The sequence below is a fragment of the Poecilia mexicana genome, unplaced genomic scaffold, assembly GCF_051168715.1.
Source record: "Poecilia mexicana isolate PSO_F unplaced genomic scaffold, ASM5116871v1 scaffold_3, whole genome shotgun sequence".
Classification (NCBI taxonomy): Eukaryota; Metazoa; Chordata; class Actinopteri; order Cyprinodontiformes; family Poeciliidae; genus Poecilia; species Poecilia mexicana.
Window position 1 is genome coordinate 15,143,879 of NW_028263372.1, and position 72,089 is coordinate 15,215,967.

General features: G+C 36.5%; 2 long non-coding RNA genes across 2 annotated transcripts; one reads left to right on the plus strand and one right to left on the minus strand.

Annotated features, from left to right (window-relative positions):
* The first annotated feature begins 13,088 nt into the window (after positions 1-13,088).
* On the plus strand, positions 13,089-39,003 carry LOC148160191 (uncharacterized). The gene is made up of 3 exons (XR_015762495.1): positions 13,089-14,797; positions 14,957-15,033; positions 37,353-39,003. It is a non-coding gene; the product is annotated as an uncharacterized LOC148160191 (long non-coding RNA).
* Positions 20,735-22,981, minus strand: LOC148160192 (uncharacterized). The gene is made up of 2 exons (XR_015762494.1): positions 22,940-22,981; positions 20,735-21,573 (listed from the first exon to the last, which is right to left on the minus strand). It is a non-coding gene; the product is annotated as an uncharacterized LOC148160192 (long non-coding RNA).
* Positions 39,004-72,089: the final 33,086 nt, after the last annotated feature.

Sequence of the window (72,089 nt, forward strand, 5' to 3'; positions counted from 1 at the left end):
TGAAAACTGTGTGCATTACAAAGTTCGTCCCGGAGATCTGTATGTACACCAACTATAATTGATGGTGTTTGAAAAATTGATCTGATAGAAAGGGCCAGCCCAGGAATAATTCATAACTTATTCCTCTCTGGGAAAAGGCCAATTGTGCACCATCGCAGACAAGAACATTTGCAAATCAGTAGTCTATGAATACAGAAGACATTCAATAGATGTTTGAAAAAAAAAATGAATCAGAAACTTTTTAAGAAAACTGGAATAAGCAACTTTTTTGTGAAAATACTGCAATGCTTGATTGACCAAGCATTGCAGTATATTGTGGAGAAGTTTATGTTGAAAGGTCTTATTTAGACCACTGCAGGGTGCTTCTGTATGCTGGTCAGATGGCATTTTGGTCACTATGTTGCAGCAAGCACAACACTGCTGGGTTCTGAAGCATAAACCTTTTGAGCAAAACAGCAAACTCAACTTTTTGGTCGGGAGTCTCTTGTGAAAATGTTTTAGTCAAAAGGCTGCAAATGTTCAAACTTTCGACTCATCTTATGAGGCTCGTACTTCTTCATATGGCTGCATTTCTATTCTAAGGTTTCCATGGATGTTGAGGCAAAAACAAAACAGAGCAACACAGAACAACAAAAAATAGCTTATGATCAAGGATCAAGAGGTATAATCTGGAAGAGAGGTGTTGTCCTTATCCATTAGGAAGGCTAGCAGTGAGTGGCCTGTAAACTTCTTATCAAAGGTTTGCATATACTCATCATCATGCATGGACATTCTTTTAATGTAGGTGTTTTATTGACTCCAACTTTTGAGAGCACATCTTTAATTTGTCTCAGAAATAATAATTTGGTGCACAGGATTTTTTTTTTATCCATACATGATAGAAATAAAACTACTTTGCTTCCTGAAAATGTTCCTGCATTTGAAATGTACCATATCAGAGACAAGTCAGGACTCTGTCTGGGCTACTAAAGAATGATAATATTCCTTTCAGTCAGCTCTTCTTCCAGTGTCAGCTTTGCTTACAAAATATCAAACACTAAAACAACGTGTAACAAACAGGCTGAAGTCCCCAAACAGTTCTTGTTTAATTCTTTTTTTTAAGCTAACTTAAGTCTAGGCAAACCTAAGCATTGAGTTTTATGTGCTGCTCTGCAGGATATTTTTCTTTCTATTCATACTTTGCACACCCTGAATGTATTCCTTTATTTTGCTACTTACTTTTATTACAAGCACATGAGTGCATGCCTAAGGTTGCCTATTAAATAGTTGCTGACATATAGATGCAGTTAACGTTCCTCTTTTTCTGTTTGTAAAAGACAACAGCTGAGACTCAGAAAATTAAGGGTCCCTACTCTATAAAATGAGGTGAATCATTTTGGTTCATTTGCTTGCTGCTCTACATGAAGTCGGGAATGTAGCGTTTCCAAATTGGCAGGACACTGTGCATGAAATTTAGATTTGGCTTTGTTATCATAATAGACACATGAAAAAAGGATAACTAGAGCGTGAAAAAAAAAACAACAAAAAAAAAGACCTCAGTGATCAAAAACATGCTGCTCAAGATACGAGATATTATTTCCTTCAATGCCTATGCACGGTTTCCAAATTACAGTATATCACAAAAAGGTTTAATGTAAGATGCAGAGTTATCTTTGAAATGTTGTTCACCTTATGTTTTTGACCAGCTGCAACAATGCGGCTTTGTCTGGGCTTGTCTGTTAAGCCCTTTAAAACGTAATGCTTGTTTGCCAGGAATATATTCATATTACAGTCAGTCCAAATGAATCGACTTCAGAGAATCCCTCCGCAATTACACTTAATTTATAATTAATGCAGAGCAGACTGGGGACCTAATTTACACTTGCACATTGTCAGTTTCCTTGCATGTGCTTGTCATTCTGCATGAGAGTAAACAAGGCTTGCTTTGGAAAGAGGGTGGCATCTCCCTACTATTACTTAGACTCTGGGGAGTTCTGCAGAGTGGCACACAATCCTGCTGTAAGATGATGAAAATAAAGGGTATGCTATAACTACCCCGTTGCTCCAAACAAAGACAGTTGCGTACAGCCTCGTTAATACCAGACAATATGCTCCTCTTGTATTCCTTGCACCACTGATGATTTCTGAGTACCCTCGTCAAAATATCTGACACCTTTACTTTAAGTGGATGGAGGAAAATTCCTTGTTTGTCTGCGACTTAAGAGTTGCGAACAAAGCCTCGGTACAGCCACGTATGTGTATATGTATGCGAGTGGGTGTTTACGCATCTGTTCATGTGTTAGTTGGACGCATTCTTGTATAGTCTGTGCTTGAGAGAGGGAATGTGAGTTCCAACAGTCCTTAGGAGTGTCACTCTGAGATAGTGCGGCTCTTGATCTTTGTTGTTTGTGCTGCGGTGCTGTTGTTGTGCTGAGCTGTGCCACACTGTATAGAGTGGTGTTTCTGATAAGGTTTGACGTTTTGCAGGCGATGAGCACAGACAGAGGCCGCTGTGGTGAACCACTGAGTATTAGTCCAATCACAGCACTGACACTCAGGCTGACATTCGGAATTTGTTATTTTCCGGTTTTTTTGGGGGGCAGGAGGAGGATTTTCCCCAAGCTGGGAAATTCGCTCATAACCTGTCCATGAGCCTCCTCTGCTGGATTAGACTGATGGGTTTGAATGCTGTCGCAAGCGTCAAGTGTATGCACATAACAGCGTCTGTGTCTCCAATGTCTAGTTTTGTCTAAAAGAAAAGAAAAAAAAAGAGTTAGGAATGAAGAGTCAAACGGTATGGTTTTATTTGCTGATTTCTCAGGGCAAAGTTTTGACACACTCTCTTCGTTATGCTCGTGGTTACAGTACTCTGGCTCACAAAAGGATAATTAAGATTTCTACAAAAACACAAGCTCTTTTCATTTGTGTACAGCACAGTTAAAATATAATGGAAGTTATGCTCAAGAGTCATTCGTTGAGACCTAAATGTGCCTCAGTGTTTAAATACAATTGCTAAATATGAAAATGATCCTCAGTTTATTTAGGAATGGAGAGTAAAAGGATCAGAAAAGGATTGTAAAACACATGTAACCATCAACATTTAGGCAATAGATTAACAGTAGAGCAGCAGTATGGAGTTATACATTGAATAGATATTTTAACGTCTAATATGAAGTATTTTATTTTATTTTATTTTATTACTGTTTAGCCTGGTTTTAGCTTGGTTTTTAGGGCAGACTGGGTCACCAGGGAGGGTTTGACATATCTCTATGGGGAGAGAAGCAGACCTTGACACATCACCATCTGTAGGCCAAGTGGTTGGGGACTGTTTACGAAGTGCAAGGCTCAGCTATAAATAATTAATATCTTCATTAATACAAACTAAATTGTCACCATGAACACCTCTGGCATATGGTATCCTGCTTACAAATTAAAAAAAAAATAGTATGTTTTTCTGATTATTAGTAGAGACACACACACACAAAAAAAAAATAATACAATGTGGTATGAAGGCAACCCTTTTGGATATGAAATTTAATTCGCCTTAAATTGTTTTACGACTATATTAATTATTGAATGAATGATATAAAAAATAAAATGGAAATGAAAAAAGAAAAGTTCTGCATGGGAAATTTTCTGAAAAGTACAATGCTGAAAAAAAAAAAAAAATTCTCCCTTTGGATGTTTTACCCTGATCTGACAAATCAGTTGTGATCAACAAACATTTGCTTTTGTTTTAGTATAAAATAACGCAAAGAATCCCCTTTATTGTCAAAGTGAAAATTGATTTCTGCAAAATGATGACAAATCAAAAATATGTAACATAAAATTAGTGATTAATTCACCCCCCCTCAAGTCAGTATTTACTAGATGCGCCATCATAAAAGCATAATGCGCCATGCTTCACAGTGGGGACGGTGTGTTTGTTGTAATGTGCAGCGTTTGATGTCTGCCAAACATAACATCTTGTCTGATGGTCAAAAAGCTCAGAACAAGGAACTTTCTTCCACTTGACCGTAGAGTCTGCCATATGCATTTTAACTTATTGAGAACCAGACTTGATATGATTTTTTTTTTTCAACAATGACTTTCTTATTTCCACTTACCCAAAAAGCTTTCACTGATCAGTCATTGTTGTATGCAGAGTCTGTCCCATGCAACTGCTGAAGCTAATCACTCCTTTCAGTGTAGTCGCAGGTACAGTAACTCATTTTGTGAGAATGGCCCAATCTATGCAGATTTACACATGTGCCATATTACTTCCATTACATGCTGATGGATATTTAGTACCCTCAGGATTTTTTTTGTATCCATCCCCTGACTTATCCGTCACAATAACCTTTTCTCTCTGGATTGGACTTTTGTCTTCATGCTGAATGGTAACCAGAAAACACCAGTGAAAGGACCTTCCAGACACAGGTGTGTTTATGAAAAGTCTTGACAGTCACTGCACGCAGCTGATCTCCATAAAAGTCTACTAACACCAGTTGACCGGACATCTGATGAATTAGGTCAATCACTTTAATGGGGGTGAATATTTATTTTACTTTAAATATTTTAAGATATGTAAGTAATTTATATTTTAAGTGCTGTTATGTTGTAAATCAGATTTCGATGATATATGGAGGGAATTCTTTTTCTTTGTCAGAAAAGTGAAACTGCATTGTAAACACAGTAAAAAGTGTTGCAGTGTGGGCTGTTTAGTTGGAAAAATATTTAATAACATGACTTTTTAGCAGATCTTTGCTACATATCTAATTAATTATTCCCTTTTTCCTGAAATATTAACTCCTCAGATATCCATATGAAGACCAAACTGATTTAATCACATATGGTACCGTAGAAATGAATGAATCAATCTTCATGTGCTGCTGCTGCATTTAACCGAATTACTTCTGTTGCTTTATGTAAATCTATCTGCTCTTAGGATTCAGAATTCAGGCAACAGTTCCTTTTGATATTGTCAGCTCCAAATACGCATACACAAACAGCCACAATTATACCTACAGCAGACGCCACTTGAACTTAAATGGTCTCCCACATGGGAAGTTTTAAATGCAAATTTAAATGCTATTTGTAACAGTCTATTCGGTTTTAATGAAAGAGTAGAGGCAGAGGCCTTTTTAATTTTATTACTTCTGGTTCTTATTTTAGCTCATGGTGCCTGTGATCCTTCTGGTGCATTGTAAGAGTTTGACAAGTCCTATTATTCAAACAGCCGCTCATATTCTGAGCCTGTACTTTTCAAAGCAACCTTTCTTGCAACTCATCACTCCCTATTTATTACCAGCATATTGAGATAGGTGGTTGTTGGGATTTTTACAAACAAGCAGGCTGCTGCGTATTTGAAGGATGATCTCATGCAAATGAAAAATGAAAGATGTATCACCCTTCTCTTATATATATATATATATATATATATATATATATATATATATATATATATATATATATATATATATATATATATATATATATATATTGTAATACACATTACTCTGACTTTATTATTTCTTCTGCTTTTCTTCAAGATGATTCTTTTGTCCACTCAGGACATCTGTTTTTTTGTCTGGAAGTTAGATGATTTTGATGTTAGCTGAGCGTTTTTGGAGAAAGTTAAAACACAACGGATTGTATTCTCCCTTCTTTCTTCCACCTAAGCATGCCCTCGAGCAGTTTGTCTAGTTAATTGCAAAAAATGATAAAAGAAAAATAAAACAAATCATTATTATTCCTCTGAATGTTTGCAACTGGACATCATCATAGCTGCATAGCAAATAGCTAATTTGTTTGAGTAAGTACTTCCTGTATTTAACATTTTCATAATGTTAACATATTGCAATGTCAATTACTGCAATTATATAATGTAATTAATGCCAACCAATATGTCCTTTACTTCCTTACTAAAACAGCTCAATTATGTTGTTTTTTTTTTTGTTTGTTTTTTTGGGGGGGGTTTAAAGACGTGGCACCATTACAATTGCAGACATAAAAACCTATTGGGTTATAAAATGAAAAAAAAATTAACTGACATTCACAAGTAACCTTTGTTTTTGGGTTGTCTGTGTGTGCAAGTTTGTGTCTGCCTATCTCTGTGACTCCGTGTTTGCACTTTTGTTCATTCGTTGTGTCTAACGGCCAAGTTCAGACACGAGTGAGTCACGAGTTGGAACACTCATACCAAGGGTTGGAGGAGCAGATCTGCAAGAAGGAGGAAGAGCCGGGACAAGAGGTGACCAGGGTGCCATCGATTGCTGCAGGGATGGAGAGATGTGTCCCTTGCCGCGATGCAAGTCAAGATGAGGCAAAGCGGCAAGCCGCAGGCCATTTTTGTGCCTGATTACTTGCAGCTGATGTTTTATCTTGGCTACTCAGCATAGAGAATTGAGTGTGTGCACAAAGAAAAAGAGAGGAAAGGGGGGTGGGAGGTAGTTAGGGGGTAAAAACAACCACATCTATCTATCCACCTACCTATGTATTTTCCTATCACACTAAAGTCTTCAAGGTTACACTTTCAAAGCTAACTCTCACTCCACCAGTGTCTAGAGATGCTGCGAGTATCGGGTCACTCCCCTTCCCATACATCACAGTGCACTGCCTGTCAGCTGGCTGGAAGTTGCTTACTTTTACCCAAGAAGGTATTTAATTATTTAGCCTAATTTATTAGGTATTTTAGTATTTTAAATATCAGCAATTATGTTCTGCATTACTGTTTTGATACCATGAAAGTTGTATTGAAGGTCATTATTTCCCCATACTTACAGGCTTCCTTTCACATTAAGAAACAATTTGATGAAGAGATGAGCTTCTGATATCAAATAGTGCTGCAGCTAATGAGTAAGCACTTAACTATTCAAGTTGCTTTTACAAAACAACATTTGATATTTTGTTTATGAGAGTGGTAAACCAAGGTTCGCCTTAAGTTAAGATGAGCAGATGCTCACTTTCAGTTCTTGTGCTTGTGGTGTCATTTACAGTCATATTTAATAAATAAGAATATGCGATCCAATGAGGCTCATTTGTCAGATTAAAAGTAACGTTTGAAAATTGGTCACCTTTACACAGGTATTAATCATACTTTCCGATAAAGCTCTATTTATGCATTAAAAATCTTTCTTTTATTGTTCTGAAGGAATGATGATGTTTAAATGTCATCTTTTTTTACTTAAATTTAAAACAGAAAAATCATCAAATTTAACATAAACTAAGGCTTGAGATCATTCCTCTGTGTGTAGCTAATATACACACAGATGTAGATCAACGACACACTTTCACTTAGTGATAAGGTTCCTGAAATAAAGTGATTTTTCAGTAATATTCTTATTTATTGAACGGGACTGTATATTTCTGTTGGTAATGGCGGAAAGGTACATTTTTTTGCAGTCACATCTGCAGAAAAAAAAGGAAACAGAATTTCTGACTTAATCTCTAAATATGATACAGTGCACAGTGAATAGGTTTTAAGAGCTCAAACTAAAGTGGAAATACTTGTACTATATACTTGTGCCAAGACATGTCACAAGTGTAGAGAGCCAGCATCTATCAAACCAGTATTTACCGTTACCACCCAGTGCCTTTTAAGCACCATAATTAGACTTACTGCATAGTGATGAGGAAGGAGTCGGGTATGCCGTCTGTTGCTGAGCTCCTTGTTGTGTTTGTCCTTAGCTTTTTATGACTGGTTGCAATGCCTCGGGTTGTTGTCATGCTACTGAAGGAATTAGGAACCAATCAACCCCCCCCCACCCTCCGATTTTATTGCATTCTAAATACAAATCTTAACCACCCACAGTGGCTCAAAGACAGCTGCATAGTTGAGTGTAAGTTTTCGGGATACACACTGATGAGGATTTCCACCTCACTTAAGAAACTGTATAAGGTACTAAACTCCCACGCCAGTTAAAAGTAGCAATCACTGGAAGTAACTGGCTTGACAATCATTACGAAGTGACAGTAAAAAATTGCCTCAGGAGCCCTATAATGAGTGAACAGTCTTTCCCATTCTGACCTTTTCCTGCTAAACTGTCATGGTGGTTATTTTCTCGCACACTGTCAGAGTAACACTCTGGCATTATCTTTAATGTCATTGGTTTAATGTCAAACCCATGTTCTGAGAAAGCACTGACGAATGTGCCAAAGATGCGATTTGTGTCATCTGACTTAATATGCCAATTACTTTTTGGAATGCTTTTATAATTTATCTCCAACATGAAGCACAACATATGTGTTTTTCTTTTCTTTTTTTTTTCTTTTTTTTTTCGCTAGAGAAAGTCTATCAGGGGAAAAGGGAGTTTTAACTGTGTGTGTTTTCACAGAGAAAAATCTTTGACTCTTGTAAATGTAGCACATTAAGATGTTAGGCAGTAAGATTTAATGAGCACCTTTTATTTCACTTAATTGTTAGCACTTAAGATTGATATGAGCTAGTCAGTAGAGCCACTTACTGTACTTTGTAGTGGAGAGACATGACCATCATGCAGTGACACTATCCTAATTTAGCTAAAGTTTTGATATGCTGTTTTCCTGTGTTCTTAGCCAAAATCATGGCATATTTAGGTATGCCATGCATTCATTGCTCTTTACAAGGGTCCAGGCATACTTAGCTATGTTCAGAAAATCCAATCGTCCAGGGATTTGCATGTGATGCTGCATATGTTTGAATGGCACCATGGTGTTGGATGTGCAAGCACACATTTTAAACACTCAGTAATTTCATCTTATATATTTTTTTACACAATCAACAAACTGTTGTTTCAATGTTAATGTTCATCATGACTCCAAGCCTCTCCGGGCCATTGAAGCAACATGTGTAATAGCATGCTCCAAAGATTTTTCTTTGACATATTTTTTTCTCAAATTGTGTATATTAAGAAGCACAGTCATACTGAGAATCCAAATGTGCGTGTGTTTGTGGGGTGTGGGGGTATATGTAAAAAAAATATTCATCCTTTTTGTTTCTGTACACATACCAACAGTGACATGAAAAAAATAGTTGGGGTGGGGGACACATTTGCAAAAACGACATTTTCTTTTCTTTGAAGCATCTTTTACTTGAACCATTATGGCTTCATTGTGTCACAAGGTTCATTGGCTTTACAGAATTTCCTTTGTTATCGCTACTACTAAAGATGGTGGCTTGAATTTGACACTTTGTCTCAGCTTCGTGCTTAAGTTGCAAAAATAAAAACTCAGCTTAGACTTGAGGCTCCACTTGGACTCCTGCTTTGAAAACTGAGTCTTAGTTTCAGTTTTTTATCTCACGTAATGAGGAGTGAAAGGAAGCCGGAATGTGAGCCAGAAGCTGCAGTTGCTGCGCATAGTTTACTATAAAAGCACTAAATTTTCATCCAGTGATGTTCATGGATTATGGGTTTCATTTGCTCATAACAATCTGTTAGTGTTAGGGGCAGCTCCACCACAATGGCCATGTGAATGTCTCTCCAAGTGAACATTGTATTAAATTACTGTTTTTATTATTTAGAAATCCAAATAATACACCTTACCGCCAACATCACTGCTAAGCTAGCAGCAACATTACAGCAAGAACACTTGCTGCCGAAAGTTTAAAAATAAAAACGTTCCCTGCTCTGTTCATTAGTGCTCATTCATTAATTTACTACAATTTGCTCACAATTTCTGACTTAAATCCTGCAACTTTGAACTATTCAGAATGGAGGCCATAAATGTGGATTTAGACAGCAAATTGCCAATGATTAGTTAATTCAGAAATTCAACATTACAAGGTTTAATTTTCTTTCTATATTTTGATGAATTTTGAAGATAACATAATTAGATAGTTAGTCACATAATTTAGCCCTGAGGACAAACAGACCGGGTTTGAAATCCTAACCAACAATTTAGGGATGGAGGTGCACTTGATGTTGCAAATTTGATGAGACAATGTTAGACATGATACTCGACTCTGAAGTCGACTCTGGGGCGAAATACTTGACTTGGAGACGGAAAAATGACTTGTGAACATCTCTGATTGCTAAACAAGTTGCTTGTCTGGGGACTTTCTGCATGGAGTTAGCATGTTCCTCCAGTGCATGTGTGGATTCTCTCTGTTTCCTAAGACAGTTATATTAATTGCTTACTCTAAATTGTCTTTAGGTTATGTGCATGTACATGATTATTTGTCCTGTACTCCACTTCTCACCAGATATCAGCAGTAGCCCAGCCACCTCCACCCAAAACCCCAATACAAAACACCACTATGACTTTTTACCACATTTTCCTTTGTTTGGAGTCTCAACTGACAACTTCTGCAGGAAAAACAAAAATAAATCCTCTTTGCAGCATTCATAACCCTTTTGACTCTACCCCTGCCTATGTGTATATATAGAGAGTGACAATATACAAACTTGGCACTGTTTCACCTCTCCTTCACTGTGCTTATTTTGCAAAGCGCTGATAGAAAAACACAAGTGCCAATTACTAAGCCAGCAGATGTGAGCATCAAGTGTTACGTATAAATGCAAGGACACAATCAATTTGTTCTTTGTCTGTATAGCATTACAAGATGTGCATTACACTTTTATAGTAGGTTTAAGTAGTCACAGTCCATTCAGGCTCTCTGTCAGCTATGCACTCACTCAGTGCCATTGTTGGCTGGGTGAAGCATTAGCACCGGAGTAAACAGTCTGTGAAGGACACATGGACAATTTTTGTTTTGTCATCATGTAACGGTAGCTTGACCAACAAGCTAATCTCTTCAAACGTCAGTGTAGTCCATTTAATAAAACCTTTCATCCTTGACTAGAAGGCTTAATAGGTTTAAAAAGAAAACAATAGCAAACATCCACACAAACACAGACAGGTTCAGCAGCTTTTGTGCTTGGATGGAGTAAAAAAAAAGTAGCGCATAAATAAAAAAATAATTACAGGAGTAAATGAGCTTGGGATGGGAGAAAATAAATTAATGTACAATCATGTTAAAAGGTGATTGAAAATGTTTCTGTTTTCATTTATTTATTTATTTATTTTTTGTCACGCTTAATTGTTTTACATGCTTGTTTAATTTCAGACAATGATAGCCTAAGTAAAAACAGGGGAAAAAAAAAATTGTTTTTCAAATGAGGATTTTATTTTTTAGCATTAAACATGATCCAAACCAGCCCAATGAAAAATAATAATTATAATAGCTGTCCTCTAAATATGTTTAAAAAAAAAAAAACAAGACAAATGTAAAATTATACTATCGCTTTCTTAGTAAGTAAAAAAAAAAAAAAAAAAAAAAGAAAACAGTATATTTATTACACAAGGGAAAGTGCTACCAAGTAGTATCAGAAATTTAAGACTTAGGCTATAATGGCTACAAAGAAAACACATTCATGGATCTTTTTGGCAAGTGGCCCACACCCAAAAGCTTTCTGGCTTGCATACTGGAGTATTTCCATTTGATTGACAGGTGTGTCATAGCCAGAGACGCAATGGGCAGACCCCCAAATGCCTTTGCCTTTCCTGTCAATATGGTTGGTTTGAGGCTGTCTACATGGATTGTCTGGCCAACATGGAGAACATGGTGAATTAGAGAAGTAGACATGGTAAATCAGTGGAGTTGGCTCTGCACTGCACTCCTGTGAGCCATGCTTTTTGTCACTGCAGAGACTGGGCTTCAGGCAATGAGTTTTTATCAACTAGCAGATGCCAGTGAAGGTATTTGCGCTTTATGTATGCATTTTTGTGCTTTTAGAATATTAAGTGTTTTTTCTTTACTGCCTTCAAAGACTAGATGCAAGCAAATGGTAAAATACTATGACTCAAGCTTTCAGTAATTATACTGAATTTTGTGGATTTTTTTAAAATATGCCTACTGAATTATGACTCAGTTATGACTTTTCCTGGGTTAGTCAGTATTTTAAATCTTAAGTTGTTCTAAAACTGCTATTTTTGTAGTATAAATCATTATGAGTATAACCATTAGAGATGGATTTTTTTTATTTTTATGTTTTTACTTTCATCTGTTTTAAAACGTACCAAATGAAAATACATTTTTTTAATAAAGATCCTTTAGCTGATTTGTACCTTACTACTGGGTAATCTGTATAGTTGTGCATTTATATTGGAAGCAATTAGCTGGCAATAAATTTAATTTTGTAAACAGCAACTAAAGGTCAGCCTTCCATCTTCTTTTCCCCCCAAACCCACATTCTTCTGAGTTTTTAAATTTTTCTTTCAGCCTACGGCCACAGCTCCGTTCTGTGTTACTGCCAGCGCCAGGCACCTGTGTAAGGCTACAAACAGAAGAAAATCATTCTTACCGTGCAGTGCATGGTTTGAGCCACCATTAGCATTTGATTTTTCCCTGTCTCTTCAGCCTGCTCTTTTTGTTACTTTATGTGATGCGGTTTTGCTGGTCCGGTCTAAGCCAAAAGCAAATAAAAACGGTCCCAGGAAAACCGTTTAATTACGTTTCAGATGCCGCCCGTTGCCGTCCAAGTCACAGAGATTCCTATTCACATTGGATAAGTATTGTCACAGGACCGCGGAGTTCAGGAAAATATCGTAGGTAATTTGTGGGTGAAGTTTGACTTTACAAATTACTGACTTGGCCGATTTGCACGGGATTAACAACACAGACAATCTCTGCAATTATTACAAATAGAATGTGGCCCTAGGAAAAACTAATCCCGAGCGAATAGGGCTTTAGAGAGGAGGAAGCCAGAAGTAAGTTAACAAGCAGAATGCAAATGCACTCTGGGACAACAACCTTTATTTTTAGATCTAGTCCTGTAGTCTGAGGAAAGAAAACCCCAAAGTGTTTGGCCATAATGACCAGTAATTCTTAAGCCTTTTTCCCCAACTGTGAAGTACAGAGTAGTGGAGTTGCTTTGTATGTTGCATTGCAAGAGGATCTGGTGCATTCCACAAAATAAATGGTACAATGAGGAGAGAACATCATAAGGAATTATTACAACAACGTCTCAAGACAGTAGTCAAGAAGTTAAATCTTGGACACAAATGGATATTCCCAGTGGGTAATAACCCTAATTATACTTCCAAACTAGTGACTCGAGGACAACAGAGGCAATATTTTCAAGTGGCCATCACAAACCTTAATGTCATTCCCATGGAAAATGTGTGGGCAGATCTGAATATGTGTGCAAACAGGCTTAAAAGCATGTTTACATCTGTTCTGTGAGGTTTAATGAGACAAAATTCCAGCAAACTATTATGAGAAGCTTCTAGAAATGCATCCAAAACAAAGTGGTGACTCTACGAAATATAAGGAAATGTATTTAAAACTTAGACATTTTTAGTAAGGATTTAAATTCATCTGAATTAATGTCAATCATTGGGAAAACAGTTCTATCTTTTATACTCTGGATGTGAACATCTGGTTTCAACTGCATGTTTTTTAGACAGCATTTACCGAGCTCCATTTCGTAAACGGGTATAGATTCGGATATACGGATATACTATTGAACCCTTTTAATAATTTTAAATTAAAAGGCCCCAGAGCAAACTTAAAGACAGCCCACTAAACGGGCAGGAATAACTTAAATCCTGTTTATTTCTATGCATTTCTACCTTCCTGGAACATATTTCCATGGATACTGGCTTGAGATTGTAAGCATTATTATAGAAAAGTGGAAACTTGAATTAACTGCAGAAAAACATGAAAAACAGGGTCATAAATCAGAGAGAGGGGGTTCAGAGACACATGAAGACAGTAATGTCTGTTATTAGAAAGACACAGCGAGTTGCAGGGACAGAGCAAAGACAGTGCTATATTGTTAGAAAAAAAAAAAAAAAGCATTTTCATTTAGCTTGTCACACTGGGCTCATACCACATGGGATACAGACATCCATGCTTGGCTGTGTCTCAGTGGTCGGAGTCATTCCCTCCTTTTTTGACCTCCCCATAGCCAGGAGCTCTAATCACTGTAAAAGTGATTCATTAAAATCTGCTGTTAGTGAGGGGACACACACGCGGGTGAGCAAATGGACCACAGGCAATTACGTGATTCCATGCCAGTTAGAAAGAGATTTAGGCATTAAGTATCTCTGAGGAGGAAGACAGTGATCACTGCAGCACATCTGCAATTATTCCAGAGTTTAGAGAAGCATCAATGAGGACTGCACATGCAGCATACAGAAAATGTCTGTGGTTGACACTGTTTGGCCCTAAAGGACATAGAGAGTCTGCATAAGTGGTGAGAATTCATTGTGTTTGATTTTATAAAAAGCAAAGAAAAATTAGCAGTAGAACTCTGAAGTCTTACACCAATTAAGAAAAGATAAAAAGCAAAGTTGAGGCAGAAGTGACACATAAGTGGAAGGATAATAAATGACTTATCAGAGGGAGCCGTGAGATACCTATTAATTACAGCTGGCAAATAAAATTTCCAAATAATATCCCACTGTTGTAATAACAGCAGTTTCTAGATAGATTCACCTGTGAATCACCCCCCTCCTCCCCACACACACATACACACACACAAACAAAAAAATAAAAATGAATAAATAAATAAAATACAAAACGAAAAACATACCTATTTTTTTCAACCATGTCAATAATTTAATTAAAAATATATTTGTTTTTAGTTGTTTTCGTAGTAAAAAAAAAAAAGTCATCTCACCCAAACCAAAGCCCCACATTTGCAGAACACCCCCCTGTATCTGCATACAATGGATTGTTCCTGCTTTAGAACGATGGACGGTGTTATCTAGTAGAAGATGACAGTGACAGGAACCAGGGTGTCTAGTAAAATACTAATATCAGGTTTTTTAAAAAAAAAAGAAAAGAAAAAGAAAAAGGAGGAACACAAACGACAGAATGTCAGCTTCTTACGCATGTTTTTCTCCGAAAGAGGTTGGTAGATTGTAGCGTAGGATTTCAACCTGTTAGCTTAGTTAGCTTAGCTACAGAGCATCGTTAGCCTTCATTTCACCTGCATTTAATCAGTGAGGGGAACTGGTTAGCAAGACACTCGTGTACTTAACTTGTCCCTGTACCTTTTACCGCACTTAGCAACATGTGAGTCAGAGTCAGCAGCAGCCCTCACCCCCATACCAGCGTAACTCATCCTCCCCGCCCCAGTGAAAGAGGTGAGCAACACTGTTCAGTGACATGCCTGTTAGCATCGGTGCAGGGATTCTTTAACGATTTCTCTGTCTCTTGCTTCTTACTTTTGCACAACAAAAATAAAACATGTTTAAGTGAAAGAAATTCAAATAATCATTATAAAATAATTGGCTGGCCAAGTTTAATGAGTAGGAGGCCTGTTTATTAAACTTGACTAATAAATAGAACAATATTTATTAAACCCTATTAATAATAAATAGGAGTGATTCTTGAGAATAGGGACAAAATGGGTTTTAATTTTCCCATATTTTTTTTTAAATTATTTCTCAACCTTATGTATGCAAATATGACAAATAATGTTTAGAAAATATGAAGATGCTAAGGTACAGGCTCCCAGTTGCGAATTTTTTTTTAAAAAATTACATTTTTAATCGACCTGACCCAAAACTTTGTCATCACCATCTGACAAAAATAAATCTAAAATGATTTTTAAAATACCCCATTAGTGATATTTTTACTCAATTTACAGACAAATGCTTCTCAAGAAATAAAATAAATATTTAAAACAAAAAACAAGAAAAAGTCCATCTGATGGAGTTGACAGTGCATGACGGAGTTGACAGAACTGAAGGTGGTGACAAACTAGTGAGTAAAATGAAAAACTTGGTACATGTGAAGTAATGCAATTCATGTAAAATACATTAAAATGAATTAGTTGCACAATTAAGTGAGATTTGACAACAATTTCACTGAAAGAGTCAGAAAAACTCTGACGGAGTTGACATCTGACGGAGTTGACGAAATGCCAAACTACCTCAATTTATATGATGTTATTCTGAAGGAGGCCATATTGTAGCTCGTCAGGTCCATGAAATCTTTACATTATACCAAAATTAATCTTTTATTTCGCAAAATTTCATCAAAGTTTTGTAAATTGTCAGTTATGGAGTTGACACATCATGGTTGTGACAAACAACTTAGGAATAAAACAGAAGAAAAAACTAAAGAATAACTTAAGCTAACCGGAGCTAACTAGCCCTCCTAGCAAAGGAAGAGGAAGACAACGTCATGGGGTCCTCAGAAGTTCTGGTGCCCCCCAATAATGCCTGATTTTTTTTACATTTTCATTTCTGACGGTGTTGACAAAAACTAAGGACAAATTTCAACGGAGTTGGAAAATATCTAAAAATTATTTTTAATTCAATTTATCGATACTTTTATAATTATTTATATGACTACTTATACTTAATTGTCATAATATATAATTTTAGTATTTCTTTAATTGTTTTAAACTATAAGAATGTATTGAGTTCTGCTCCTGGACAAGGGCTTTTACAGGCATCATCCACCGACTACAATGTTTAAAATAAAAAAATATTCAGCAAAAAAAAGAAAAATATACATTGTTGTGCTCACATGACCCAGGTTAGTTTAGTTAGATATTTGAAAAAAATATATTTTGTGTATATTTTATTCAAATTTCATGCTTTATCCATAGGACCTGTTTTGTCCCTATTCTCAAGAATCACTGATTTATTAAACCTAGCTATTTATAAGTATGAGTCCTACTAATTAAACTTGACTGTTAGTAAATAGAAATCCTATTTATCAAGCTTTACTAATAATAAATAGGAATCCTATTTATTACTTTTGACAAATAGATGTTTTAATTTTGGCCAGTGTGACTGTTAATAGGAGTCCTATTTATTAAACCTGACCATTAATAAATAGGAGTTCTATTTATTGAACTTTGCTAATTAAAGTTAGTTTTCAAGAACAAGTGACACACATTTTTTAATGTTATTTAGAATAGATTGCATTTTTTTCTACTCCAAGAAAAGTCAACTTAAAATTTAGGATGTTTGTCTGTCTTGAAATGATTATTTTTGTCCATTTGTCAAAATAGCGTGTGTTTAAGTTTATTTTTAAGCATAAAAACATTGTTTTGCATTTTTAATAAACAAAAATAAAGTTTTTCCTAGCCTATATGTATGTAAGATGTTTTAATTTTGGCCAGTGTGGCAAACATGTTTGGCCATTGCTAGTTAGCAAGACACATGTTCTTTATAGCTGAGGCAAATTTTAAGCCAAACTTTGGTTAATAGTACGTTTTTCATCCATCATAATTGTGTGTGTGTGTAAATATATGTATGTATGTGTGTATATATATATATATATATATATATATATATATATATATATATATATATATAATGGTATATATAGTAGAGGTGTGCCCATCGATCGGCCACCGATCATAATCGTCCGATTTCCGTGAAAAAGTGTATGATCGGTGGTCGCCGATCACGGTCTCCTGTTGCCGATCACGCAAACCGATCACCTGCATCTCACTTCGCAGCCTGCCTGTGCAGCTGGTCTCCTCTTTCCTTCACACTCCGCAAACGCACAGCAACAAATCCTAAGCGATGTGGAACTATAACGCACTGAGTGAATGGGGTATGGAAGTAAATATGTGCCATCAGAATTTGAATAAAAAATGCATCTGAATTCAATTTTTTTTAAAATTCAGTGTCATTATTTGTACATGTTTGCAATTTTCATATGTTAAAAAAATTCACATTCCTATTTCAAAGATAAAATTTTCAATATATATTTTTTCAGTGTTAAAACAAATTCAGCATATAAAAAAATTCAACTTTTAAAAATTCAAATGCAATATTTTCAGTGTCCTAAAAATTCAACTTGCTCAAATTCGCCGTCTCAAATTCAGCGTCTAAAAATTCGCTGTACAAAAATGGCAAGGTTACTTCAGGTCACAGACATTAGCAATCGTTGTCAGATTTCAACACCCAGCCAATCACATGACGCAGGTGTCATAGTGAAGAAATACCAGCATCACCGAGGCTAGCGACCATGGAGGCGAATGCAAACCCAACCCCAACGGTGAGTCTATGCTTTCATATTTCTGTGGTATATTTTATTTTGCGCATGAGGTTTGATACATTATCTTAAAACTTGATTTAAAACACGGGTTTGGGCCGTTGTTAATCTTACACCATGTAATGCTAGCATATTAGTTCTCGCTACCTCCTAGAGACCCCAGTCCCTCCCCCCTTCTCCTTCTCTTGGATGTCCCACACCCAATGTTCCCGTGTTTTATTTGAAAAAGAAATACCACTTGCGCCAAGTCTAGAATCTTTTAAGATAACTGATGGATGGCGACTTTCCGGGTTTTGTTTGTATGCTGTCTTAGGTGAGACCGAGACAGGCAGTCTTAGTAAAGTCGTAATTTTCCGGGAGATGCTACCGCTAATGACCGCAGTGAAGTTAGTTTCAAGTTGGATATTCGATATTCGAGCTCCGGGGAGTAAGCGGCGTTTAGCTCAAGGTTGATCCGATTTATGAACGCTACTGTCGGCCAGCGGTTCTCCACCGCTCCCGGCCGCAGCGCCCGAAGGTTGACTTAGGGACTGTCAACAAATTACCGAACCAAACATTCCTGTCAAAGAAACGTTAATAAATGCCTTGAATTGTAACCAACGAACTAATTGTCAGTGCTAATTCAGGCTTTTACATGAGCCAAAATAGCATCTATAAAATTTTAAATTCAATATTTTCAATAATTTTAATATTAAATAATATGTTTTCTTCAATAGCTTCCAGGTCATGTCACCTAATGACTCAAAATCACTTTGAAATAATTCTACCAGTCTGTATAGATGAGGCACAGTCATTTATATTCGATTTGAGTCCTTTTTATAATTTGTAGGTATTTTTATATTGGCTTCTAGGTCATCAATCAATCAATCAATCAAATTTGATTTGAACAGCACATTTCAGCACCAAGGCATTTCAAAGTGCTTTACATAATAAAAATATGAAAACACAGAGTCATGCAACAATCAAAGAAATTAAGTTAAGAACTGTCATTAAATTCGTAATTGATTACGTTTCAAATACAGCTCTAAACAGGTGGGTTTTTAGTCGAGATTTAAAGGCACTCAGTGTTTCAGCTGTTTTACAGTTTTCTGTACGTTTGTTCCAAATTTGTGGTGCATGGAAGCTGAATGCTGCTTCTCCTTGTTTGGTTCTGGTTCTGGATGCAGAGCAGACCAGAACCAGAACCAGAAGACCTGAGGGGTCTGGAAGGTTGATGCAACAGCAGATCTGTAATGTATTGAGGTACTAAACCGTTCAGTGATTTATAAACTAACAACAGTATTTTTCTATTCTAGTCTATGAGCTACAGGGAGTCAGTGTAGGGACTTTAAAACTGGTGTTATGTGCTCTATCTTCCTGGTTTTAGTGAGAACCCGAGCAGGAGTTCTCACTAAACTTTCACCCAATTACTCGAAATCAGTGTAAAATTGTTTTAGTAGACTGGAACAATGAGGTACGCTCATTTTTAATTCATTTTGACCCATTTTATTATTTTTTAGGCAATTTTGTATTTAAAAAATATATTTCCTATTTTCTCTTCATCTCCATAGGCTGCCACCTTATCGTGATGAAAGGGTTTGAGTGCTGAAGTGACTCTAGGAGTTATGCTGTCAGGGGTTTCATACCCCTTGTAGGGTCACCCAATGCTAGAGGTGATGAACCAGACAAAGAGCAGCCCAAAGACCCTTTATGAAGAGCACAGTTAATGGATACACTCAAGGGTTTGAGTGCTGAAGTGACTCTAGGAGTTATGCTGTCAGGGGTTTCATACCCCTTGTAGGGTATGAAACCCTACAAGGGGTAGGGTGTAGGGTCACCCAATGCTAGAGGTGATGAACCAGACAAAGAGCAGCCCAAAGACCCTTTATGAAGAGCACAGTTAATGGATACAGTGTCCCCTCACCTGGACGCAGGTCACCAGGGCACCACCCTGGAGCCGGGCCTGGAGTTGGTGCTCCGTGGCAAGCATCTGGTGCCAAAACACATGGAGTCTGGCCAGGCTCAGCCAACAGTGGGTTCACCTTCCCAAGGGCTCACCAACTGTGGGCCAAAAGGGCTGGGTGCAATGTGGGATGTTAGAAGGCCGAGGGAGGGGACCTTGGCCATCTGACCCTGGGCGATAGACTTTTCATGGGCATCACCTCTCTGGTGGGAGCCTGAGCTGGTGTGTGAGGTTGAGAGGTTCTGACTAGAAATAGTCTCATCTCATCGCATGACCCGAGATGAGAGCCATGCGCTAATTAATGGAACATTAATAAACAATCTGATATGTAGTGAGAAAATGTAATGTTTCAGTTGTTGGTCGTGTTTCTATGACTTTGTATGTTTGTGTTTTTATGGTGTAAAGCTCTTTGAAATGCCTTGTTGTTGAAATGTGATATATAAATAAAATTTGATTAGATTTTTGGATTTGGGTGTTTTCTGTCCGAGGCCACGTTCTGCACAACCGGGGTTCTGAAGGGATCCATTTTGGTGGCCTTGGGATCACACCTCTGCTTTTGGCAGATGATGTGGCCCTACTGGCTTCATCAGGTCGTGATCTACAGCTTTACTGGAGCAGGATGCAGATGAGTGTGAAGCGGCCGGGAGGAGGATCAGTACCTCCAGATCCAAGGCCATGGTCTTGAGCTGGAAAAGGGTAGAGCGCCTTATTTGGGTCAGGGAAGATTGTCCTGACCCAAGTGGAGGAGTTTAAGCATCTTAGGATCTTGTTCACTGTTGGAGTTCATTCATTTCTGTCTCTGTTCACCACCCATGTCCGTTAACCAGTTTCAGGACCCGACCAGAACCACTCATCGTAAATGACCTTGAGAAATAATCAGATTTGGTTATATATAAAAACAAGCTTTAATGCTAAAAGATGATCAAATTCCACAAGCCATACTTATCATCCAAATGGAACATCATGCTTCTTATGTTACATTCACCGTCCAGCGTTGGGCCAAGTGAGGCAAAGATTGTAGCAAGTTTAGCTTTTTATTCATCTCTGCAGTCTGTACCCTCCCTAAACGGTACTCTAATCAGTTTCAGTCTGTTTACATGTCAGCAGTCACATATAAACATGGTTATGTATGCTGCAGCGTGTTAAGAGGCTAAAAGAGATGGAGGAAAATACAGAATCCATAAGAATGAGGGCAAAATGGACAGGAGATCAATAGAAGGATTGGTGCAGTAAAGTGGGCGCTGTACCAGTCTGTCGTGGTGAAGAGACAGCTGGATCAAAAAGCAAAGTTCTTGATTTGCCAGTCGATCTACGTCCCTACCTTCATCTATGGCATAGGCTTAAAGGTCTTGACTGAAAGAACAAAATCACAAACTAACGGCCAAAATTAGTTTTTTCCATAAGGTGTCTGGGCTCTCCCTTAGTGATAGGATGAGAAGCTCAGTCATCTAGGAGGGACAGAGAGTAGAGCTGCTGATTTTTCACTTTGAGAGGAGCCAGCTGAGGTGGGTCAGGCATCAGATTAGGATGCTTCCTTGACGCCTCCCTAGTGAGGTCTTCTGGGCACGTCCCACCACGAGGAGGCCCACAGGAAGACCCAGGACACGCTGGAGGGACGATGTTTCTCGGCTGGCCTGGGAACGCCTTGGGGTTCCCCTGGAGGAGCTGGAACAAGTGGCTGGGGAGGGAAGTCTGGGCCTCTGCTGACCCCGCAACCCGACTGCAGACAAGGGGAAGATGATTGATTGATTGATTGATTGATTGATTTTTCTTCAATAGCTTATGGGTCATAAGACCCATAAGTTAATCAAAATCAATGTGAAATTATTCTACTAGACTGGATAGGTGGGGCACACTCATTTTTATTCCATTTAGCCCTTTTTATTCCTTGTCAGTGGGTCACATGAAATTTAAGCTATTAAACACCAATCTTTTTTTTTAAATTAGTAAATTTAAATTATGTAAAACATTGATAAAGATCTAAAATGGGGAAAAATGTGGGTGCCTCATCTCTAATGATTTGTAAAACAATTTCAAAGTGGTTTTGAATCAATAGGACACGTCTTGGAAGCTATTGCAAAAACATACTAAATTTTGACAAATAAAATTGCTAAAAAAAAAAAAAAAATTTAAATATGAAACAAATGACTGTGCCTCATCTATACAGGATACTAGAACAATTGCACACTGATTCTGGGTCAATAGGTCACAAGACCTTGAAGCTATTAAATAAAAATACTAAATATTGACAAAACAAATTGCTAAAAGATAAAAAAAAATATGTTAAAATGGAAAACAAATGTGCCTCATCTAAAGAGACTAGTATAATTATTTCAAAGTGATTCTGAGTCATTAGGTCACATGACCTGGAAGCTATTGAAGAAAACATATTATTTAATATTAAAATTATTGAAAATATTGAATTTAAAATTTTATAGATGCTATTTTGGCTCATGTAAAAGCCTGAATTAGCACTGACAATTAGTTCGTTGGTTACAATTCAAGGCATTTATTAACGTTTCTTTGACAGGAATGTTTGGTTCGGTAATTTGTTGACAGTCCCTAAGTCAACCTTCGGGCGCTGCGGCCGGGAGCGGTGGAGAACCGCTGGCCGACAGTAGCGTTCATAAATCGGATCAACCTTGAGCTAAACGCCGCTTACTCCCCGGAGCTCGAATATCGAATATCCAACTTGAAACTAACTTCACTGCGGTCATTAGCGGTAGCATCTCCCGGAAAATTACGACTTTACTAAGACTGCCTGTCTCGGTCTCACCTAAGACAGCATACAAACAAAACCCGGAAAGTCGCCATCCATCAGTTATCTTAAAAGATTCTAGACTTGGCGCAAGTGGTATTTCTTTTTGAAATAAAACACGGGAACATTGGGTGTGGGACATCCAAGAGAAGGAGAAGGGGGGAGGGACTGGGGTCTCTAGGAGGTAGCGAGAACTAATATGCTAGCATTACATGGTGTAAGATTAACAACGGCCCAAACCCGTGTTTTAAATCAAGTTTTAAGATAATGTATCAAACCTCATGCGCAAAATAAAATATACCACAGAAATATGAAAGCATAGACTCACCGTTGGGGTTGGGTTTGCATTCGCCTCCATGGTCGCTAGCCTCAGTGATGCTGGTATTTCTTCACTATGACACCTGCGTCATGTGATTGGCTGGGTGTTGAAATCTGACAACGATTGCTAATGTCTGTGACCTGAAGTAACCTTGCCATTTTTGTACAGCGAATTTTTAGACGCTGAATTTGAGACGGCGAATTTGAGCAAGTTGAATTTTTAGGACACTGAAAATATTGCATTTGAATTTTTAAAAGTTGAATTTTTTTATATGCTGAATTTTTTTTAACACTGAAAAAAATATATATTGAAAATTTTATCTTTGAAATAGGAATGTGAATTTTTTTAACATATGAAAATTGCAAACATGTACAAATAATGACACTGAATTTTTTTAAAAATTGAATTCGGATGCATTTTTTATTCAAATTCTGATGGCACATATTTACTTCCATAATGGGGAAGTTTGCGTGTTGCGGCGGAAAATTGAAGCACGTCAAAATGCATCAACACGAAGAATCTAATATGGCATAAAAACAATGCCATACTTGACGGAGTTTGGCTACATCGAGGCTCACTGCAGTAAAAAGACATATGGAGGATCAGATAGCAGGTAAAGCAGCGCACAGCTACAAACACTCACCCGGATTAGCATGACGGTCAGAAAGCTAAACAAATAACCCGCAAAATTATTTAAGTCTTCGAGCTGCGATGTTGCGATGTTGTCGCTGTTGAACCGCTGCTACGCTACAGGTAGTAATATTTGACAGACGGAGCTTCGCTTCTGCTCCACCTGGTAGTGACTCTCACACCGAACCTCTGCTTAAAGCTGCAACATCTAACCTAACATAAATTTTACATACGTATTAAAACTTTCGCTGTCCTAACATGAGACAGATAATCTCTAAAAAAATAATCGATCTCCTCCCTGTTCTGCATAATTACTCCGCTCAGTCAGAAACAGCCAATCAGAACTAGCAGTAATCAGCTAGCCGCCATGCTATCAGGAAGTTTTCATTCAGTAACTCTGGATTGTTTATTGTAATGGAACCTGTATTTGCCTTTGAATGTTAAGTTTTATACTTGAATCTTTTGGCAATGTTGAGAGGTTTTATTTTGACTCTGCATTATTTAGCCTCTTCAGAGCGTTCATGAGTTTTCAGTCTGTTAAAGATAGTATATCGATAGCAGTACAATTTGCACAATGCCTGTTTTGTTTTGTTTTTTTCTTGGACAAAGTTATTAAAAACAAGTTTTTGTCTAAATTAATGTGAATTCATGGTTCCTTTTTCCACATAATGTAACCGGTAGAGCTTATGATTAAAAAGATTATAATTATGTGATCGGTATCGGTGTCGGTGATCGGCCCTCATGGGTGATCAGAATTGGTAGGAAAAAACCTGATCGGCACATCTCTAATATATAGGTATACATAATTTATTTATTTATTTAATTAATTTTTTTGCTTCGTACTGTTATGCGATATTACCTTTTAAAACAAATTAAAACCACAGGCCAAAATAAACGTTTATAGAGAAAAAAAGACTGGCATTCTGTCCAGCTGCTCTACATTTTATGTTTTTTTTTTTTCCTCTCCGGGCTTCAATTCCAGGGATAATATGCTGGACCTCATAAACTAAACTACTCTATGGCACAGAGCACAGACTGCACAGGCGAGCAGCAGCAGCTTTTAGGTTTTACTGTAATAGCAGATGGTGGAACAAGTGAAAGGTTGATGGCAAAATCACGTCTAACGTTCCGTCTAACAGCCTCTTTAAAGTCCAACCGAACTTAATTTCTTCCCGAAGGCCTTGAAAACTTGGATGTGTGAGTTCTTTCACTTTTATTTTCTCTTGTTACCTTTAGGGCATGAGAAATTTGTCTCAAGTCTGAAGCAGAATCGATATAGCAATATCAAGTGAACCTCTGTTAAACATCTAGATGTTTTCCCTGTCCAGTGATTCTGAGCATTCACTCTGAGGTTATAAAGAGAGATCAAGGATTTAAAATAAGCTTTAGGCATCATTTAAATCTAAACTGCAGTACAAAAATGTATTAGACAAATAAAACCATAGCAGATTATGCTCTTCAACTACAGCTTCAACTTCATTCCTGGAATAAATATCAAGATTGCTGAACCTGTCACCCTATCCGTGACAATGTGCAGCGCTGCTGACCCATTAAATCAGTTTCATTTCTCTCTGAGCAGTTCCAGATCGTCAAAATCCAACTGCCATTCCCAAGCTGTAAAACAAGGTGACAGTGACAGGAACCACTGAGCTGGCTGACTTGAGCTTTTCTCCGAGCTACATCAGCCTAGGGAGATAATCTGGACCGTTAATGTTGTTGACACACTTGACTTCATCTAATTCCCTGCCATTAGGGATTGACCAGAGCAGATAACATCTGATGTCTTTGTGTTATTAATTGTGGATTATCTTAGGTGGTCGTACTGTTGACTCATTTGAATCCTCTGTAATGTTATTTCTCATATCTTAGTGTTTTATCATTGGCTGCTTTGGCCTGCAGCTTTCTGCCGATTCTTTCAGGTTCAACACTGATTTACATATTCATAAGGAGAAGGTTTCCTGCAATATAGCAAGCAGATGCTCCTTTGATAAAAGAAAATGTCTTAATTATGGTAAATTAGGCGATTTTGACATTTAAACCTGTGAGAATGAGTAACGAGATATGTATCTGTAATGTATAAATTTTAAACCTTTAATAGTTTAAAGAAGCTTCAAACCAAAAAAAAGGAATACCCCCTATGAAATGCAAGTAGTTCTTTTTATTCTCAAATTATATCATTTATTCTGTACAATTCAACCAAAGAAAAAGTTGACAGGAGTAAAACAACACAAAAAAGATAAAAACAAAATAAAAAACCTGCATACCCAGTTGCATAAGTGTGCAGACCCATAAACTAATATAATATTGAGAAACCTTTCGATTCAATTTGAACACTCAAGCTTTGCCTTCTCTGCCTCGCAAAAGTTCTGCAGGTCCTTCAAATTTGGAGGACAAGTTTTGCCCGCAACCTTCTTTAGACGAGGTGAGATTTAGTTCTGGAGTCTGGCTAGGAAACTCTAAAAGGTGACTTTACATCTCCCAAAGTGTTTTTGTTGCAACTCTGTTTATGCTGGATGTATGGAGAATGCAAAATACTATGGTCATAAATGGAACACAACCAGCACATTCCTTCAACTCCTTTCGGGGTTATTTTGTTTTGTAGCATTTCTCATCAGTTCCAGTCTTGATTTTTCATCAGTTTTGCACAAATGCCAATTCTCTGTAAGGTCGCGTTTGTTCCATATTTTATCCAATTACTTTAGACTTCTTTCACTGTGCCTTTGGTCTGTATAAGATGTTGTATGTTGTTTTTGTTCCCTTCTGGTGAATTATACTTTTAAGAGGGAATAATTTTGATCCTTGCTGCAAACTATGGCTTTAGCTAAAATATGCTAATGAGCAGATGTCAAGAAAGGACAGCAGAATTTTATCTCAGGATGACCAGATTCACTTTAATTGACGGAAGGTGCCAAGTTAAGCAGTTATTATGGCAAAGGTACTACAGCTTCTTTTTTTATTTTGCATGTATTTTTTTTAATGAAGGCAAAGCACATCAAAAATATATCTTCTAAATGTTTTTTTAAGCTTAATTTGAAGCCTAGCATTTTTATAGTGGTGTGTATAGTTTTGAGAGCCATTGCATGCATTCTGTGACTGCCCCCGTGTGGCTGAGTAAATATCAGCTAAATAATCAGAAAGTAGGTCAAAGCGTGTCAGTTAGGGTCATTCCAACCATTTAATATTAATTTAGTTGAATCTTCATCATTGCACCTGCAAAGCATAGCACTAGCTATGATAGTCTTCTTGTGTAAATTCTGTAGCAACAACAACCCCTACATACATGCAGCATACATTATGATGGGTTGTTCTACTAATGTTCTAAACATTTAGTGGCAGCCTGACTTAGGCGATGATCAAATTGCATACGCAACATTGTCAAATGTAGAAACAGGCGACGCTGGATTGTTATTTACTCAGAGCTGCACATTAAAAGCATTCATGCGGGATTGAAACACAAGACAGATATGCAGTAGTGTGATAAGGTTGTGACCCACCAACAGGAGAAAAGAAGAATCATGAGACAAGTAAAAAACACAAGGTGCTTTATTTTTCTTATCAAAGGTCAAACTATAAATATAAAACCTTATGCTTTGATACAGACACATCATGGAGACAGAAAGAAAGGATGATAAACTCTAGAGTAACATCTGAATGCACAACAGCAAGCATGCCATCCATCTAAACATATAGGGATGCTTTCATTAAAACTGTGTTTCCAGAGTTGTAGCCATGCTTTGCAAAGTGACACAACAGCACACACATGCACACACACTTTCACACGCTCATAAGTGGAAAACAATACGAGACGTGCTGTCGTGGCTCATAAATATTGACTCGCTGCTTTGATTGGTGAGTGTGAACTGAAACGGCTTTGCACCGCCATCAATCAGATACCCTCTAACTCATACACTCACCTTTGAAAATATGGGGATGTATATCAAAGAAAGCATTTTCCCGTAAAATGCCAACGTTAATGACCCTAAAAATATTTAAAATTTCAAAGTTCAGCCAAGAAATTAGTGTTGACTGCAGCGGCCCGTCCGCAGCTCTTAATTCCATCGCAGGAGCTGAAAATACAAGTAAATGCAAGTCTACGTCTCGGCTGTCCAACATAAAGTACAAGTAGTTATAAAGTGCTGACAAACAAGTGTGCAGTTTCTCTCTGTCAGCTGCAGTACTTTTTATATAAACATAAACATTCTCAGAGAGAATTTGGCATGCTGACAAAAACAAATCCATGACTTTTTATTCTTAACCAGCTGATGAAATTTTTATTGACTATCAGTGTCTGATGGTTAGACTGTTGTCTGAATCATGAGGGTTTACGCCTCTCACTCGGCACCCAGCTGTGACTACTAGTGTCTGATGAGAGAAGCCACAGAATACAACAAGTGCTTTCAATGGCACATTTTTTCTGCCTCATTATTACTGTCACAAAATTTAATAGAATTGTTCTGCACAGAGAGCAGACAGGAACGTTAACAGAAGAAGAAATAGTTTAACAGGAAAGTCAAATATGAGTACAAATACATTATAAGCAGGTTAAATAAAATGTTATCTATGGTTTCACATTTTTTAAGATTAAGATGCATGACAACCATTTCCATAGCATGAAGCTAAAAATTGAGAAGTGATATATGTGTTTCTGTTTTCTATATTAGGATGGAACTTCAAAATCAACACGGCTTTGAGAACCAAAATAGCCTTCGTAAAGTGCTTTACTAGAATAAAACAAAAATGTTTTTTGCCTTCACAGAAACGCAAATTGACCTCTGAAGTAATTATGTCAAAACGTACTGGAAACCAAGCCAAAGTAAACCTTGAAACAGCGTTGGACTTTGATGTTATTTCAAGGCTCGTGGATGGGGTTTAAAAAGAAAGCATTGTTTCATTTGAAAGACATTCCCAGAGACCATTTCTCAGTCTGTGAAACCAGGATATTGGAACAAAATGCATACCCGACCCCTGACCCACCACTGAAAGACATACCATTGACACTTCTTAGTCACTTTAGCTGGAAATGTTTAGGCCCAGTGAAGCAAATTTCTGAAGTTTACAAAAGGAGGGAAAGAGTTTGGCAGTAACATAAGTGAAGTGTCAGATATTCACCCAATATCTCGGAGTATGGTTGCAGAAAAAAAAAAAAAAAAAATCACTTTTTTGAGTTTGTATGTTAAGTCAAACCGTAGACTGGTGGAATGCTAAAAACTGTCATTTCAAGCATTTGTGAAATAACTTACTTTGATGTGATTGGGTAGGAGGGTTTGAATAGATGAAAAATGAGATACAGACATTGTATCCTATTGTGTGCTTACAGAGGATCCATTCATGTGTTTCTGAAATAGTGTAACACAGATTATATCTCTTCCTCTAGACCACTAAGCCATTTATTTTGAAAGATAATGTACATGTAAACAAACCAGAAAAACGCATACGCACTGAGCAGTTTTACAGTGTCTTTATTTATTTATACATCTATGTTAGATTTCCAACAGCTGATTTTAAGTTTCCTTTAATATTTTATAAGGCAATATTTGGCCATGTTTGCACCAGTCTGTTGATGATAAATGTTTGCAATTTGTGAACCCTGAAGCCCCCAAAGGCCATCTGGTCCTTCACTTTTACTCACTTAACTACTGTGGAAACATACAGTGAAACTGCTTCCAGTTATTAACCCTCAACCCACAGAGGCTGTCTTACAGAGATTAAGATCGAGTGGGGAAAAATATCTTTTTAATGTCGTGTAAATGCACATTTGTTTGGTCCAGTTAACTAATGTTTTAGTTGTTTTGTGCAATTTTTGTAGATACTATGTTTCATTGCTTAAATAATTAGTTTAGTTTTTTTACTGTAGTAATTTCTAATTAGTTCAACTGTTTTTTTTAATCTTTTAAGTGACTTCCCATTAGGTAATAAAAAGGCTCAAATTTCACATAATTACATTTAAGTGCATTATTTTTAATTGTGAATAATACAATACATTTATATTACAACAACCTAATGTGATTCTGATCCTCTTTTGGTCAGCTCAATCTTATGAAATATGGCATATGATGGCCCTAATCAGACTTAAGCCAGCAGTGACAGGATTCTTTAAAATTCTTCACTAATTATCTAATCAGTCTTTAATTTTCCTATTTCAATTTAGTTCAGTTAATAACTAAACTGCAGACAGTTTACATGTATCTCTGTAACCAGTGTTTTACACATTATTAAACCTTTTGATCTGTTACTATGATTTTTTCTTAAAATAAATACAGTATTACTGTAAATAAAAAAAAAACAAAAAACTACTATTTTATTTAGCACCAGGAGTTTTTAACTGTAAACATATAACCTAAAAAAAATAAAGATATTTAAAAAAAAGAAGTTTTTTTTTTTTGTACAAAAATAAGACTTAGTTGGCTGCTCAAAAAGATGCTGCTCCTATTTACTTTCACCTGGTTATGCCATATTTGGAGTCTTGCTCTCTTGCTTGCGTTGCTAAAAATGTCCAAGAGTTGGCACAGAAAAAGAGAAGTTGCCGTTCGGCTTATCCACTCACTGTGCCCTACCTGAAGGCTGCGCAGGATTTAGTCTGGTGAGCCTGTATTTTCCGAGATCATAAAAATCCCCATCGTGAAGGCAGTAATGTAATGCACTCAGAGGTTACAGAATAAAATCAGCCTTTGTATATAGCTGTTACTGAATGGCATGCAGCCGTCTACTTATTTTAACCCATACAAAGAAATTAGATTTAGGCAACCTTAAATTCCAACAAGTATTCTGACCTTCTTAAATTAAATTAGCTGGAGTAGTGGAGGTCTCAAGGTAGGGCCTGTGTAGGTTAGCCTGGAGGGAGAAACCTTAGTAGATTTATATGAAAAAAGTTTCACTGCAATAGTTTTTTTTTTTTTTTTGTTTCACTTAGCTTTTGTGAAGAAGATTCATTGCTCCAACTCGAGCAACCAACATTTGAATAGATTGTACAACAAGGCAGATGGACAAAGATACACTTTAGAGAAGGAAAAAAGGAAAATGTTGATTGTGTAACAATGGATACAGGGCTGCATGAAATGACTGCCTCTGTTTACTCTGACGACAAGAAATCATGGTGCTCTTCGGTATATGGATTCTATTTGCTGACTTGTTTTCCTTTAACACCAAATGTGAAGTTTTCAGGCAACAATTTTGAGAAATAAATTTTATTTGGAAATATATTCATTGTCTGAACCCAATGTAAAATATCAGGTTTCTGTTGTGAGGAATGTAAGTTGTCTCTCACCATATATGATGCAAAAGTCTTTTATATTTCAAGTTAATTTTTTAACTGCCAAGCAACTACAAAAAAATCATAAATCATTCACATATTTATGTCTGAATGAGATCCAGAAGAGCTTGGTTTATTTGTTCAGTTTATAATGGAAGGATAATGGGTATGATAAAAACATGACTGTAGATAGCACACAGTTTAAACAAGTGTGTACTGATCTCTTAGGAAGAAGTTGCAAAAGCTGTTGTCGGCAGAAAAAAAAATCAAGGTCAGAGAAGTACACAACACAGTGACCACAAGAAACCCATCTGATCTCAAAGCAAACTGCTGTTCTGCAACAACTTCCTTCTCTTTCTGTACACAGCTCCTATGGGAGTACTCTCTGAATAACACTGTTTTGAGGCCAAAACCAAAGACAGAACCCCAGTGAGTTGAAGTCCTATGCCTGAGAGATAAAAGGTGTGCTTACGGAAAAGATAAAGGGCTGAGAAGAACCCAAAAAAGCTAAAAAAAATGTATATATATATATATATATATATATATATATATATATATATATATATATTTATTTATTTTTTCCTTGCAGAACTCAAATGCTACGTATTTATTTTGTTAGTGAAAAATGTTTGCTAGGCAGTCGAGATATTGGTTCAGGCAGGTTACAAACATTAGCATTGCAACTTATTTCATCAGATAAGCTGACCTCCCTCGCACCTCAATCTCCATTCAGCACTGCAAAAAGAGATAATTCTAAGTAATGAGAGAGAATTGTTTTGTTAATGCATTCACTGTGTTCTGCGGATGACCTGCAAAATTCTGCTTTCTCTGGTCCCCGTGCCACAAATTCATAAAATCCGCTTATTACAATTCTGCCACGAGTACAGCTGAATTCCTTTAAGCCATTAGCGACTGTTGAGAATGGTTTGGGCTGGCCTCAGCATTGACTGTAATGATAAGGACGTGGTGCCATAGAGAATCAATGCTTCTCTGTGGCTCAAGCATTAAACAGTAACAGCAGGACTCTTTCAGTTCAGTGCTGGACTGTCATCCTCTTCAACCACTTAATTGATCAAGGTTTTATTTATCCTGTCACAAGACTTTAACCTAATTTGTTTTCCATTTGTGCACAAAGTACCTTCATTGAATGGCCACGTTAACAATCTGTGGTATTGCATTGACTTTTTTTTTTTTTTCCTCAATTTTGAACAGAGTAGTCTTGGGATTTTAAATATAGCAAGGGCATGTTTAAGCTTGTGCAATTAATTAACATATCAAGTCTAATGTCTGTATTAATTTTTTGAAGCACACACATCTATGGCTGGTGATCTACTTAGAAGGAACCATTCTCTTTGTATGTTACAAAGCAGCAGAAAGTCTAGAAAGGCAGAGGAATGTGATGAATTTCATTTCCTTTGTTCCTTGTAAAGAAAGCAGGGGCGCATCATGCTTATCTCCTTTTACTCTGCAACTATGCGAAGATGTCTTTGTAATTGTGTTATATATATTTATTTTTTTTCCGCAGTGCTTGCTGCGTTCGTTTCCATTACATTTCTGTCATAAAATACCCTCCTCGTTGTTGGCAACTTTAAATGGAATGTCAATACTTAGCGCATGGAATGGGGAGCGTGGAAATGGGCTTAATATGGGGACCCATAAACATAAAGTTTAATGCTGCCACCAAAGGAAGGCCCAATCGCTGCAAAGCTTGGCAAATCAAAGAATGATAATCACAGATTTTCTTGCCTAGCCATCTCAACAGCTTAATATAAACAACTTCGTGGCCCCCTCCTGTGCACTTTTATTTTATAATCGTCAAATTTCCAGCCATCATTTCTATTTTTCCTTGCACTCCCACTTTGCCCCGTCTAACTCATATTTCACATTTTCCCTTAAACCTTTCTTTTTTTTTTTATTCTGTTGCTCGGTGATTACGTTTATACAAGAGATAAACAAAATGTGAAAAAACGAAGGACAAAGCCTTGCAGCTAAGTCTGATTGTTTTGTATGAAGTAACGATTGCGTTGTGAAATAAGAGACAACACTGCTCAGCTGATCTCATTTCGATGTCCAGAGGGAGAATACACACATAAGGCCACTTTATGGGTTCATTTGCATTGCCAGAGCTCTGAATGACTGTAAGTAAACAGACTGTGGAGAAAAAGAAAGCCACGCCAGCGCTGACTATGACTGTAATATATTAACCAATGGAGAGCAATTTCCAAAGACAATTCTGATGATGCAGTGATTGATTTTACTGCACTGCTAATGTTGTGCAATTGTAGCACTTCTATGAGTAGAGTGTCAGATCAATCTTAAAAAAAAATTTTTTTTTACATTTCCAGTTTTTTTAGGAAACAATTTCTGTTCATTTGGTATGTTTTCTCTGTTTTAAGTTGATGTCATACAATGTTATTTACCTTTGGGGGGGGATGATCAGGCAAATAAGTAAGAAAGAAATAATTGAATAACTGCTTGAATAAGTCATCTCCAAACACTCATCTGAAAAGCACCCCCCCACTGCCCCCCGAGTCTTGCCACCAGTCACAAGATAAACATCGTGTTCTCCTCTTAGCAGTACGCACACGCATGCAGCACTTGTTGAGAAATGAATGTTGTCTTGTGATGTCAAGGAAGAGTGCATACAGTGGTATCTCTAAGGTAATTAAACAGAATTAAAGGTCTGTTGTGACTGAGAAGGCTTGGCAGGGATAGACTAATGGTAAAGCTAATTAAAGTGTGTTTTATCCCCTGAATGATAGTCATCTCCTCTGCCCACTGCATCCAGACAAGTTCAGCTGAGTAGCTTTATGGGTCCAGGAAGACTTTCAGACGTGTATTGTTATTCTTACCTTGACATGTCATTAAAGTTAATTTTCCTCAGGTTTCCCCCAATGTAGAAACACAATATTTTTATTTATGAACCACGCATGGTATTCAGATCCTTTGGTTCTGCTTTTGCTTTTTGCAGGAAGCACTGAATTCCTTTTAAATAAAACAACTTCAGCAACAATGTAAACAAATGCAACAAAGGCCTTTATCTGCCAGATGCTTGAATCGAGAGCGAGATGCAAATAAGTACAACAGTGGCTCTAAAAAATGTATATTCAAGTCTTTTCTTTCAAGTCTGTATTTATTTCACTGCGTAATTTGACGTTAGAGCTTTATAAAATATTGGCCTCATCATTTACTACTTTTCAATATTTTCATTTAAAACCATACACTAATAAAGAAGCAATGATACGAGCTATGCTTTTCACAACTACCTGTTAACGTACATGGCAAATCAGCAAATCCTAGTACTGCATCTCAAAACATTTTACACCTGTACATGATGACTTGTCAAAGTTCATTTTGAGCATCAGATTGGAGAAGAAAATGGATTTAGGTGATTTTGAAAATAGCACTGTTGTCGATGCCAACTGACTGGTCTGAAGTTGCTGATTTACTGAGATTTTCACACACTGAGGTTATAGTTTAAACAAGATTATCAAAATAGAACAGTAACAGATTGGACAAAGATTGCCTGATCTACTAATACTTATGTTCACTTCCAATATTAATTTGATAGAGTCAACATTTGGCATCAAAAGACATAAAAGTGTGACACTATTTTTCCTTGTAATAATGATTCAAGCAGGCAGTCGTGGTGTAAGAGCGTCAGTCAGTCAAGGGGAGGCACAGTTTTACAAATTAAATCCAGACTTTTCTCTTTCCTCATTACTGGAGACACCAAGGGATTTCCTAGTCAGAAAGAATACGTTATCCAACAGGTAGTACATTCCCTCAAGTTTCTAATATCAATTATTTAATTTAGTAATTTTTGAAAATACAGCAGAACACAAGTGTAACTGAATACACTAATCTGCTAAACCATATAATCAGTGATGCACAAATTAAATAATGCATTATGTTCTACCTTTGGGTAGACATGAAAACTTGTATCTTGAATGTTTTCAAACTTGTTACATTTATTATTCTCCCTACATTGCATGGGAACCGTGATGCTCCTTAGCACCTGACTCTTCTCAGCAGAACTGTGGGTCTAATAAAACCTGCAGAAGAGCAGCGAAAAGAACAATTGTGAGGTGTTCACCTGACCTTCCAACTCCCCTGATGGCAATCTAAGAGAATCTGATGGCATGTGCTGAAAACAAACAGACCCCATGCCACATCCTGTTGCTAACAGCATGTTACAAAGCACCAGAACGCAGTCCCACAAAGGCACTTTACCAAGATTTTAAATCTAAGAAAAGACGTCACACGCCTCAGGAATATGCTGCAACATTTACTCAATGATGATTGCTGCATTTAACTCAGAAAGGTTCAAGTTTTTATAGTAAAGCAGCAAAGTAGATACCAGTTTCATTCACACCAGGTGGAAATCTGTTGTTCATCTAAGTTTCCATAATCATTTAGTTGTATGACAGAGTACTACTGACAAAATTACACAGAATCATTTACCACAAGCTGTTACAACAGAATGATGCTGTGCTAGTTTAATTTCATTGCCTAATTTTAAAAAACACTAATTACTTGAGAACTTCCAGTGGTGGCCATTTAGTGACAGGAAACCTCTCCCCAGTCTTAGCCTCTGTTCAGTAAATTTAAACTAAAACAGTAATTTTCAGACTATCATTAACACCACTGATTGGGTATAGTTAAGATTTTTAACACATTGCATACTTTAACGATCTCTCAATCCTTGCCTGCAACATTGTCTAGAATACTCCAGTTTTTGCTCAGGTAGTGGATAGTGCAGTTGCAGGACACTCAGTAAATCTTAATAAACTGTTTTATTCATGCTGCTTATATTTGTTGTCAGAGTTGACAGGTGTAACATGTGACGCTGTCAGCGTCAACCAGGGACTTTACCACCGTCACTGACAATGCGAAGTGAAAAATGATCAATTATAATGTTGCCAACTCTCACTTCCTTCTCTCTGTCACAAATCATACCAATGATAAATGGTTAGATAGTCATAAATAATCCCACATTTTGGGAAGTTTATAGTACAGCACTTCCATTAATTAGAATGACAGACAAGTGAAATCATATTAAGCCAACACAAAATGAGATAGAGGTTCTGAGCGGTGCTCAGCTGCATTCTACCCGTTTCCCTGGTATTTCAATAATTGGAAGAACTGTTAAGGGAAACTGTTGTGAGAAACATGTCTCGTTAAAATTGTCTGAGTACATTTTGGAAAGGTTGATTTCTAACCCAACTGAAAACATAAAACTAGCATAGGTCTTTGGACAGCATTCTGTTCTGTTTTACCTGTGGTTTGGATGATACCCGTGTTACCATATTGTGTGAACCTGCAAGTTATAAGGAATTACAATACAGATCCATTTGTAAATCACATTAAACACAAACCTGCTCATGACAATAATGTAATCCACTGTGATTTACTATTATTACTCTGTTACTATCATTGGTTGTGACTTTAAACATGCATTTAGTGCAGTTTTCTATAGCTTCTTAGTTAAATGGTCTAGCTGAGGTTTAGGATTGTATGTACAGATTGGGTGTTAAAATGATATTCCAACTTTGGATTAAAAATAAATTATTTTATTATGGATTACATTAAAATATCTGGGGAGACAACTCTCAAATGGAACATTTTTGTTTTAATTACCGTAGATTTTCCAATTACCAAATATCTCACACCATGTAATCCATTCCATTATTATAAGTATCTGTTTTTATACAGGACTGTTGCTTGTGTACCTCACAGCGGTGTGTTTGTTTTTAGAAGGAGTTTCATTCCAGGGGCAGCCGACCACCTGATAGGCTCATGTCATTCAACAAGGTTGAGGCTAACGCATACATTATGAGGTCTCCACCTTTTTAGCAATGTCAAATAAGACTGTTAGCAGTTAATGAACCGGTTGCTGGGCTATAACCAAAAAAAATATAAATTATATATATAAATTGCAAGGCGACTTATACCTTTTTGAAAAAAATAATGTGTGAAATTATTTAGGCTGACAATATGGTGTGTGCTGATAAGAGACACAATTTTACAGTAGTGCTTCTCAGATAACCCATTTCTTCCTCTGCTCTGTGTTGTTGCTGGTCATCTGGAAGTCAGTTAAAGACAGTGATTTATGCCTGGGGCTTCATGCAGCATAGCCTCATTACACACAACCATTTTGAGAATCAGCAGATAATTACAGTATATATCATAGACCACATGGGGCCCAGCAAAATCAGTCCATTCCAATGGCATGTCACTTAGGACAGAGGCCTCAGGAATGGGAAACTGCATTTTAACCTCATTTTCTGTTCTTTAATTAAAATTCTTGGTGAAACTTTATGATAATTATTCAAATTAACATTATACATACATACATACCTACATATATGGCCAAGTTTATCTGAAGACATTCTTATATGTTTGTAAACAATCTTATTTTTGAGTCGTTTAGGAAATTTGAGCTTTGTGTTTTTTTCTGTTCTGTACACATTTTGTTAATGCAAACAAAACCATAATTAAATAACCAATTCTAACGGAACCTTTTTTCCAATTTCCATGAAGGGAACATTAACTCGTGCCCGAACTGAACTGAACCCCGAATATCTGGACCTCCGTCCTCGAGCAGAGCTGAATCCTGAATATTGGACCCCTTGCACCCCTTTAGTGAGTACTGATGGTCCCATTTTTTTGGCAAACAATCATTAGAGTTTCACCTAATGCAAATCATTTCATATCATAAAATCCAAACTATTTTGAAGATCATTATTACATCAGCTTTTCATGGAGAAAGACAAAGATAGTTATTGGAGAAAATGTCTATTTTTTTTAATTTTTGCCTCCATCCCTGCTTTGCAACATTCTAGAGTAAGAGAAATTGCAAAAAAAAAAAAAAAAAAAATGTTTCTACTTTTTTTTCCTTCTACAAAGCCTAAAAATGTTTTGCATCCGAGTAACAGTGACATATTGTACTCGAAACATCATTAAATTCAGGGCTAATGTGATGCTAATATTCATGCCATTTTTACTTGAGTAATAAGTATTTGTCTCATTACCTCCGTGCTTGGAAAACACAGTGCTTGATAGTCATCGGGGGGTTAGAGAAGGTTTGCTTGTGTCGCTTTGCACTGGTGAATCTTAATGATGTCGGTTTTTCTCTGCTACAGTTTATCAACAAGGGCTGAGAGGGGGGTTGGACTCTTACCATAATCTGCATCCGTTGCTCACCGCAATGCCATGTTTTTTTTTTTTTTTTTGTAGCTTTTTTTTTTTTTTGCGTGTCGCAGGGATAATTTGTGTGAATTCCTTTCCTGTCATTGTGTTTCACAGATACTGTTAGGTGCATGCAATTCTTTTTGTTACAGCATAGGTGTGAAGAATTTCACCAGCCTTGCCTAAACTGTTAACCTAATGTAATTCATTTAACTGTATACTTATTTTTATTTTATTACACAATTCAACAACACCATGCATATATTGACAAAATAGTTCAGTTTAAAGCTATTTTCAAATGGGAAGGCCTGTTTTTTTTTTTTTTTTTTTTAAAAACATCTGTTAAAAAAATGATAATGCAACATAAAAAAAAGGTTTTCGGTTTTTATTTTATGTTCAAATTTGTTTTTACCTTACTCTGTAACAGATCAAATCTTTATCTGAATCATAGCATTCAAACGCTTCTTATAATTGCTGATCTACATTTTGCGTATATCCACTGCTATTTTTACAATTTAACTTTGGTGGTGAGCTACTAAACTTTGAGGTTGAGAGGCCTCCTTGTCATCACCCTAATCTTTATATTTTTCTAAAGATTTTGTCTGTCTCTGCCACTCCAGAACATTAACATTACTCACAAGCAAAAGCTGTTGGCACATAAAAAGATTGCTTATAGCCTGAATTTGCAGAGGGTATCAATATATTTTCAGCTGAACAGTAACTGTAGGCGCCATATAATTTTAAGGTCTGCAAGCATCTCACAAGAAAGAAGTACTAAAAATCTGGTCACATTTGCAAAACAAGTTTGAATAAAATACTGTGATCATTGTAATTTTTTATGCCACTTTTGTTTCTCAGCCAAAACATTCTGAAACAACAAAGAACTGCTTGTTTAATTTTCTCATTTAGAATTAAATGAAATGAGTGGGAGGAAAAAAAACAAAACACAGCAAACCATTAATTACATTTATGGGGTCTTTTCTGATTAGCTATCTATTTCTTAGTTTACATAGTACATTTACAGGATCGTTTGGTTAGTTATAAGGTGGATGGGATAGAAATGTCCTTTATCGTTCCACCTTGAAGAACTTCAGGTATGCCAGCCTCAAGTTACTAGTAAATGGAAACATGCATGTTCAATCTACGAAAATAATACAAGAATTATAGGCTGCAAAGTTACAACACAGGAGAAAATATACTGCAGTTGGACTGTTCCAGATCTATAGTAAATCAACAGTGCTTAATGATTGTACTCTACCTTTTTTGTCAAATGAAAGCTTACTTTCTTTACTTCACACTTTAAATACATTTAAATACATTCAAGATTAGTACATTAGCTTGTTACAGAATAAAAGGTAGTGTCTTAAAATGAACTTTTTCATCACTGAGGAAAAATGTCAAAGAATTAACACAGTTTAAACTTTCTGTACTTTATGAAAACACTGAAAACTTTTATATCTGCATTTCCTAAATATACAGCTGAGAAAACATTTGCATATATTTATTTTTCATGAAGCAGTAATGTTCACAAGCATTGAACCCTCAGTTTTCTTTCCATTAAATATTTAATGCTTGTTGTGTCCCCCTGGGTCCACTATCAGCAAACAGGGAAAAGCTAACGAGGCAATGGTGTAAACACAAAGCAGTTCCATCTCACCCACATTCCCTTGATGCCACCGGGCACACCACTGTGTCATGCAGTGATTTTACTGTGCTAGCTGGCATCAGCACTGTCAACAGGTCAGAATTTCCTTAGCTGCTGTAAACATTTCTAAGACTTTGATAGATTTGTCAGTCACTGAGGGCAGAAAATGTAGAGTAAAATAAGGACTAGCATTTTTTTCACATGAAAGTAGCAAACAACATGTATTGTTTGCTACTTATCTTTATACGATACGCAAATGACAGCAAACGCGTAAAGTCTTTGGATCTTAGCCGGCATCTTCTGCCAGCCATGTAATCTTACATTAATTTTGTCTAAATTAGAATAACTTTTTCTTGATATAAAAAAATGACTAAAGGAACCCATAATGTTCATATGAGGGAAACATAATGTGCACCTTATTGTAGTGCAGGTATCATGCACAAATGTCTCAAGTCAAGTGACAGAGGTGCAACATATTAGAATATTTCTGATATTAATATCACAATATACTTATTTAAATAGAACTACGACTGGTGACTTAAGTAAACAGGAAGAAGAATGTTTTATCGTAGAGTTTGAAAAATGAATGCTTTCACGAGTCAAAGTCCAGCTCTAACAAAAATCCTTGTCACTAGAAACAAATTACAGCACCTTCTATTATTATTTCAGTAATCCTGGTAAATCTTTCTTTCACCTCCATTACAACGCAGTTTTTTTGTTTTATTAATCTGGGATGTTTTTCCTCACATGTGGAACTGGTTCAGGGACCTGTAATAAGATAAATAGGACAGTGCATGCTTGGTGTCTCCCTGAAGCTTACAGCAACATTATACAGACGTTAGCCTGATTTAGTGAACAGAATTTCTCACAGAATTCCTTTCAGCTGAATTCAGCAAAATATCCCGCTGGCTTTGTTGCAGCACGGTAGTGAGTGTTTATTGGGCCTCACCGGACCAAAAAGCTTCACAGCCAAACATACGCATGCGTGCTCAGATAAATGCATGTCCTCTCACACAGGCCGTTTTCTTTTAGCCCATGAGGGAATGGTGACTCTCATTATCGCCTCAAAGCAAGATGGCCACGCTGCCCCTACTCAGCAGCCTATTAAGTTACCAGACAGCTTTATTGTATTGGTGTTCGATAATTTTCTTTCCTCTGTCATTCCGAGTGCATCAGGGAGTTGTTGCATGGGGAGGAGTGGTTGGGAGAGGAGCAGGAGCTAACGTGAAAAGGCACAGCTGGCGGAAATGATCCCATCCTATATGCGGCGAGTCCTTGGGCTGATTGTTGAGCAGTCCTTGGGCACAGAGAGACACCTTCCTTCATTAATAGTTTATTCCAAATTGCGTGGAGAAGAATAGGTTGGTTGTGCTTATTGTGAACACCAGTCATGACACACAAGAAACTAACTGCATCCGAACTGTAGTTCTTCAGTTCTGCAGCATGTAAAATACAATAAAGTGGAAAAGTCACCTCATGGACTGCATATGTCCCATTGATTTATTGGATGTTTTTCAGTTTGTGGTCCCCGTACTCCTAGAAATCAATGCGCTTATTGCCATTTACTCTATATGCATGATGAGTAGATAACTGGGAATTTAATTATTATTGTAAAATTCATACAAAAGAACTGACTTGCAGGTGAGGATAAAAAAAAGAGAAGAAGCTATAAACAAATTAACAAGAATCGAGAAGAAAAGTCTCATCTCTTCAAGGTTTATGGCATTGATTTATCTATTTGCAGTTTATATTGTTTGGAAGATGCTATCTAGTTTAATCTTGTTTATGCCAGGGGTAATCTTCAAATATCTGTCATACCACTGTGTACAACTGTTTTTGGGATTTTACTAGTGTACGACAAAAGGCACCTTTGGGTAAATAAGTTTCCACTATCAACTCTCTGTATTTCTGATCCTGTATCCTTCATATTGTGATGTTCAGTGTAGCTACACAAGGTATGGTATATGATCTGAATTTGTATTGCACCTTTCCAGTCATACTGACCACTTAAAGCACTTTACACTACAGACATATTCACGCAGTCGCATTCACACAGACATGTTTGATACTAATGATGGGAGGAAGCTTGACTCAGACCTACGACTGTCCGATTGCAAGAATAGTCTCCATCACTTAGTCACAGTCGCCCCTGTTATATAGCAATCTTACAAAATTCAAGTGAATGCTACTTGAAGAGAAACAAAAAAACAACAAATAGATAGTAAACTCAGCCCTCCTTGATGCATAAAATAGGCCAGGTTGGCATATTAATGTAACGTAACTCACTGTTTCAGAAAATATGCTTCGTTTTTTCCCTTTTAGACCAACAGAAAATATATTTTTAGATTAACTCGCTTACATGGTGAGCTATTTATCAGCGTAGCAATTGCTTTAGCAGTGGTAACTAACAGTTAGCACTTCCTGGTACAGAGTTGTTAACTGTTAATTTATGCAGAAATGTGCATATTCTCTGACAGCTTCCGGAGTGCTGAAAAGGCGTAATTCTTTTTGCTGTTTGTATGAAATATACTTGAAAAATCTGAACTTTTTTGACAGACAGAATAGTTATTTGAAGAACAAAGAATCTTTTTTTTTATACCTAGCCCAGACTAAAAAAAAAGAGGTTGAAAATGAACTAACTCTGGACACAGTTTACAAGGTTTATACAATGTCTAAATGTATTCCTTTGAAATGTACTTATTGACCATACTGGAAAATCACATTAGCAAACTGCTATACATGCTTGGTGCTTTTAATGCTCAGAATCTTTAGACTTTTGAAATACACTCAAGTGCTAAATCCTGTTTGGCCATGAACTGATATTAGAGAGGAGAGTTTAGGAGCTTTGGAAATAGAATATCCAATAATGCTGCAGTAACACCACTTTGGAAGATGCAATTTATAAAATCATGGCAGTGAATGGGCTGTATCTCTGTGTAGCATATGTATCAAGAAAGATTTCATACAAAGTTGATACTCCTTCCACTGATCCGCTTTTTTTGAAACACTTGAAAATGTAACTTTAAATTTCATTATTATTAAATGAAGGCTTAACTGTTTTTATCAGATATGAAACATACTTCTAATTAAGACCACACTTGTGTATTATTATTCTTAATGGCCTGATAAAATTCTAATTTTCTAAGAAATTAAATATTGTGTCTTTATTGACTACAAGCTAAAAATCATCACAATTGACAGAAATGGAGGCTTTAAAAAATATGACTTTTTGTAATTAATCTATATGAGTTTTGTTACTTAAAGAATTGAGTTACGATTCAATAATATAAGTTATTGAGTATATCTTTATATATAGCTAGAAAATGTTTGAGAAAAACATCAATACAATGGCATCAGATAGGAAGGCTTTTGCATATTTAGAGGAAAGGAAATTGTCAGATTTTTCCAGCAAGTTTCTATTTATGGTCTGTATGCAGAACAACAGACCAGATGGATTCTTAACAGTTTTTTAATTTGCTTTCTTGGTGTTTTCCCAGCATATTTGGGTTTTGGATACATGTGCTTTACTAACTTTTTTCAGCCACATTATTAAAATCAACAGTTTAAATAAGCAGTATTGATAGTCTTTCATGCAGTTTCTTTGCTTACAAACCCTGAATCTTCATGCTGATGTTACTTTAACAGGACATCCCACCTTAAGATTATTGCAGATCAAAAACTAGCCTGCCATGGCAACAGCACTCTGTGGCAGCCACAACCTCCTTCAGAAAGACAAGGTGCACATAAAAATAAAAAAACTAAAATCTTTGAAACAACTCTGTGGACAAAATAGAGCCCAAGGAATCTCAGAAATCTCCAGATCGTTATAAGTTTACCTTGTATTATTATGTTTTGTTGATTTCAAACCTCAACGTCTAAAAACTCTCCTTGATCTTCAAATAGTGGATTGTTGCACAAAAAGCAGCGGACTGTTTTTTTTTTTCTTTTTTTTTTCTGTCATTCATGTAGAATAAAATCTGCATTCTTGACTTAAATAGTATTGGTACAGAACTGTTATTTGCAGCAATAAAGGGCTTTTTTTTCATCGCAGGTTTTGAAAATACTGCGTAGCTACAGTTGCCGTTGACAAAGAAACTTTAGGGTAAGATTAAACTGTATTCCTAGGAGAAGTGCAGTGTCATTGTAAGCTTCTGAGACCATATCTCAATCAGGAACAGCAAGGAAATGTGCTGTGGACTGCAGAGTGGAAAGAAATGATAAAAAAATCAGATGGCAGACAAGAGAATGGAGGCAATATTGCTTCGTATGAAACTGAATCTGTTCTAAAATTCAGGGCTATTGCTACTATATGTTATTATGCTTTACTAAGTCTGTTTGCAACCAAAACATCAATACCCAATTTATAATTACAGACACTTGGGTCATAATATGCTACACTAGTTTTCAATGTTTTTTTTTTTCTTACTAGATAAATCAGGCACAAAAACAAAACACCTTTTCTCCTTTTTATTTGTTCTTCAGTTGTTTTGTCCTGCATGATACTTGCTTTCCACACACATTCTAAGCAATCAATGACATTTCAACTACTTGATGAAACTCATAGAGAGGTCAAGCATAATGGAAAAAGCCTTGATTAAACTGTAGTGGCTTTGTATGACACACTACTCCCTGTTCGTACCATTTGACTTTCTATGAAGGTCAGATTGGCCATTAGCTAGATCAGCCTAACACTGCTTGCCCCACCTCTCCACTCCAATTCTTCTCATCTCCCCCTCTTCTCACTTCTCCACCCCTCTCCGCGGTCTAGAGAGAGATGCGATGGGGCTAAATTTATCTTCACAGCAACTAAAGCTAAGATGTTAAAAGAGAACCCCTGCCAGCTTGGCAACTGGCTGCTGATTGTGATCAACTTCACCTTTGCAAGGCGTCTGTCAGAATAGCACGGACCCATTTCTCCTCTGCCCTTCCCTCTATCCCCATTCCTTTTTATCCCGAGCATGATCCTCCCATCCCGTGTTTTATTAACAACAGAGCTGGTGGTTTGTGATAACTGGTCACTCCTCTAGGCGTTGAAAGGCAAGGACACTCTATTATCCTACTTAGATGGATGGGTTGAAATAATGGCTGCAAGTGGTAGAGCCTGCCAAATCCTCCAGTCTTATAACTCCTTTGTCTCTGACAAGGAGGGACATTAGTAAGAAGGCCAGGTACTTGGATACAAATTTACCTCTATGAATAGGGGGGTGAGGGGGAACCGTGGTCAGAAAAGTGCATAGTCTTTGAAAGCTTCAGGAGTCCTGAAACTGCATAATTCTTTTTTGCTGTCTGTATAAAAAATGCTTGAAACCCTGAATTTCTATCAGCAGCTATTGCAGAGATCCCACATCCCTCCTGACATTGTACTTTTTCTGAGAAAGACAGAATACCTTTTGTTGTATGAAGAAAGTTAACATGATGCCTTATTAATGTGGTGTACAGTCTTTCAGCCAGATTGCAGGGTGACATACCAATTACTCCCCTAATTATCAGCAGTGACCTATAGCTCAGCACATTTCCAGATTTTAATTTATTTCACAAATATGAAGCCTCTGTGCAACTAGTTCCAGTCATGAATCCTAAATTGCATGACTGAAATCCCGTCTTTCCTTCTTTGTTTATTGGAGACATTGGGGAAACAAACTAGAACAGCTTGCTTAACACTGTTTGCAGAATGATTTGCTTAGTAGGTGGTGGAGGTATTGAAAGCCAAAACTCTATTAATTGTTCTTTTATTTAATTACCCAGTAGTAATATTGGAAAATAATGTTCCCTGTTATCCTTAATGCACAGCTGATAGCCAAAAGGTTGTTCTCATTCGCTCTGTAGTGTGTGGGTTCTCTTTATAGCAGACAGCAGTTGATTTGTTCCTAGGAATCATCGCGCTCTGAAAAGTAACTTGAATACATAAGGTGAACTTTTATTTGCTCCTCTTGTCCATTTCTGTATAAATGTGGCAAACTTGTCAGTTAGTGTGAAAACGTAGAATTTGGATTTTCTCTTTTGAGAATAATAGTCAATGTTTTCCAGTTTCACCCTTTGTGTATTACTGTATCTGAACAATTTCACAATTCATCTCAATAATTTGCAATTATTGAGCTGAATTCTGAATTATTTAAGCCATCTCATCAGGTTAGTGTGAGGATTTCATGAAAGACCGGAACCTCTTGAATGATAGTGATGGCTTTCTTAGAAAATATTTGTTCAGCTATATACTAGGGAGAGGTGGAAAGTAACCACCAAAGGATCTTCCTACAGATTTTAAAATGGATTCCATATGCTATCATGCCTGAGTACAACTTTATTGTTCCTGAATCTTTTCACGGCAAGAGTTTTTATTTTATTTTATTTTTTTATAGAAAAAGTCCATCTGTTATTTCAATCTGGAGAGACTCAAACGGAGAAAGAAGGCGATTAGAAGAGTTTAATTACAAAATGAACATGGAAATAAAAAGTCCTTTGGCGTTCAGGCCCCGGCCGGGGACATCGAGCTGGACTTCGATGAGCTCGATGAACATTCCTGATGCAGCATAGGAATGTAGACCCCCGGGGCCTGTACTGGCGGCGGCGGTCGGAGGAAGATGAGGCCTGAGAGTCGGGAGCAGAAGGTGGAGATGGGGTGGAGGTGGGTTGATCGCAACTGGTGAACAGAGGAGGCTGTGGGTGAAGGTCCTTTTGAACTGAAGCCCAAACGATGATTGGCTGGAGCGAGGCTTGGTCCGTGCCGATAGGTCCAGGTTGCAGAGAGGCGGGCGCTGATTGATGAGGCAGGTGCGACTAGAGTCTTCCAGACTGAACTTCAGTCAAGACTCCATTTCTACATAGAGCTGTGAAGTTTATCTCTGCCTCAAGGACTTATTTTTACACTGCATGCTCATTTTCTATGTTTTTTTTTGATTGAATTAATAGCTGCTTGGTGCAGTTCCACTGTTACTGTTTTGTTGTGTATTAAGTTATTAAAATGTTAAGCCATTTGCTATTCCAGGCACTCTCATAAATACAACATTTTAGCTTTGGGCAACATTAGCTTTGACCTGTGCCTTTAGATTAATAATCCTGGAAGTAAACACCCAAATTAGAGCTGCATGCTCATAAGAGAATGTTTAAAAGGCGTAGCCCAAACATAGAAAACTGTGAATAAGATCAAGTGCACAAGTTTTGGACTTAATGTTAAACCTTTGTCGCACTATTGCACATCTGCCTTTCCAGTGGAGTAAGACAAAATGCCAGAGGGCAAAAAATGATCTAGTGTTAGGTTCCAATGTATTTAACAGTAGTATGCAGAATCTGAACCCCAAATCAGTCAACCTGTCACATACTTTTTAACATACCGTATTTTCCGCACTATAAGGCGCACCGGATTATAAGCTGCACCTTCAATGAATGGCCTATTTTAAAACTTTTTTTATATATAAGGCGCACCGCATTATAAGGCGCATAGAATAGACGCTACAGTAGAGGCTGGAGTTACATTATGCATCCACTAGATGGAGCTGCACTAAAGCGAATGTCAACAATACAGTCCGACTCCGGTTGGCTAGGAGAGCCTTCTGCGACTGGGCCGGGGCGTGGCCGGACGATGGTCACCCCTCTCCGTTCACACACAGCATTTTTGTGGAGAACGTGGTGCTAAATGACCTGCAGACGACCTGATTCTAGACGGTCGGTAGATCAATAGGTCAGTCAAACTTTATTAATAGATTACAAACCAGCGTTCTGACAACTATCCCAGCATGCACCGCGTGCTTCTTCTTCTACGGGCAAAAATAAAGTCGGCGGCTGCTTACCTTAGTTGCTAGACCTGTTGTGGCTCAATGTTGGTCCATATATAAGGCGCACCGGATTATAAGGCGCACTGTCGGCTTTTGAGGAAATTGAAGGCTTTTAGGTGCGCCTTATAGTGCGGAAAATACGGTAATAAAATATTCTGCCACATGTGGATGCAGAATCACTCAAATTTCATGTATATACATTGCAATAGCACCACATTATTAATTTATATGTTGCAATAGGGTCTCATTATATTTTACTTGCCCCTGTATGCCACATGTGTACTAACAAATTCAGTTCACAATTTCATGACCAGTTGTGGGACTGACTGACCACTGACATTTTATTCTCAAATGGTAAGTTGATCCTTAAATATAACATCATACCAAAAGTATCGTGGGGGAGGTCACAGGAGATGGTGTAATAGTATCTCAAAGCATGTATCGTGAAAATAATTACATGCAGCTAAAAATTATGTTTTGCCCCATTCTTAATAATTGGACATTTAAAATTAAGAACAACAAAAAGACAATAGACCTCAACGCCTCTGTTTTCAGTTTTGAAATCTCCTCTTATTTTCTAAACTTATTCTAATTATTGTTTTAGCAATAAGTGGCTGTTCCTGACATATAACCACATGGGCTTTTGTCAGGACAGGTTTGATTTTACTAATTGGTAAAAAGCTGTTAACTGGAGCTGTGAAAATAAGAAATGGTAAATTGCTCTCTTGGGAAATGTACACGTTGACCTTATTTTCCACCTTTGCACAGTTTTTTCCTCTTTAAGTATCTAGCTGTAAAACGAAACCAGTTTGTCATCATACCAAAGTGCCCATTTCACAGGATATGTGCGTAAGATGTTACGTACAATATGGTGTTGTATGCTTCTTGCGCAATTTATAGTGGGGATGATTTTCCCTTTGTCTCTCTTCTTCTGTTTACCAAAAACGCAAAACGAATGCAGAAGTGATAAATGTGTTTTGTTGTTGTTTTTTTTTTTTAAGAGAAAGTTTGCCTCAATTGCAGTCACATTAAAATGTGATAATATGAAACCTTCCTAGGGGGTTGTTCTAAATTCGTGAGAGCTTTCTCTTGTTTAGAATGCAGTTGCACTTTGAAGGCAGTGGGGTGCTTCTAAACCATGGCCATTTTGAATTTAAAATGTACTTCTGCTGTTTTTAGGCGCTTCTTTTTGTAGATACAACGGGTGAAGGACAATGGCTAAACCTGGATATCAATTGTGTGCAACAAGGAACTGCATATTAATATGGATTTGTGACTCCACTACTACTTCGTGAAGTCAGTCGGTAGTAAACCTGATCCAAACTAAGTGATCTTGGTGACTTTTTAGTTTACAGTGATTAATAGCTTGTCATTGTTAAGCTGCTGCAGTCGTTGTGATAGTGGTGCGAACTGAAGCTCTATTTGCTATGAGGAAATCAATGTGTCTCGCACTATGTTATATGTCTCATTGGATTTTTCATTCTGAATATTCTTCAAAGATGATTTTCTTTTAGCAAAGATATCTTACATACATTGCCATACTGCCGGAAGGTCCTCTCAAATGTTTTAAATGCTTGCAGTGGCTGTGATCACATTATCTCTTTCAGTCATGTTGTCTCCTCTCAGTGCCCAGTCACCCTTTAAAATGCTCAAATGGTTTTCTATTGCTAACCACTTTACCAGCTTTACACTCCTTGTCACTTTACAACAGCCACACACTGTGCACCCTGGGAAATACAGTGTGTAAAAATTATCATGGGAAATCCTCATCAAAAACAAATAGAGCAAGCAAGAAAACAACAAAAAAAAGAAGCTAAAAGCAATGAGAGTGAGAGAAAAAAAATGCATCAGCTACGAAAAATAACTGAAAACCAAATCGGTGAAACATCCCTGTTCTTACTGCTTCAGCAACCCTTATTATTCTTCAGTGTTTAAGTTGCTCAAAAAATGACAATTCAGCTGCACAGATTTATTTATTTCTTTTGTACTGTGACTACCCACACATGCACACAAGCACTGTAAATTTGGATTTAAGATTTTGGCATTTGATCTGGATTAAGATTATTATTATTTTTTAGCTTTTGATAAAAACTGGTTTGGTTTTGGTTGTTCTTTCACTCACTTTCTATTATGCATTTTTCCCATCACTCCTCTATGAAATAATCTTAAAGTAGAAATATAAATAAACTTTATTCCTCATTTGCATACTCAGTATTACAAAAGCCGGCTTCATTGTTTACTGGAGAGAAACTTGTGTGCTCTCCTGGTTATGCTTGATAGGTGGTTAAGTAAGTAAATTTTATATCGCGACATTCACACACAAAATCATGAAGTGCTTTACATAGTGCATATTTCTTGGTTATCTCTGAATTATATTACAACAATATAATTTTGTGAATCTTGTTTAGTTTATATGGCCAGAACACTAAGGACACAATAAAATACGTACAGTTGCTCATTCTTCATAAGCTTGAAGCCAGCAGGTGATGTCCTGGAATTTATCAATACATTTGTCTATTTGCTTAAAAATCATATTTGTTAGGAAGCCTCTATCCAGCTTCAGGATATACTGACTTTGGATACAGAGGCCATGATGCATAGACTAAATCTCTGCTTGCTGTAAGTTTGCATTGTCCCTTACAAAACATAAAATGGCCATAGCTGAAAACTGAAATTAGATTAAAACAAGACCAACAGTGAACCATAAATGCCAAAGTCTTGCTTAACAGGTTAGAAAAAATCTGGTGACGCTTTGTTTGCAAATGCTGGGCTACTAGTCATGTAGGTTTGGGTCATGTACTGACCCAAACACTTCACTCATAATTTTCTTTTGCTGTGTACTAAAGCTGTTGAAGATTAAAACTGACACTGAAAAGCTTTGAAAAATGTAACAACTTTTTCCTTTTTACCAAATCTCTGAGATGGTTCAATCGTTCCTGTTGCCTCTCGCAAACCAAAACTTTTAACCGTGAAGCTTAAAATGCTTTATGGATAAATGGGTTAAACAAACAATGGATCAAGAAAATAAATAGTCATATCATGTTCACATTTCAGAGACTTTATTTTTCAAAAACCTGTAAAATACATACATCTATGGAAGTCAAGTAAACTAGGGGGTTGATAATAAACAGATGTCTAGGTGAAACCAAAACTAATAACCCACCACATAGTCGAGCAATAAAAAGAAAGAAAAGAGCCGCCAAATAACTAATTACACAAGAAGCTTTAGAGATAAAGGTTTTTATAGTACACATTTTTCCATGGCATTTTTTATGTATTTATTTGTTTGCTTTTTGCTGGTTGTACTGATGTTAGGTATATTGGCATCATATTTTAAAATTTAGATCTATCTTTTTTTTTTAGCAAGTGTCCAGATTAACCTTTTAACTACAAAATATTGCAAAACTTAAAATTGACAGAATATGTCCTGATGCAGCGTTTCAAAGACTGCACATTCTGTCATTGCCCTGGAACAAATACAAGTTATGTAAAAAAACTCTCATTAACTTTATTTCTCCTGACAAATCACATTAAAATAACATTTTAACTACAAACATTCAGTAACTTGTGCAAATTATGAGCAAGGTCAGGTTCACTTTCTTGATCATCACCGCTTTGACCTGTGGGGTGACTCGGTGACCGACAAGAAGAAACTTGTCCTATTGAGCCACAGCTGACTCAATCTATTCACACTGACAGTAAGGGTAGATTAGACTGATGCCCAAATGACCTGGTCCAACATGGAGAGTTAATTGCTTCTACTACAACTTGCTTCCAGACAGCAGGTTTACCAACAACCTGTCTGGCAATGGGATTTAAAAACTCTGTTTGAATTAAGTGCAAAACTTAGCACTTTTAAAAAAAAAGCCTTCCTTTACTACTTCATGATGCTAGTTTTTTGCTTTTATTGCTTTTGTAACACATTTTGATGTTTTTATGTTACAAAAGTGTTCAGCAGCTGCTCTTATGTGTTTCTTTTTTTGTTTTTATTTTAGGTTGAGTGTTCTTTGAACACCTTTGAGAGGCACTTCTGTTTGAATGCTACTCATAACTGACTTCATTTGAGTAATTAATCAACTATAACCCTTTATCTATGGTGGAGGTCTTAGTGATTATAGCTGATTTTCTAATTCTTCTGGTAAAGCTCTTTGGTAAATAACTCTTTGGTGCTTTAAAAAAAAAACCCTCCCTGACTTCAATATTTATTCAGGGTCGTTTCCCATCTAAAGACTCACATTAATATGTGCTTTCACACACGCACACAAACAAGCTCAACACGGTTAGTGATCCTTGGTTGATCAGGGGCTCCTGAGAACTGCCAAACAAAATCCACACACAGGCTGAACAGAGTTCACTTATGAATATTAAATGAAAAGAGTAAAGAATTAAGCTTAGGTGCAGGGGTTAAATTAATAAATAAGTGCTCTCATATATATTTATAAATATTGAAATAAAATACGAATCTCCTGTGGTCAGCCTCTGCAGGCCTAGTGGTCTTTGAAGGCATCATTAGCTGGTTTTATCAGCACATTGACCCTAAAACTAGTACCTGAGGGGCCTGACTGTAGTAGTGCAGACATGAGTGTATGAATCTTGGATGGATGAAATAGGACTTTGAAGTGAATTTTCTATTCGTAGGATTATACATTTGGGATTTTGATTCATGCCCACTTTTGGTCCTTGAGGCTATGTGCTTGTGTGGGTGGAAAGAGTTAGTGTTCACAATATTATTAATGTATTTATTTATTGTACAACTCAGTTAACATTTAGTTGGTGAGTAGAAAAATATGGCAGATGGCTCCTTTGAATTAGTTCAGATGACATGGATTTTAAAAAAAAAATGAAAATAATAAAAAGAAGATACTTTAACTGTTGGATAGGAAATTGATTTCCAGAGATGAATCCTCTCAAGACTTGTATTCATAGTATTGACATAGTCCTTAAAAAATACATCAAATATTTGAGCTCCTATGGTGGCAAGGGAGATTGTAGGGATGAGGTGTGCAGATATTATGATCCCCAAAGGGAGCATACAAACACAATTGTCTATTTTATCTTTTCTTGATTGTGCAGTAAATTGGAAGTATAAATACCAAACAGTAAAGATGATAATCTCAACACAGATGAAAATCTCACAAAGTAATTTCTGTTTCATATGGATTTCTCTAATCCTGGTGTATGTTGTCATGACCTAGTTTGGTATTGAAATTTAGTGAATACCTCTTACTTGGTAATCCCTGAATATAATATAGGCACCCTCTCTGCTTTAGTGACCTATTTTAGGGGGAAATTGTTTTGTTTTGAAACTGTCCTTTAAGCCATGCCATCAGAGCTCTGAAGTAAAGGGGATCTTTAGCAATTTTATTTATTATTATTATTTTTTTATCTTAAAACAAATAGTTTAATAAAAAGAACTTAAAAGGAACTGTTTACTGGAACAATTATTTTGAGAATAGTGGCCAGACTCATTGCTGCAGTCACAATATCTCAGTTTTTCTTAATAGTTTTCATGGCAATATGGTCTTTATATATTTGCATTTTGTCTCTGTGTACTCCAGCTGTGTGGATGGGTTGTTGTCTCCAATACATAAATAGCTTTTTTTTTAATACTGTCTTTGAAGTCATGCTTTTTGAGTGTTTGTTTCAAGTGTCATTCTCCAGGGAGGTGGTTGAACTTTAAAAAAATGCAATTTTCCTTTTACCACCCTTGAATAGTTAGACTGTGCCAGTTCTAACCTTGAGCCGTCAGAATAGATAAATCCTTGCAGAATGTATTCTGATTAGATTATCTGCTTTATCTAAACATGAGCATGGAACAACAGGAATTGCTGCTTGCAAGGCAGAGTAAATGCAATAATAGCAGGATGCTAAGGCTTGCTGGGAGACGGCGTTAATACTTGGGGCAAACAATATTAATGGAGCTTGGATCTAACAGCAAACAATAACCCAATTTATTACACCAAAGCTATCTTCCCTGCATGGGTCCTCTAAAAGCCATTGTCACCATGGCAACCATTGTAGAAATGCTGAAGCTGTTTTAGGTACTCAGGAACTTTGTACTTAAAAGTGGGGTCATAAATTGAAAGGTTGTAGCCTACGTGTTGACCCATTACCATTAGGGTAAAATTTGCTCCAACGGATGTGACCGATCAAAGTCTACATGTTCACTTTACTTTAGGGAACACTGATTATCAGTCAAGAAAATGCTAATGAAAAGCATAGCGTTGGGTTGTCATTTATCATTTTAAGTGATGGTTATTGAGACAACTCCAATTTAATTATTGCTTTAAATATTTGTATCTGTTTTTTATTTTATTTTCATCTTTAATAATATTGAATAGTCCACATGGTCTACGTTTGTGGGTTTCTGTTTTTGCAAATGTCCCACATATTTTTTGAACTCTCTTTAAAAATTTACTGTGTGCAAATTTTGCATGTAGTGTTCCTTCTACAAGTTGTCATAAATAAAAAAATGGGTGAATTTGAACAAGAGAAGAAGAGTTTGGGTGTGTTTGCATCTTGGGAGACATAAGTCATTTTTTGGTGTGTTGTTTGTAATCCATGCTTTCTACTTTCAATTAGAATGTTGTGGCATGTAATTTGACACCTCCTGATATTTTTTTTTACATTAAATTATGAGAAGTTCACTAAAGTAAGACTTTTGATGTTATATATGACAATTAAAGCTGGAAATCCTTATCTCTGGCTGTAATTTATCTACCATTTTTGATAGATTTAAATTTTGTTGTTATTTTTGGCAGATCTAATTTCCTTCACTTATCACTCATAAGTTTCCATTCTGCAGTTTGAATGCAAGAACATGAATCTAACACAACTACTTAATGCTACATTAAAATATATCAATATACGCGGCATTAAAATATGTATAAATAAATGCAAATTGTGAATAAAGGATCACTGTAGTCTACAAAAACAAGACATGTTATAATTACACAAGGTTTTTAACTACAGGTTAATCATTTATTATGTAAGTAATCAAAATATGTTCCAACATTGTCATTCAAAGCCCTAATTAGAAATTATAATCTCATATTTATATTTGCATGCTATCAACCTTTCTTAAAAGGGGAGAAACAGCGCGGATGGAACATCAATCTGAGAAACAATACAGAAAACAATAGGGTTTGTACATGTAATTATATTAGTCATGCAGGTTTTTAATCTAAAACAACTCTTTGTTCCTTGGCAACCTTTTTGAAAAGGGCTATCGCATTTAAAACAGATAAATCAACAAGCATCTGATTTTTAGGAAATAAGCATCCGTTTGCCTTTATTTACACTAGTAGGTAAAAATCTCATCTTTCTGGAAGTGAGTACAGCAAATTCATTTTTGTATCCAATACAAAAATGTATTTGTATGTATGTCTATTGCTATTTGTGGCTTACAATAATATGCAGGTTTCTAACATACATGATGAACCTGATGCTATAGCAACATCCACACCTATTTTGGAGCTGCCATTATTGCTACTGAACAACAACCTATTGTGCCCTTTTATTCATATAGATGTAGTCTTGGCTGTCTCAACATCTGAACTGTGACCTCAGAGCTTATTCTTCAACCCAAAAGGTGAAGTTGAGCAGAACCCTGTTGAGCAACCCCTGTTGATTATTCGAGTACCTCTGAACTGAATGGAACTTTCCACTGAATGTATTGCTGAGATGCCCACTCTAATGACTTCAGCTAAAGCTATTGACTGACGTCAGCACAGTTTCATAGTTGATCCTCCACAAAAGCCTGTATCAAGAAAAATACATCAGCAAAGGGAGCAAGTTTTGCGCTCATGCTGTTTTTAGCATTAAGGTCAGGACGTTCTTTGGTGGTTCAGATTATATCTCCTGCCTTGCAGTGAGGCCATCAAATAGCAGCTATTTGATGACTATTTTATTCAAATGCGCTTTGTATTGTACCCATTTATTCAGTAATTGAACAGACTATCAAGGGAAAAAGAAACCAAACCTGGATATTTTTTAGGAACTTTGTAAAAAACATCAATAATAATTAGAACTAAGAAGCAATTTAGCAATATTTTATAAACTACACCTTGAAGTCAATGCAGACATCAGCATTAGGCTGTGGAAAGTGTTTTGAAGGAAATTAGACATTTCACTTGGTGCAACAGAAAAACTTTAGAAGCTCAGGTCGAAGTAACTTACATGGAAGACAAAAACAATTCTCAGAAGTGAACAAAAGATTATCTGTCTATCTAGACCAATTTATCCTCACCAGCCACTTTATTCGATAAAACATGGTAGTTCTTTTTGGCCTTCCGAGCTGCTTTAATTCTTTGTGAGATGGATCAAACAAGATTCTAGAAACATTTCTCTGAGATTTTAGTCAACCTTGACAAAGTAGCGTCATGCAGTTGCTGCAGATTTGTCAGCTGCACTTCAGTGATGCAAATCTCTGATTGCACCACATGTCAAAGATACTATTTCGTATTTAGTGGAGCTGCTGTGGAAAACACCTGGGTGCTCTGACATGGCTTTTTAAAGAGACAGTCCCAATTTTAAGGCAATAAATTACAAAGTAAATTTCTTCATATTTGATATAAATAGCATCTTTATTACAACTGCAGGTAACATAGGTACTGGACTGAGCTGTAAAATGGCACTATGTGCCTGGAAAATACATAATATTTCCCCTTGAAGATATCTTTAAGTATTTTGTAGTTAACAGTGTGACATTGTTTGTATCACCTGATCATGATGATTTTTTATCATTTCTTTTCAGTATATATTTATTCTTCCTATTCAGCTCAAACCTAGTTGTGTGGTTGGCTATGCATTTAATTTAATTTGCTGTCTGCTTTTGTCAACAGTTAAAAAAAAACATTCATGATAAATTAATTGATATTTAGAGACCTTTATATAGAGCAGTTTATTTAGATTGGAAGTAAGCTGGAATAGATGAAACAATTTGTAACATAGTTCATAAAACTCCATCAAGCGGCTTGTCAGCTGCTCTCTTGAGTCTGAGCACCCCTAAAGGTCGAAACAAGTATCAACCACTCATTTTAATTTATCTTCATGCTTAAAGACAGTTTATTTCTGCAATAACAACTGGAGGCTGCTGACAGTTTTCAAAACTCTTCAGATGTGATTCATATAATTTTGTTAAAAAATAAAAATTACCTGATGGCACTAAATAACAGGTTTTGAGCAGGCTTATTTTGAAGGCATGGTCAAAACTATCACAATTAATCAGCTTATATTATTGCAGTGATATTCACAATCCAGATGTGTGGTTTCCATTGGCAGCATTGCAGCCAATGGTCATCCTAACTTTACATTACAGCTGTATATTAAAGGCATATCTCATACAAATAATCTCTTGAGATGTATCGGTCCTCCATCAGTGTGATATCTTTGTCGACAAAAACTAAAGCAAGACAAACCAACTCTATGATTTTTAAAGAACATTTTGAGATTCATATCTGCACTGCAAGACCATAGAAAGCATAAAATATACTGTTTTCCTGTTCAAAGACAGCTGGAACTTGATCATAAAACATTTATCCACCCGTTCATTCATATTCTATGCCCACTTAATCCTTGCAGGGTGGGGGGTGGTGCCTGTCATAAAATATAGTATCTAATAATTTATATCCAGAGTTGGTTCATTTATATCATAAGGATGACAACAGAGAATTAGACGCTGCTGTTGGGATTAATGTACATTTTCTCGGTTGGCCCAACTTGTCTCTAAATAAAGCACCAATTCTTCAAGAGAATCCTAAATCTTTGTGTGCCTAGGGTTAAACTCACATCAGGTCAAGTGAATTTAGTCTTGCAGCTTGTACTTCATACATTCATAACAGTCTTTTGTGACTCTTAATGAACTGTAAAAGTGAAGCATAAAAGACTGCTTGAAGGCATCTAAAATTAAATGGATATCAGGCGTTCATCTAGCACCATCTCTCTCTTTTTTAGTAAGAACAAATGTAAATGTCTCCTTAATCTCTGTAATCAATTTTATATATTGAATGCAATTACAGCGGATTATACAGATAGTATTTTATTCATTTAGGCACACTGTTTGGAGGGTAAAGTAGTTAAAAGATTTGAGAAGACCGATAAGGAGATAAGCAGCTTTACTTTGACTCTTGTGTGGTGTGGGAAATATCCCTGTGCTGCTAAAGTAAATAAAGAAATACATAACATGGTTTTATGTCATTTTTATGTAATAATTGAGAACTTTAAATGGCACACTGACATTTTTTTCTATGTGCAGTAGGAGTTGGACTGAAAAACCAAAGCATATAAATAGATAAAAACATAGACTTAACAATACATACTTAAAAAAAACCCAGAAATATTGGAATGTGCAATTCTAATACTTGAATGTGCAATCATTGGAATGATCAATAATTACTTTTTTAAAGTGAATCAGAGGTTTCTGCAACTTTTTTTTTTTTTCACTGAGACATGATTGTCCGTGGATTGCAAATATGGTGTATGAGAGGAGGCCTGAACTTTCTTATATTTACAGTCAGGACAATGAATAAAAGTTTTAAAACACATGACATGGTGACAATGAACTCTGGATAAGGTCTATCTTACCACCATGCACAGTGGCTAAACTAGCAGTTTTTTGGAATAAGAACATGCTTTAATCATTTCTTCATTTGATGTTTTTCAAACATATTTCCCTAAACTGACACTGTATCTGAGGTTGTACACATTCCTGGACATGAAAATACTGATGACCAAGTGTGTTAAAGAAGTCTTAGTTATGATTATAAAAATACGTACTGTGGTTTGAATATTTTATTTAATTTTTTTTTCTGATTTTTCAGACTGATAACCGCTGGTTTGATAGCTTGTCTTTCAGACTGTTTCAAAGTGAACATTTATAGTCAGATTGATTTTTGCTGTGTTGAATTTGCAAAATTAATGTAGTCTATTGTAACTAAGAAAAAAAATGGAGTCCTCTCTTACAACTAAGGACGTGTTAAATCATTAAGTCCTTCCACCACAAACAAGATAGTTTTGATAATGATACAAAATCAACCAACCGTGAACCAATCTAATAAGCATAAAGTGTCATTTGCCAACTCTTGGCAACTTCTGAAATCATTAGAGGCTTGGAATTCATCATGCCTATTGCCTCAAGCAATGAGCAATATGAGCAGAAGAGTCTGCTGAGATGTGTTATGATGAGCAGTTTGGAAGGAATTATGATAAACCGGAAGGAAATTTGGATGATGGGTGAGGTGGCAAACAATGCAGTCATGCTTGACAAATCTTTAACACTACTACATCATATTCTAACAACATTTTGCATTTAAAATATTCAATTTTAACTTTGATAACTGTAAAATAAGAGTTAAATGATTAAGATGGGTACCTTTCATCAAATTTTCATCAGAGAGATTTTTGAGAATTCAGTCAATGAGGCCTTGACTTGTGCAACGCTGCAATCGACATCATCCTGACCTATATTGACTCAGTCATGTTGTGAACCTTGAGGAGAGTAGATTTAGGTTGGGCCAAAAAAAAAAAAAAAAGTAAATAAATAAGAAAAAAGAGCTGGACTGCTTACCTCATGTTACTTTTTAAGGGCTGAAAGATTGGTTTTCTTTCATGCCTGGTAACTCTCATTACAACTCCACCCAGGGGGTAAAAAATCAATTTGTAAAACTTAACTCTAAATGCATTTCTTGCAATAACTATTGAATTGAGTAAGAGAAATGAAAAATAACTGAAATCATGCCATGTGTCAAATAGACAGTAAATCAATTTGTTGTTTTGTTTTTTTTAACCACCTTTATTTAATTATAGCTTTAAACTCTTTCCTCTCATTCTGTTTTCTTACTCATGAAAGCCGCTTAATGCTCAAACGGCTTATGAGATATCTATGTACCCTACACTGCAGCTTACATTATAACCATGCTCATGTGAGTATACATTGATAGTGTCGACAACAACTTTGCCTGATTTGCTGTGTCATATTTAAAAGACAAAATGCTTTGTTCAAGTTCATTGCTGCCGTGGGCATAAGAAATATGAAATGTTTTAGTATTGCGCACAATCCAAACACAACAGGCAATTTTGTGCTTAAAGGGATATTTTACAGTTTTTTTCCCCCAATTGTTTATGTTTTGCAGAAGCAATAGAAACTATGACAGTTGTTATAGATTTATAGCATCTTCACAGCATGTTGTCAGAAACCTAGAGTTAAATCCAGTAACTTTTATTTTCAGGCACCATTGTCTGAAGCAACTGCAGAGAAACCCTGCTGATACGTTGGAAGTTAGACTCTAATTAGAGTCCAACACAAACATTGTTGCACAGGTGCAAAACTGCATTTGTAACATATTTTGGCTCATCTATAAGGGGCAGCAACAGCTCTGAAATTGACATGGTTTTAGTGTTCATCATGCCCTTTGTAGCAACTACTTCCTAGTGACAGAAGATGCTAAAAGAGAACATGAACCATCCTTTGGTCACAGATGTAAATACACAATTACAAAAACAGTTTGGCTTGTCAAAAGTATTACAGAATATTCCACCAAATGCAGTCGGTAGCAGATGCAGTAGCAGATGCACCCTCTTACCCTCTGTGCCAATGAGATACCCATACAAATAAACAAGCTCAAACACTGCTGGAATTTCAAACCTTCCTCTGAAGTCTGCTCTCTTTGCAGTTTTTCAGACTCTGTGATAGTTAGCTACTTTCAAGAGAGGGGGGTTCCACAGAGAATGACTGGGGTTGACTGCTAATCCCTGGCTTGGGAGTGGCGTGTGGAAACTTCTGTATTGTGCTGAGATTTGGTATTTGTTTTAAAAAGGCAGTGAAGAAGGATTGTGAAAAACAAACAAAAAATAAACTTTGTCACCTCACCCTTGTCTTTTTTTGTGCTTTGGTTTGTGTTTGGACAATTTATTTAATACTTACATTAACATGTTGATAATTTTTGTTTATATTTTGTTTGATATTTTGTTGATATTTTAACCCATTTTGAAAAAGGGACTAAATAAATTAAAACTGCTATAATGATCCTTTATGCCACATAGCCTCTTTCAAAACAAACTTTTTTTTTTTATATAAAGAACATAAGTTATCATCTAGCGATTTGGGGAATCATTTGTCTATGGATCACAATATATAAGTGGGAAGTACAATCAAATCTAAGTGATGTGTATTTAATCTATGCATACCTTTTTTTTTTACATTTCTTCCTATGTTGTGATAATGTCAACAGAAATTGTAAATACGTTTTATGTTGTTGGCTCAAGGGATTATTTGATATGGATTATGTTTTCACACTATCTCTCTTTTGATCATGGTTGTGATATACAAGGACTTTTTTCAACAGTTGGAGATTTACTGTTTCCTTTGAGTGTTAGGAATCGATCTCTGAGGTTTATTGATGCATCCTCTGTGGAGACTATGTGCTTTCAGAAGCTTTATTAACTTGTCTTTTTTTGCATATATAGTCGATTACTATGAACATAGCTGTCCTTCATAACTTAATCTATTTTTTAAATCAGTCTCTTATTTAGGCATGAAATTGTATTATCCAGACCCACAAAAAACAAACAAACAAAAAAAAAAAAAAAAAAAAATATATATATATATATATATATATATATATATATATATATATATATATATATAAAAAAAAAATTCCCCTCTCACCCTCTGTGGGTGGTCTCTTTCATCCTCTGAGCTCGGGTCCTCTACCAGAGGCCTGGGAGCTTGAGGGTTCTGCGCAGTATCTTGGCTGTGCCTAGAACTGCACATTTCTGGACTGAGATGTCTGATGTTGTTCCTGGGATCTGTTTGAGCCACTGCTCCAGTTTGGGGGTGACTGCCCCGAGGGCCCCGATGACCACAGGCACCACTGTGGTCTTCACCTTCCAGGCCTTCTCCAGTTCCTCTCTGAGGCCCTGGTATTTCTCCAGTTTCTCATGCTCCTTTTTCCTGATGTTGTGGTCACTTGGTATTGCTACATCCACCACAACGGCTTTCCTCTGTTCTTTATCCACCACCACAACGTCCGGTTGGTTCGCCATTACCATCTTGTCTGTTTGGATCTGGAAGTCCCACAGGATCTTAGCTCGGTATATATATATATATATATATATATATATATATATATATATATATATATATATATATAAAATATATATATATATCCACTTTGGTCATAATTAAAAATGGAATGTTGCCAGAAATGTTTTACTATTTCACAAAGCTTCAACATCACTTGGTTGAAGCTTAAACTTATTTCAAATAAATATAACACAACATGTAGTCAGTAGTCAGGTTACTTCTAAGCAAACATTTATCAGATGACAAAACAGGGTATGAATCCAAACAACCTTTTTGACCTTTACTTCCTATGATGAACTTATTTTTATGGGTTTTCTTCTCCATCCCAATCTCAACAAAACCATTTGCCATGTCTCGGAACACCTACCCTTGTAGCCTCGTCCTATGATGCTCTTGTTCTCTTTTTTCTTTGTCTAACCTCCTTTTCTTATTTCCTTCTTTTTTTTTTAACTTTCTTCTCTTTGATGTCATTGCCTTGTGCTGTGTACTACACTTCTCTCATTCGCATTGATGGCTGCATTTCTAATAGCTATTGAAGGATGGTTGCAGTTGTCTCTCTTCTTGTGGACTCATTTCTACCTCTGGGAACTGGTTAGGCCCTCCACATGAGAGACGACGGTACATCAAATGCAGTTAAGTATTTTCAGATTATTCATTTCTCAATAGTCTCAGAGGCAAGGAGCAGGTATGCAGGGGATAAAATTGCTTTTGTGCTGCTTCAAAAGATTTCATGATTTCTATGTTCTATATGTTTCTGCTGTAAATTGGCACCACACCAATTTACAGCAAAACTGGCGTGGTGCCAATTTACAGCAGACCTGTAGTGCATTAGCTACCAAACTGATCTGTAACATGTAATGAAAAAGACAACAAAATATATGTATTTGATAATAATAAATGCAGATCCTGTGTACAGCATTGCTGTTAAATCTGACTATTGAGTCTTAGTGCAAATGCAGCTTTTAATACCTCAGAAAATTATACAAAAGCAAGATCGTTAGAGAACATCTTTCTTCATGCTGAGAATTGAAACAATTTCTTAATGTTATTCTGCAAAAACACTTTTGCACAAATGCCTACCTGTGTACTATGACATAGGCCATGCTTTGGAGGAAAACCTATGTAATTGTAGCTCCTATAAACTCCACAAAGCTCAGACAGTCCACCATTAGTGTCCCTACAGTTAGTTGCATCGATGCAGTGGTCACCTTTTTTCCCAGCAGCTCTCGTCTGTAATCCTCTTTTTGTATTTGTGTTAACGCTGAAGCCCTGTGCTGTTACACTTCACTAGAGTCTCACAATTTCGCTCTTACAAAACCCAATGGACCACTGACTCTGCATGATATCTACAGTGATAATTCACATGTTTCCAAGCAGATAGCGTAAAGCTTATTTTTCTCGAACTGTTTCCACCCTGTTTCTGCTACTTTATAGGGGAAAAAAAAAATAAAATACAGCAAAAAAAAAAACATGCATGTGAGTGTATCTCTGTGTTTCTGTGTATGCATCTAACAGAGTGAGTAGCTTGACAGCTATGGATGATGCCATACCCTGTCAGCTCAACCCTAATATAAAGATTTCCCCTCCTGCAGATTTGTGACTACATAAAACTACACATTTACTGTAGATGCAATTCATCTGTGGTGCTATTCCTCTTAAATATTTTTTTTTTCGCAGTATGAACATGAAAAACTTCTGGATATAATCTGTTGGTTAAACTTATGAAAGAGCTGTGCGATGCAGAAACCCAGCAACTGCAAACTGTCAGTGCTAAATATATTAAAGTGTTTTTTTTTTTTATATGTCAGTGAAGTCATTGCATTGCCTTGCAGACGTATCTATACTCTTTTAACTTTTTTATATTTCACAATGTCACAACCACAAATTCTATTGTTTTTGGAGAGTTTGTATGTGCTAAGCACACACAAAGTAGCCTATAATTGTAAACGGAAGATAAAAACATCTATTAATATATTGTTTTTTTAGAAATCAAAGTCTGAAAAGAATAGCAAAAATTTGGTATTAGTGCCACCTAATCAATGTAAATATTTCAAACATATTGTTGCCAGATTTGCACATATTAAGTCTGAAATCTTTGCTCATTCTCCTTAGCCAAACTATCTCAGTTAATTGTGCACAACTAGTTTTCCTGACGTTTGGCATGTAGATCATAAAGTACAGTTTTGGTCTCATTTGACAAGAACACCTACTTGTAGGGTTTTTTTATAGCTTATTTCAGCGATTATGTTTTCTTCTTTAATGTTAAGTCTATAACACCTAATAGTTGTCATGTCTACTGTCAGTAGACATGACAGTAGACATGACAATTAAAGGTATATTAAGTGTTTTTTTTGTAAATATTCAAATCCTGTGAGTTGTATTTCTAATCAACTCCCTCTTATTCCCTCACATAAAATGTCAGCTCAATATCAACAAATACTTATTCAATGTAGTTTAACCCTTTAACTGCCCGCTCAACCATTTGGTTGAGCACATTTTGGGTCTCTGTATCTCAACATGAGGAGTGCCTAACTTAGCTTAACCTGATTGAGCCATCTCTGCCACTTGCTTGAAGTATGATATGCTAAAGAAATTAAATAGAGGGCACTGTTTCTTTAAATTGCATTCTTCTTCTTTCCCTCTCCAACCAGGAAGTCAGAAACACAAAAACTCTGTCACAAATATCGACTGGTTGTGGTAAAACTTTGAGAAGTAGGAATAGTTTTCTGGCATATGATAGTGTTATAGACCCTATTAAACAGAATTATGTTACTTTATATCACCTAAAAAACTAAATTAAAGGTCTAATAATTTTTTAAAAATATGCTCAACCAAACGGTTGAGATGTCACTTAATGGTAAAAGTAGCAAATTAAGCTAATGTAGTTGACATTTATTTTTTTGGTATAAAATCAAAAGTCATTTTCCTCTACTGGTGCAAATATGAAACAACAAGTGTTATTACAGTGTCATACACCAAGAATAATTACAACAATATCTTACAAATTTTTTTTGTGACTTTCTGAGTTGATATTAGCAAATATGGTAACATTTTAGAATAAATGTGGGGAAATTATGATTTTCACTACTACTAACTAATTTAAACTTTTCAACCACCACTATTTACAATAAATCCTTCTAAGTTGTGAGACCACGCAGTCTTCTTGCCATTTTACCAAAAAATCCTCAAGAATCTGATGGTGTTCTGAGCAATGATGACCAAGAAGAAGTTCCCTTGGAGCAGCAAAATGACAACGCAGACCCAAATTACACCTCAGACTACAACAAAAGCCCAAGAAGAATCTGGAAGCAGGAAGACATTGATGAGTTCCAGGTTCTGAATTCAAGATTTGAACCCCCTGAAGCTCTGCCCTCACCCTATCCTGCCCCTAACCCTATCCCTATCCCTAACCCTTACCCTAACCCTATCCCTATCCTAACCTTACCCTAACCCTACCCTAACCCTTTCAGTATTTCAAAATGTTCTTCACTAATGAGATGATTGAACATATCACACATCACACCAATTTGTACTCTGCTCAAGAGCTGGGGGATAAAATCCAGACTAGCCCTGAAAAAATACAGCATTTCCTAGCGATCCTTCTTTTTATGGGTGTTTTCAATTTCCTGTCACTGGAGGACTACTGGTACCATGAATCATGCTTTGACCTGATTGCTGACACTGACTGAAGATAGGAAAAATTAAAATGTAATATTTCCTTGTTCAATGCAATGTTTTTCTTGGTTGAAATTAAAATCAGTGTTTTGTGGCATTTTGACAGAAATAAACTGTATCCATTACCCCAGACATTTTTTTGTTGTTTATTTCTTCATAATTAGCATTTTATTTTAATTTATCTACTGTACTTGGTATTTTTATTAGGTCATGTACAAACCTAGTGATGGTTGAAAAGTTTAAATTAGTTAGTAATAGTAAAAATTATGATTTCCCCATATTTATTCTAAAATTTTACCATATTTGTTAATATCAACTCAGAAAGTCACAAAAATTCTTTTGTAAGATAATGCCATAATTATTATTAGTGTATAACACTGTAATAACACTTCTTGTTTCATATTTGCACCAATAGAGGAAAATGACTTGATTTTATACTAAAGAAATAAATGTCAACTACATTAGCTTAATTTGCTACATTTATTATTAACTTACATCTCAATATTTCCAAAACCACAGGGTCTGTTGAAAAAAAATATTGATTGTGTTTATGAATCACCCTAGGGTAAAAGAAATGCAAGGAAAAACATTTTCACAAGTTTTTTTCTTTTTGTGGTTGTCAAAGAGTTAAACCATTAAGAGACCATCTCAACCGTTTGGTAGAGATGAACTTTAACCATAAAGGACATCTCAACCGTTTGGTAGAGATCAATATTTCCAAAACCACAGGGTCTGTTGAAAAAAAAAATATTGATTGTGTTTATGGATCACCCTAGGGTAAAAGAAATGCAAATAAAAAAATTTTCACAAGTTTTTTTCTAGGTGCGGCAGTTAAAGGGTTAATAACAAAAAAAAAAAATGAGTAGATATCTGCCTTTCTATTGAGATCTGTTATTTCGCAGTGTTACAGAGAATGAAACTATATTATACTTTTGTCTTTTTTGAGAATAGCCAATATTAACTCTATAATTCAAGTTTAGTGAAGAATGGTTAGTTTAGAATATACATATAAATGCAGCTTGTAAAACTTTTGATGCTTTATGTTATTAAAATGAAAGGGGTTATTAGGCACTTTATCTATGTGCAACCCTCACTCTTTTTCTACCAGCTTAGTCAGAAGAGCTGCAAGTTTTTGTTCTATAATTCTTACATTTCTATGAATAATGGAGAAGTCTTTCAGAGCATAGGTGCATCCTGCTCTCCTGAAGCCCAAGGTTCCCAATTAGAAGCATGGATCGGTGCCAGAGCACATGTTTCTTCACTGTATTTGTTGGCACTTTTGAGATATACCCTCCTGAAGAATTAATGAAACCAGCAAACAAAGCCGTGCTTGCTGCAGATATTTCATGCTGCCTTCACAAATTTGCCACTGTGCAGCAAGAGATTGTCACATAGCAGGCCTCTTCTAAATAGCTGAGGGAGCATAAATACACTGTATTTGTAAGTGTTTTGGTATCTGATTGTGCTAAGTAGATTAGTTTGCGATTCTTTTTATGAGCAAGCGTTATCATTTCAAGCCACAGGGCAGAGGTTACAGTTTGCGTTGCAGCAGCTCAGTTGTGTGGAAGCCAACCTTAACATTTATGGTTTTTCATGTTAATGTTTTCAACTCCCTTGTACGGCTAAATCACGAACACGCTTTCTCATTTGCTAGAAACAAGTCGTGTTGAACCAAGAGAAGTCTGGAGAGTTTCATAGTGTGAAGAGTCTTGGCAAAGCAAATTTTAGCTGGTATCCCTTAGACATACACCTCAGATTTGAGCTGCAGGAGAGTTTTTAAAGCTTGTGTTCATTTCGTGTTCATAAAGAAAACATGGCTTGTTCCTTAAAGAAATAAAGCGTGCTGTCTTTGGCTTTGTCAGACCTCTTGTTTTCTGTGAGCATAGACTCCCATGGTGCACAGCAGCTACCTCCACAACACACTGTGGCAAAACTTTGAGGGGGAAATTGGATTTTGGAACTGTGTTCGTACAACTGGTTGACTGAAAGCCTCTTCTGTTTTTGGTTGACATGGGCTTGGCATTACTGGAGGTTTTATTCTGTGTGGCTTTTTCTTTATTTCTTTATTTATTGCATTTTAGATAATGTGCCCTGTTGTTTGGCTTCCCAAACAACATCACCATTAAAAGCATTTGTATGTTTATATGCCTGAAGGAGATCAATTATTTAAATATTCCCATCATTCATTAAGAATTAAAAAAAAGAAAACAAAATAACATTCAAAACAACTTAAGCCCCTGAAATAGTAATTACTATTTTTTTTGTTTTTTACATTTTAATACATAAAGAAAAGTGTTTATTAATTTAGATGAGAGTGTTTCCAGATCGGTGGCGTTTATCTAGAATCTGTGTTGATTAGTAGTTATAAAGTTTTTCTGCTGCATGGTCTGCTTTGTTAAAGTTGAAGAAGACTGTGGTCTTGGTTAATGCATTGATGTTTCAGTGGCTGGTATAATATTGTCTGGTCATAAATGCACTATGCAAATGGTACTCTATGCCTTTCTGTACCACCTACAATACACCGCAAAAACCTCCTGAGGACGTCTGTCTGGACCATGGCTTTAGATCACTGCAGTTTCTTTAAGCCACTGAACTACTTGCTTGATGTGCTTCTTTCGCTCATCAAAATCAGAACCATTGCTCCTACTAGAGGTCCTGGCCACAATGGAAAAGTTTTTCACTTTAATTTTACCCTACATTTTCCCTCCTTCCTGCCTAGCCTTCCCGTCACTGCTGCCTCTACAGGAAATGGATGCCAATTTATAACTGATGTTTATTGTGTGGGTTTTCTTTTCACCTGCCATTTAAAAGTGACCTGCAGTTTCCCAGCAGGCTGTTATGTGTCTTTCAGCAAGTTGTGGCATCTATCTGGTCAGTCTTCCACAAAGGGCTGATTAGAAGACTGGAGCTCAGAGCACCTCTTGCAAGGTTTCTCATTCCAAAGAAAGTCAGGGTTTCCTATTAAAGTTTTGATGACTTTTTCAAAGCAAACACAATTTTTCAAGTTTACGACGCTAGTTCTGAGTTCAGCTTGAAAAGGCTATGACTGAAAATTCAGACTGCAAAATTTCTGATATAAATGCATAGTCCCAGCTTGAGCTATTTAACTAATTTTAATAATTCATCTCCTCATTGTTTATTAAATAATGTTTTTTTATGATAGTTTACTAAAAGTTATGGTACCGTCTGCCACTTAGCATACTAATAAAATGATTGGGTGGTATTTCTAACTTGGCCTTTGTCATCTAAGTCATGGCTGTTTAGGCCTCCTTTTCTTCTTGCTCAAATTAATTGTGTTTTAATTGGCAAAATTCTCAGTAAATTGAGTTTTATTTTATGTAATTTTTTTCTTTGTTGTCAGAATTTTAAAAAATGAAGGCAAAGCAGCCCGTGAAGGTTACCTTTTTAAGACTTTGGTCTCCCCCTTCATAAAATTCTAATTCTGGTTGACAGTTGAGAAAATTGCCAGCCACACAAATTGAAGACAGGTTATTCTGTTGTTTTTAGGCTGTGATTATACCTGTATAGTCATCAGAGAAAATAATTTAGAAATTACAGAAATGACTGCAGCTTCAGTCCTTCGCTTATTTGTGCTTTACCTGCAAAACAACAATGCCATGAAAGAACCAGGAAGCAGACACAACTTTGGACAATCTACAGCTTTTGATTGTTTGGCCATGCGCTTTAAGTTTACATAGTTAAGTTTAAACCCAGCCAAGAGGCATTCATGTCATCAATAGCTATTCCCCAGAGACACATGTGTGCGCAACAGCCTGATCTGCACTCCTGTGTCACCAAGCACTTTCCTTTGAGGGAAAATGGTGTGTATCTTCCCTGCATAAAAGTACAAAGATAAAATGCCCTAAACCTTTCTCAGTTTAGAGGTGGTTTTTCTCCAAAATGCTACTCTTTAATTACTCCTGGGCAAGCTGCGCTCAGGGAAAGTTCATCATGTGAAAAAGCAGCATCATTAGGTTAAAGGTTCTCCATAAAGTCAATACCATGCAAGAATGCACTCATATGAATTTATTCACAACACTGGACACAAGAGTCCTTAACAAACCATTTGAGGAACACAAACTAACAAGCATGGAACAAAGTTTCAGTTCAAGTGATACCCCAATTAAATTTTGATGGAGGACCTTAATTAGCATATTGGGTCAACCTTTGCCTATGACAAGCGATAGCATTGAATCTACTGTAACACAACCGTCCACCACTTTTACGTAAAGAATACTGCACAAGGAGTGAAAGTTGAAAATCTCAACAAAAGCTTATGATTCAAGTTCATGCCATGTCCTTGGGCAACACTGAGGTTACCTAGCAGACGAGCTCATTTCATCTTTCTTTCTGTGACTGGTTGTGTGTTCCAAAGTCCTACACTTGCTGCGGCATCCGCGGAAGGGAAAAAAACCCCCGAACTTGCCGTTGCCTTTGTAGGTCGGCAGAATTACACGACGTGTCATGTTGGTCATGTAGCAGGTAGCAGAGCCCATGGGAGATTTAGTGGCTTTAATTACATTTCTCTTGCTGGCCGTTGAGGAGAAAGAAATTAAATGGGACTGTTTTCTTAATCAGCTCTCGCTCGGTGGGTAACCACCCTAGCTTTCCAAATGAAAAAGTGCACTGAAGCGTGAACTCAGTGCTGCATCCAGTCATGCTTACGTGGTAAACAGTAGTGTCTGTGTGTGTGCCCGCGCATCTGTGTGTGCTTGTTTGCACTGTGCTTTGGGTGTAGGGAATGGACATTTGTTGCCATTTCCATGCTCTGCTCAGTACAGGCTTTACTTTATCGTTGAGTTGGATGAAAAATATGTTTCTATTGATTGCTATCCTTGGAAAGTGAACAGACGTTGGCAGTGGTGTTGAAATAATCTCCGCAAAAGGAATGCAAGTCCTTTGTGAGGGCAGATAGATCTGAAGGACTAGGCAGAACTAAGAACGACTCTGGGAAATGGAATGTATGATTCACTGGATGTGCAAAGCTTATTACACAAATACAATAGCAATTGCCATAGTGAGAAAGCAAATCCAATAGAAAATTGTAATAGTCTGTCTCCTCTATGTTATTTTAATTTTATGTATGCAATCACTGTCTGCATCAAATTCCTTTTACCCTTATGTGAATTATTCTTTTTGCCAATTCACGTTTTTCCACATTCCTGTTTTACTGTTTCCTTGGAGTCCGCATCCTTTTTTTTCTAAGGGCACTCTGAGATGGTCGAGCTGCAGCTGTGAATTTACTGCCCCATCAGGTGCTTCTAATGTATAAAGTAGAGCATATAATGGTTATTGAACAGGAGAGAGTTATGGTACGTGGTATTTATATCCCTGGCCCCTGAGTCCGATAACATGATATTGAGATTGAGCTGCCGCCAAGTGCGGCGTGAATCGAGAAATACAGGACATTCTGCACACAGTAAAGGCTGGAACAGGGAATAGGGTCCTATATAAGAAATAGGGTATGTGTGGACGAAGATAAAGTCCGGAGGTAAGGTAAGACATTAATCCTGGTGTATTATGACATGATATCATGGGTCAAGAAAATGTGAAGGATGAAGCTACGACCTTTAATCTGAGGCTGGTGTTGAGGTTAAATTTCATGAGACTTGACCTTGTTCCCCACTGCAGAAAAAAAGGCAAAGAAGCCAATAAAAGTTAAACCTCCAGCAGGACAAAACCAGACATGGACTTTAGTGTGTGTGTGCGTATGTACCTGTGTGTGTGTACATGGAGTGTTTGTAAACACAGAAGGGAAACCTTATACGTGGACGATTCTGTGCACAGTGTTGATGCCAAGAGAGGGATTCCATTGTGAGGATCCAAAGCACAAAGCGAGGTAAAGGGTAAAAGACATAAACAGTATCCAGCAATGAAATAAGAGGATTAAATAATTGACCATTTATGATGTTTCAAATTATGTCAAAAAAGAAAAAGAGAGGAAATAAAGGCAACTCATTCTAAAATATAATGTAGCAGTTGAGAAGGTTACATCAGATTAGATCTATGGATTAAAAAGCATTATCAGTCTCGTGAAATAAACTTAAGCAGATAATCTCTCTCTTAATTAGGAAGTACAATTTGCAGATTTTATACAAAGGAATGAGATTTTATATACAATTTATTTATTTTCAGAACTACAATGTTACACAATTTAAATAATCACAAATTTTATTTTTATGTTTTTATGATCACACCCAACACAGAATAACTCAACACTCATAGAAAAGAAACAAAAAATCATAAGAAATAAACATGAAATCTAAGCACTAATTAATTCCTAAGGGAACCAAGAATGAACATTCAGAGTAGTATTCCTTGATAAATGTTTTAACTTCATCAAAGGTTTATCAGTGAAATTTATATAAAAAGTGTTGTGTACTCTTTTTTTGAAGTTCTAAGCATCTGATCTAATTTTAAATGAAAGATTCTGGGGGAAAATGAGGAGTAAAGAGAAGTGAGCCACCTTTGGTCCAAAAGCTCTGGCCACCTCTGAAGGATCAGACTGTTGAGTCGGTTCTCTTTGGCAACCACATTTGGACCTCAGCCGCCACAGCTATCTCAAACTCTGCCAACGGGGAATACAACACACAGCTGTTGTTTGGTCACGGAAGAAACCCTCAAACTGGTCTCTGAACGTCTCCGTTGGTTCCTCACTTGGGCTTTGAAATGGAGTACGGGTGAGGGTATCAAATGTAATCTTGCAGGATAAGTTTGTAGTAAACTTCAGGAAAGCAATGCAAAGTGATACTTGCTAGAAGTTTAAAGAGCATCAGGTGGAAAAACAGATTTATGGTGAATTAACACATTGCAACCAAATCCACAGGTTCATCAAATCCAACGTAGAATTTAACTCAGGCTTTCTTGTTAGAGTGTAAGTGCAAATGGAGGAGAAAGACATGATGAATAATCTTGTA